General features: G+C 43.9%; 3 protein-coding genes and 1 long non-coding RNA gene across 8 annotated transcripts; 1 reads left to right on the top strand and 3 right to left on the bottom strand.

Annotated features, from left to right (window-relative positions):
* Positions 1-7,557: 7,557 nt before the first annotated feature.
* On the bottom strand, positions 7,558-10,326 carry LOC128839127 (40S ribosomal protein S23). The gene is made up of 4 exons (XM_054031831.1): positions 10,222-10,326; positions 9,585-9,744; positions 8,194-8,314; positions 7,558-7,754 (listed from the first exon to the last, which is right to left on the bottom strand). The coding sequence occupies exons 1-4, from the start codon at positions 10,223-10,225 to the stop codon at positions 7,608-7,610; spliced, it is 432 nt and encodes a 143-aa protein (XP_053887806.1). The 5' UTR covers positions 10,226-10,326; the 3' UTR covers positions 7,558-7,607.
* A 2,363-nt stretch (positions 10,327-12,689) lies between these two features.
* Positions 12,690-16,023, bottom strand: LOC128839266 (40S ribosomal protein S23). The gene is made up of 4 exons (XM_054032127.1): positions 15,931-16,023; positions 15,060-15,219; positions 13,204-13,324; positions 12,690-12,883 (listed from the first exon to the last, which is right to left on the bottom strand). The coding sequence occupies exons 1-4, from the start codon at positions 15,932-15,934 to the stop codon at positions 12,737-12,739; spliced, it is 432 nt and encodes a 143-aa protein (XP_053888102.1). The 5' UTR covers positions 15,935-16,023; the 3' UTR covers positions 12,690-12,736.
* A 39-nt stretch (positions 16,024-16,062) lies between these two features.
* Positions 16,063-53,235, top strand: LOC128839264 (V-type proton ATPase subunit S1-like protein). Of its 5 annotated transcripts, none has more exons than XM_054032125.1 (7): positions 16,063-16,180; positions 42,871-42,911; positions 43,799-43,860; positions 45,888-46,120; positions 49,330-49,380; positions 51,208-51,451; positions 52,801-53,235. In XM_054032125.1, exons 1-7 carry the CDS (start codon positions 16,158-16,160, stop codon positions 53,101-53,103), a joined length of 957 nt encoding a protein of 318 aa, XP_053888100.1. In that variant the 5' UTR covers positions 16,063-16,157; the 3' UTR covers positions 53,104-53,235. The 5 variants fall into 5 exon arrangements, with proteins under 5 accessions (XP_053888100.1, XP_053888099.1, XP_053888101.1 ...); XM_054032124.1 differs by having other exon boundaries at positions 16,063-16,183; XM_054032126.1 differs by lacking the exon at positions 16,063-16,180 and adding an exon at positions 27,659-27,696.
* Positions 21,893-25,951, bottom strand: LOC128839267 (uncharacterized). Its single transcript, XR_008445392.1, has 2 exons — positions 25,496-25,951; positions 21,893-22,578 (listed from the first exon to the last, which is right to left on the bottom strand). It is a non-coding gene; the product is annotated as an uncharacterized LOC128839267 (long non-coding RNA).
* Positions 53,236-66,543: the final 13,308 nt, after the last annotated feature.

Raw genomic sequence — 66,543 nt, 5'->3', positions numbered from 1 at the left:
GGCCACTTGAACGAGGGGCTCTGCATTTTAATTTAATTTTAAATGAAGCTTCTTAAACATGTTAAAAATCTTATTTACTTGACATACAACAATAGTTTAGTTATATATTATAGACTTATAGAAAGAGACCTTCTAAAAACTTTAATATGTATTACTGGCACGTGAAACCTTAAATTAGAGTGAATAAATGAAAACTCGGCACACTGCTTCTGAAAGGTTGCCGACCCCTGAGTTAGACCCTGAGCATGTGGGCAAGACTCACCAGCCAGACACCTGGGAAAGAATTGTCTGTATTAACTCACCATCCCTTCCATAAACTTATCAAGATGAGTCTTAGGTTTTTTTGACCCCACTACTCCCCTTGGAAGGCTGTTCCAGAACTTTACACCACTGATGGTTAGATACCTTTGTCTAATTTCAAGTCTAAACTTGTTGATGGCCATTTAATATCCATTTGTTCTTTTGTCAACATTGGCACTTAACGTAAATAACTGCTCTTCTTCCCTGGTGTTTATCCCTCTGATGTATTTAGAGAACAATCATAGCTCCCCTCAGCCTTTGTTGTGTTAAGCTAAACAAGCCAAGCCCTTTACTTCTCCTCTCATAAGAGAGGTTCCTCTGATCATCCTAGTAGCCCTTCTCTGCACCAGTTCCAGTTTGAATTCATTGTTCTTAAACAAAATTGCACATAGTATTCCAGATGAGGGCTCACAAGTGCCTTGTACAATGGTACTGACACTTCCCGTCTACTGGAACTACCTCACTTGATGCACCCTAGGATTGCAATAGCCTCTTGCACATCCACATCACATTGGTGGCTCGTCATCATCCTGTGATCAACCAATACACCCGGGCCTTTCCCCTCCTCTGGCATTTCCCATTGATAAGTCCCCAGCTTATAGCAAAGATTATTGTTATTAGTCCATAACTGCACTTTTGACTATTAAATTTCATCCCATTTCTATTACTCCAATTTTCAAGGTCATCCACATTTTCTTGTATGATATTCCAGTCCACCTCTGTATTTGTGTCATCCACAATTGTTATTAACACACACCCATTTTTTGTGACAAGGTCACTAATGAAAATGTTAAATAAGATTGGGCCCAAGACTGATCCTTGAGGAACTCCTCTAGTAACCTCCCTCCAGCCTGGCAGTTCACCTTTCAGTATGACCCATTGTAGTCTCCCCTTTAATCAGATCCTTACCCACCTTTTATTCTCATATTAATCGCCATCTTCTCCTGCTAACTTATAACTTCCCATGTGGAACTTAGTATCAAATGCTTTACTGAAATCCAGGTTGATTAGATCTACTGCATTTCCTTTGTCTAAAAAAAATCAAGTATCAGAGGGGTAGCCGTATTAGTCTGGATCTGTAAAAAGCAACAGAGAATCCTGTGGCCCCTTTAAGACTAACAGATGTATTGGAGCATAAGCATAATGCGTCTGATGAAATGAGTATTCACCCACGAAAGCTTATGCTCCAATACATCTGTTAGTCTTAAAGGTGCCACAGGACTCTGTTGCTTTTAAAAAAAATCAAGTTATCTTCTCAAAGAAAAAGATCGGGTTGGTCTGGCATAATCTACCTTTTGTAAAACCATGTTGTATTTTATCCCAATTACTGTTTACCTCTATGTCTTTAGTTATTCTCTTTCAAAATTTGTTCTAGGACCTTGCATACAATTGAGGTCAAGCTAAGGGGTCTATAGTTTCCCAGATTATTTCCCCCCCCTTTTTAAATAGAAGTACTATATTTGCAATTCTCCAGTTATATGGTATGCCCCTTGAGTTTATGGATTCATTAAAAATCCTTGCTAATGGATTGCAATATCATGTGCCAGTTCCCTTAATATTTTTGGATGGATAGTATCTCCCCTCTCTCCTTCTCTCCCCCCTCCCCGTTTTGGTCCCATTAAAGTGTTGATACCAGTCAGTTCTGTATTTTTGGGGAACCAGGGCGCAGTATCCAGCCTGTCTGACTCATGAAAGGACATCCTCCCCTCCACCCCCCAGCCTCTGCTGGAACCAAAACCAATCAGAAAAAAAGACTTGCAGAGAGCAGTGAAGGGCGGTGGGGGACACACCTAGACCCCTCATGACAAGGGTGACAAGATTAAGGCAACTCCCCTAGCCTCATCTGCATCAAAGATGGGACAGGGAGGCATCTCCATTAGCATACAGAATGGAAAACAGAGATTCCAAGGCAAGAACCGCACTGAACTCTGGGACCAGAAAAGCAGGAAAGCACTGCATCCTGGGGATCTCTACTCCAGATGTTAATGAACTACGTCTGCACACACCCAGCCCAGCAGTTATGACCAATTCTAGTAATGAATCCTTAGGGGAAGGGATAGCTCAATGGTTTGAGCATTGGCCTGCTAAACCCAGGGTTGTGAGCTCAATCCTTGAGGGGGCCACTTAGGGATCTGGGCCAAAATCAGTACTTGGTCCTGCTAGTGAAGGCAGGGGGCTGGACTCGATGACCTTTCAAGGTCCCTTCCAGTTCTAGGAGATAGGACATCTCCATTGATATCCAAAATATTGAAGCAGCTTAATTGCATTGTGAGCTCCTGAGAAGAAACATCACCCATAGCTAGGAGTGATCAGCTCCTATTGTCTAGCCTAAAGAAAACCCTTGAGTCATCAGTTTACCCATAAACAAATCTAGTGTTCTCCCTTGAACCATTGTATTTTCCCCTACAAAAACCCTTACTCATGCTCCAGTAAGTGTTCTGATGCATGGATCCAAACTCTGCATCAGTTCCACTGGGATTCCATCTTCTCCTGACTGATCATGCTGCCTGTCTCCAGCGCTCAGGCCCCTGAGCTACCACCATAACCTTGGAACCCTGACCAGTTCAAGCTTCATGGATTGGTGAGATTCTAGCTCTCTCTTTCTCTGTTATCTTTTCTACCCCAGGCAGGTATAGTTTTTTATATATATGACTTTTGTAACCTTTAATAATGTAAACATTATGTTGCTTTAGGCTCTCCTTAGTTACCAATAGTTACTATTATTCAATAAATAACTTTTATGGTTAAGCTGGTTGCTTCTCTCTCTCTGAACATTACTGTGACGGGTTGGATCACAGAAATGCCCCAGGGAGTTGCCACCTGATGTGCCAAGACTACCTCTGCTCCTGTTTTCCCTGCCAGCTCAGGACTCCAGCACCCTGTCTTGTTGAGCCAGACTCTCCCATCTGCTCCAACACGGACCCAGGGTCTGAATAACTTGCCCCAAAGCTGCAAGTTTACCTGAAAACAGCTCCCAGAAGTGTGCTTGTCTTTAGCACTCAGATGCCCAACTCCCAATGGGGTCTAAACCCAGATAAATCCATCTTACGCTGCATAAAGCTTATGCAGGGCAAACCCAGAAATTGTTCGCCCTCTATAACACTGAGAGAGATATGCACAGTTGTTTGCTCCCCCAGGTATTAATACATACTCTGAGTAAATTACTAAATAAAAAGTGATTTTATTAAATACAGAAAATAGGATTTAAGTGGTTCCAAGTAGCAACAGACAGAACAAAGTAAGTCACCAAGCAAAATAAAATAAAATGCGCAAATCTATGCCTAATCAAACTGAATACAGATAATCTCACCCTCAGAGATGCTTCAGTAAGTTTTTTCTCAGACTGGACACCTTCCAGGCCTGGGCACAATTCTTTCCCCTGGTACAGCTCTTGTTGCAGCTCAGGTGATAGCTAGGGGATTCTTCATGATGGCTCCTCTCCCCCTTGTGTTCTCTTCCACCCCTTTATATATCTTTTGCATAAGGCGGGAACCCTTTGTCCCTCTGGGTTTCCACCCCCCTCACTGGAAAAGCACCAGGTTAAAGATGGATTCCAGTTCAGGTGACATGATCACGTCACTGCAAGACTTCATTACTCACTTGCCAGCACACACACATACAGGAAGACTAACAGGTAAACACAACTATCTGCAGACAATGGTCCTGGTTAATGGGAGTCATCAAGATTCCAAACCATCATTAATGGCCCACACTTTACATAATGACAATAGGCCCTCAGAGTTATATTTCATATTTCTAGTTTTAGATACAAGAGTGGTACATTTATACAAATAGCATGATCACTCAGTAGATTATAAACTTTGTAATGATACCTTACAAGAGACCTTTTGCATGAAGCATATCCCAGTTACATTATATTCACGTATATTTTTATAAAACCATATAGACTGCACGTCACAATTACTCTTTTGTGTTTTTAGCTTCCCCATTTACTCTGCAGCAATGCTTCTTTTACCTAAGCTAAAGATCCCTGTAGCACCCAAAAATACTGTGGGGTTTGCTCATCAAGTGGGTTACTACCAGTACAATTGTAACATGCAAGCAGGGAGGAGGACATGCTGAACCTATGGCATATAAAGGTTGCAGCTTGAAAGTGCTGCTTGACCCAGCCCACTGAGTCCAGGGGCATAAAAAGGGTCAGCTTGAAAGTGCTGATTGACCCGGTTCGCTCAGACTTGGTGGGTGTCTGGTTCTGGAGGAACCCAGCCCAGGGGAACCTAGGTCCTGCAGGATAGCTCCATTGGGAAGGGACTTGCAGAGGGAGAAGTAGAGCTCCATATGAAAACACAAGTGACACAAATAGTACATTAATAGAATTACAGAACACAGCCTCCCCCCCCCCCCCCCCCAGAAGAGTAACCCTAATAAATTAGCATGCCCCAAAGTAAGGGCAAATCTGGTAAGTGTTTAAGTTTGGCTTCCATCTCACATCACAATTTTATTTCTATATCCTTGTTAGCCACCCTGCTGCTGCCCTAAAACTCATTACCTTTATTAAAAACTGAGGCAAAGTATTAATTTAGGTGTTGGGCCATGCCTAGATTATCTTTAATCTCCACCCCATCCTCAGGTTTAGTAGTCCCACTTTTCCTTGTTTTCTTTATTTATATGGCTCAATAACCTTTCAGTATTGGTTTTAATTTCCTTTGCAAGGTCCAGCTCTGGTTAGATTATGGCAGTTCTGACTTCTTCCCTACACTTGCTGACCTCCCAAGAGGTAGCTTGCCTTGCTGATCCATCCCTTGTAGGTTCTCTGCTTTCTTTTAATCAACTGTTTGAGATGCTTGTTCATTCAGTTTCACCTGCAACCTTTCCTTATGATTTTCTCCTCGCTTAGGATCCAGGCTCCAGCTATGTAGGAGCAATTGAGTGAAATCTGATGGCCTGTCTGATCTGTATAACACTAGATGATCCAATAGTCCCTCTGGCCTTAACATCTGAGTTATGCGCCTCAGTTTTTGCATATTTAGACACCTTGTATTTGGTTGTCGGGGCAAGGACCCACATTTTATTGTGTGGGAGATGGTTGTCCTCCACATCTGAAAATCAGACACAAAGTCTCAAGTTGGGCTCCTAAGAACGGAGGCTTACAGAATCAGTCATCACTTGAAAATTTGGTTGTAAACCTCTAGGAACTAGAATTCTTCCTACTAGCACCCCAAACCTTTGCATAAATGTAACAGTCCACCACTACATTCAATTCTTCCATTGAGCATTTTCCATTCCAAGGGTATTTTTTCACATAAGTAAAAAAAAAACCTCAACAGTATATTTCTCTTTCCTGCTAGAGAGGGGCAGCAAACAGTCATGTGCTGGTTCACAAAAGAACAAACCAGTTCCCGACAAACCTCAGAGTTTTTGGTCTGATACTGGGAGTAAGAGGAAACTTACTCAATGTTTCCACAGGAATAGTCTGGTTTGGGGAAACATGGCTGTAGAGATAAATTTCCAGCTTTTCTAGACATACAGCAGTAAAAGAAGCCTATTCACAAAGTACATTGAACAATCATTTACCAGTTCTGAAGCTGAAAGTATCAATCTAAAAATAAGCCAACAACTGTTCCACTATTTCTTTCAGATTTTGTAGTTAATAGAATTAACCCTTACTTTAAATACAGTACCTGCATTCAACCTTCCCACAAAAACAACACAATATCAGTATAGACTAAGCAGTGTCCTTTTATGACCAAGAGAGATACCCTTCTTTGTAAAATACTTGCCTGGGTGTAGCACGGATTTTTACTAGTGCTGAAGGGGGAAAATGCAGCCTTTCCTTTAAGGTGACTAGAAGGGTATCATTACCCCCATTTGTTAAAAGACAGGGAACCTGAGGCAGAGGTAGGTTAAGTCACTAGCTCAAGGTCACAGCAACTAGTGGTAGATCTGGGACTAAAACTCAACTGCCAGACTCATCTCCTATTAGTGGAACTTGCTTCCTCCCAGAGGAGCTACATTTTTACCCATCATGAGAGTCTCGACACTTCTTTATTTAAACATAGCAGAAACATTCTCACGGTACACTGGTGCATATCCGTCTGAACACTGTTTCTGCCAGACAATGACTCAACAAGTGACATGATTCCAGCCCAGGATTCTGAATGCAAGGACAAATACTACCCCCATGTCTGTGCAGGGTCTCCCAGTAGCAGAAACTGCTCAGTGGAGTAACAGGAGGGTTGGGAATCTGCAAGCGTTCATTGCATGACAGCATTTGGAGAGTAGGGCATCATAGATCAAGGAGATCCACTGACCCACCTCAACAGTGAGAGAACACATCTACTCCAGTCATTGGCATGGTATCCATAGAGGCTTACAAACTGGGATGATGCATGTGGGATTCTTCCCTACTACCTCTGCTTACATCTCCCCAGCACCAAGCCTGGCTAATAAGCCGGTTTTGCCAAGCACTCCCAAGTTTACCTCAGCAAGTGCTTAACTAAGCAGATTTACTAGTTAGAAGGAAAACTTCTATTTCAATAAACTATTCTTAGCTGTGCTTTAACTGGGTCTGTTTGAAATTTTTTCATCAAAACTGTTTAAATGGATGTTTTGTTTTTCCCTGACCAAAAAATGTCCTGGGAGTTGAAAGTTTTTGGGCTAATTTTCCACGGAAAGCAAAAACATTGATTCAGAAGTATTGCCATAGTGCCTCATGCTTCCTGTTCTATGGGACAGGCTCCCCATTGGACTTCACAATACACCTCCTCCCCACATCAAAAGGGGAAACTGATGCATCATGGGAGAAATAGTCCAGGGAGCCCATCATATAGAAGGGAATGGGAGCATGAAGCTCCCATATTACAGACTCCTTGAAGCATCATTTTAGAACTGAAAAAGTCTGGATTTAGTTTTGCCAAAACCTTGAAATTTTCCACAAGAAAAAACTAGTTTTCCAACCAGCTCCACTCTTAACTCAAACCCAAGCAGATCCAATACTATTTGTATGCTAAAAATCTGCTTTTAGAGTATCTTTACAAATATCTTGTAAGCCTCTAGCTAAGTAAAACAGATATAACAAATGCTAGAGTAGTGCACAGAAGTACTGATGGAATTAAGAAACTTGAGCACCTTTATCCTGGTCAATTGTAAGACATTTCTTATTACAAGAAAAAGAAGTTAGTGGCAAATAGGGCACTACAGATGTTGAAACACAGTTACACGCATGTCATTTACAAACAATTCATTTAGAAAATCAACACTATTCTCAAAAAGAAAAAGTATTAAAAAAAACACAGGTTTCTTTAGATGAACATTTTTATTGACATCCTTAACAGAGTAACAAAAGTTTATGATCTTGGTCTCTCCTTCTTGCCTTTGTACAAGGCTAAGAGGGAAACATTGGCTACTTTGACAACCTTGAAGCGAACTCCAGGAATATCACCAACAGCGTGACCTTTCCGACCAAAGCCAGCAACCAGAACTTCATCGTTTTCCTAGAATTAAAAACAGGAAACACTGCAGTTGCTCAGCAATCAACATCAGATTCATGCTATGTCTGAAACACAATGTATCTTTTGGCTACTGTGAGAAATCAGAGCATCCCAAATTTGACCCAATAGCTTTAAGCATATCACAACCCCTCCCAGGAAAGGCCAGACAAAACAAAAAGAACTGTGGTGGTCAGATATAAAGACTTGGAACTTTAGTCCCTTCAATGTTTTGGTAAGAACAAATATTAGCTAGGACACTCCTTTACTTTGTAACAGCACAGCTGAGGCATGATGTGGCAGATGGAAGGTGAAAGAGCACTTCTAATGTCGGTCTTCTGCCCATCATCTCATCAAAGTGCAGTGGGCATGGCCCCTGCTCGTGCCATCCCCCAGTTCAGCCAAATACACACTTGAGAGAAGTTTTTGCTGATAAATTATTCACCTCAATGAAATTCAAGCAACCATCATTAGGAACAAAGGCTGTTATTTTCTTGCCGTTCTTGATCAGCTGGACTCTGACACATTTCCTGATGGCTGAATTAGGCTGCTTAGCCTCTACACCACTGAAATGGAAACACATGAAAAGGCATCACTGACATTCTGCTTGACTATTTTAGCACATCTCTATTAGAACATCAAGAACCGCTACATTAAACACGCTGGATCACTTTGTACAACTCCATTCTACGGAGAATGTAAATAGTATCTGTTTTTCATGAAGTAGTATAAAACCCAACATTTAATGGACAATTACTGAAACACAGCTTGTCTAGTATCTTGGTCCAAGAAAGAATAATGCCCCAAATGGTCCCTTCGCTTCCTAAATATTTGAGCCAATACTAGGAGGGGTGGGGGAGTGGAGAGGGAAGCGTTCCATGGGGACAAATGCTAACTTAATGACACTGCAAATTAGAAACAGTACAATGGCACCCTGGAGGCTTGAGCAGCCACCAGGATAGTCTAGCCTCCTAAATAAGAGGCTCAAAAATGCCAACAGGAACCCAGGCGTGAGGTCTTTATGTTCTGATTTTTATTTGGGAAGAGAGAAGGGGACCTCAGAGACGGGTGGTAACTGCAGACAAAATACAGATTGAAACAAAAAATCAAGTCCAGGTATTAGTTGCTGTATAAAGTATGGTGATCATTTCAATTTAAACCAGAATTATAGACATCGAGTGGCATGATGGCAAACATTTTTCATTCCTGATAACAAACAAGAAATAGCTCTGGTGCTGTCAATTTAATGCATAATAGCCATCTGTCCAAAAAACACCACATAAATCAGTAGATTGACAGGCTTCATTCAGAAAATGCCCAGCACTAAGTTAGTAGAAACATCACACAGTGGATTTTTCCACAGGACCCAATTTTCAAAAATTCAGAATTTCTATTGTTCTAACAGTTTTCAATGGGATCTGAGAGGACTCAGCACTTTTGAAAATGAGGCCCACTCCTTTTTTCAGCAGTACACCTCCTTAACCTTCAAATTTAAGAAGCCTTCCACTCTGAAGATAAATAACGTTATTAAATGACTTCCAAAATAAAACATTATGTTGCAGAAATCAAGCACAAAGACCTCTGAATGCCAACAGAACCTAACTAAAAATGTATCTAACAATTGTACATAATGCAAAAGGCAATATAGTCCTCCAGATTCAAGCACTAATGCCTGTTATATATAAGGTGTGATAAATAACTCTCAGCATTGGGCAGTTACAATGAAGTTAAACAGCATTTACTTTAGCGCTCGGTGGAGTTGCCACAAGCAACTACTCACAGTAGCTGGAGTGTATTTCTCCAGCTAACCGCCACGAGCACCTCAGTTGTACTTACACTTTTTCCAGGACAATTCCCTTCGCATGGGAAGCTCCTCCAAAGGGGTTGGCTTTCAGGGCAGTACCCAAGTGAGCCTTCTTGTATTGCTTGTCGTGCCATTTTTGATCCCGACGGTGGCTGCGAAGCTTTCTAGCAGTACGAAGCCCACGGCACTTACCTAAGTAACAAAATTTTGCAGGATACAGGAAAATAATCAGCCCCACACATTACAAACACGAATCAACAGCGCCCCACTAAACCTGAGGCGGAATCTAAACGACTGGGTCAACCTGGGACCTAGAGGCAGATTGTTCAGATCTCAGGAACGCACGTAGCTGTTACCCCACGAACACCGCCGAGCGCCCCGATCCGCCCCCTCCCCGCAGCGCTACGATCCCGGGAGTGGGGGAGGCGGGCCGGGCCGGGCTCGGAACGCCGCGTGTTACGGGGAATTCGTTTCCTTTAGCGGTTCGGAAAACGGCGCCGCCGACCCCAGCCGGGGGCGGGACCCTCTGCCCCGGGCGAGCGCTGCTGATCCCGGCCAGGGGCGGGTGGGGGCTGCCTACGGGCCCCAGCCCCTGGGGACACGCTGTGCCTGGCCGGCCCCGTGCTCGGGGGACCCGACCTCACCCCGGCCCTGGCCCCGGCCGCTCACCCATCGCGCTGCTGCTGCTGGCCCGAGCCGCAAAGAGAGAGACCCAGCATGCACCGCGGCTCCTACACGTCGCAGCGAGGACCCCGCGCGAGGCGGCCTGGCCGCGCCTGATGAGAAACGCACCTCCGGCGCAGAGAAGAGGGAACGTAAACGGCACAGCCGGAAATGGGAGCCTTTATCAGGGAAAAAAGCAACAGAGGGTCCTGTGGCACCTTTGAGACTAACAGAAGTACTGGGAGCATAAGCTTTCGTGGGTAAGAACCTCACTTCTTCAGATGCAAGTGAGGTTCTTACCCACGAAAGCTTATGCTCCCAGTACTTCTGTTAGTCTCAAAGGTGCCACAGGACCCTCTGTTGCTTTTTACAGATTCAGACTAACACGGCTACTCCTCTGATACTTTATCAGGGAAACTACAACTCCCAGAATGCATCGCCCAGCCCCCTCGGGGCGCCAAGCCTGTCCAGCTCTTTCCTTCCCGGGTGACATGCGGTGGCCCTTGGCTGTGTGCCCTGCTCCCGGTGCCGCAGCCTCCCAACCCCCCAGGTGGCTGCCCCCATCTGGGCTGTGCGCCCTGGTGCTCCTGGGCAGGCGCAATATGGGCAAGGGGCCTGCTCCATTTCTGCAGGTAAATGTGTGTCCTTGCACCCTCCCTTCCCAGGCCTGGTGCCTGCCCCTGGCTCTGCACTCATTGGCATCAGCGGGAGGTGGCGTGCCTGGTTTGATCTCACATTGCAGCATTGCCAACCCCAAGCGTTCAGAAAGCACAAGCCAAGGGCCCCCAAAATCATGAGGTTGGATTATAAAGCACAAGGTCTCACCACATAACACCATTGATGTGTTTGTGCCTTTAGGGGTCATGTTTTCTCCACAATCACAAGGGAAAGAAAATTACTTTTTTTTAGGTGAAGCTGAGATTCTCATGAGTCCAGGAGATGACTATCAGAAAAATACCAATATTATGAAACCTACAATAACATCACAAGAGTTGGTGATACTGGGATAGCTCAGTGGTTTGAGCATTGGCCTGCTAAACCTAGGGTTGTGAGTTCAATCCTTGAGGGGGCCACTTGGGGATCTGGGGCAAAATCAGTACTTGGTCCTGCTAGTGAAGGCAGGGGGCTAGACTCAATGACCTTTCAAGGTCCCTTCCAGTTCTAGATGGGATATCTCCATTAATTAATTAAAAACAAAAAACAAAAAAACATGAAGGATGGTTAAAGAAAAACAGCCCAAGCCATCTATCTGTTATAGCTGAGGGAACTAATTTTGCCCTGCATATTTTATTCACTCAGCTTCTCCTCTTTGCTTCTTTAAACTAGTCAATGAGTTCATATTTGCTCTGCAACTATATATATATTCTAGGCCATGTTCAGAGTGAGGTGAGTTGCAGTGAGCCAGGCTCTTGTTGCCTGCAGCCGACACCTTCCTGTCACTGTAACGCAGCTGAAAGACCCCCATGAACCCCGTGCTTGGAGCAGACAGCAGGGCTGCAGCCACCCCCGATGGGCTCTTACAGTTGGAGACTGAGGCAGTCAGGATTGCAGCAACTACAAACCTTCCGCATCCTGCCTCAGGACCCCTCACTTTAGTCCTGTAGCTTCGCCTTGAAGGACAATGGGCATCCTCACCCCGCACATACAATGATCACAATGGTACAAAGCTCCACGCTGTTAGATAAGCTGGATGGAGGAAGGATGTTGGAGCAGCTGTTACACCCCAGATACCACCAAGGAAGCTAAAGCAAAAGGCATTAAATTATTTCATCTTAAACAAGCCAGCAACCCTGTAAAGATATCCTGACCCATTACTCATTTGCCATCTCTAGATTCTTCAGCTTCTTTTTTGTGAGAGTGTAAAGTTCATGGGGAAGGAAAGCAGGTGAATGTATTAATTTAACAAGATTTGTGGAAGTGTCTCAACTTAAATCTGGCCCCCATCGATGGAAGTGCCTCTCTACTCTGATTTAGTAACACCAAGCAGAGTAGTCATGGTTAATGTAATTGGATTGACAGTGTCAGTGGAGATATCACATTGCTTATATTGACTGTTACTAGCTTTCAAGAGCTGTCCCACAATGCTCCAATACAATTGATGCAAGTGGTCCTGGTAATTGATGCGCACCACTAACACAAGGAACCACCTGTGCGCACACTAGCACTTTTATAACTGCAGGGGCTATACACACAGGTAAGTTAGGTCAACATAATTTTGTAGTGTAGACATGGCTTTAGAAAAGATACTAGATCTAATCGCACGTTAAATTGGGAACATCCACTTTTCTGCATTTATACAGGGGAATTTTTAATTTAGAGTAAATAAAGCCCATTTTTTTTTAAAAAACAGTAATGTTTTCAGGCACTAGCACAATATTTTAAGTGTTTCAAAAAGCAACAGTACACTCAAAAAATGTTTATCAGAACATGTGCCCCAATATTTCATTGCATGGAGGACTTGAAAAACCACACCATTTATCAAACTGAAGTTTATTAGTAGCCTAGATGGCATGACAGGAATTTATGATCGTGGTCTCTCTTTCTTGCCTTTGTACAAGGCTAAGAGAGAAACATTGGCTACTTTGACAACCTTGAAGCGGACACCAGGAATGTCACCAACAGCGTGACCTTTCCGACCAAAGCCAGCAACTAGAACTTCATCATTTTCCTACAATGGAAGAAAGGAAGATTGTTACTAAGTTCAATTAAACAATTTTCAGTCAAATGAGAACCCAAATAAATAAAAAAGTTTAAGAATATTTAGAAAAACAAATTGCATTGGTTGAACAAACCCTTTACATGTAAATGTACTGTAAATGCTCATGTTTTGATTAAGATACTTGACATTTAAAAATATTACTAAGCATAAAGTAATAATTTCCTTCAGATGACCACAGGCCCCTGCACAGATAGGGCTGATAATGTAACTTTGAGCTGTATTACATGGAGCCAATTTACAACCAAAAGTTTTAGGGATTCATTGTTCACCTCAATGAAGTTCAAGCAACCGTCATTAGGAACAAAGGCTGTTATTTTCTTGCCGTTCTTGATCAGCTGAACTCTGACACATTTCCTGATGGCAGAATTGGGCTGTTTAGCCTCTACACCACTGAAATAATAATAAAAAAAAAGTAATTGCTGTAACTGAAAGTAGCCATCTGCTGGCATCAACTGTATAATGTACATAGTAAACACTAAATTAAAAAACAAATTTCTAAACTTCCTTAGAGCATTTGAAATTGGAGTAGAGGGGACAAAAGAAGCAGTTTCTTTAATAAATGCAACAGAGATGTAACAAAGAATTGGCTCTTCAAATTGATACCCGCAGCTCTTTACAATGTACCAGCTCTTCTCCTCAGAAACAGCTGCAGAATCCTTCCACCTCTTTTCCCTCTGTGTCCATATTTTTATACACCCAACTCCAATTCAGCTTCCACATTCAGGAATAATCATAAAGGAAACTGCCACTTATAATTTTTAAAGTGTTTTGTTTGGTAAAATAAGTAAACATTTTTTTAACCAAAATTGTTAATTTCTGGTTTTATACATCTCATGAAACCAAACGTCCCTCTTCAAAGTAAAAAAACAAAACAAAACACTGCACCATTAACTGGCAGCATGGCCAAAGAGTCTAAAGAGCTGCATTAAGCCTCCCAATTCCTGGACAAATTGGACAGTCTAGAGGAGAGCAACAAAAATTATACAGATTTAGAAAACCTGACCTATGAGGAAAAGTGAAAAAAATGTGAATCTTTAATATTGAGAAAAGAGATGCAGGAGGAACTGGTAACAGTCTTCAAATATAAAGAGTGATCAATTGCTCTCTGTGTCCACTGAAGGTGGGACTAGAAATAGTGGGCTTAATCTACAACGAGAGATTTAGATTAGCTATTAGGATAAAAACTAACTATAAGGATAATTAAGCACAGGAATAGACTTCCAAGACAGGTTGTGGCATTTCTATCATTGGAAGTGTTAAGAACGGATTAGATAAACACCTGTCAGGGATGGTGTTGGTATATTTGGTCTTGCCTCAGCACAGAGGGCTGGACTAGATTATTGCTCCAGATCCCTTTCCAACCTTATATTTCTATGTTCCTATTAAAATGGCAGTCACAACCAAGATATACAACTTTTGAATGGACTCAAACTGATGTTATCTTTGAAATTCACTCATCACTAAACATTTCCTTTAATAGCATTTTTTTCCTACTACTAGTCTAAGAAGTTTATATTTTCTTTCTGGAGAGCAGATGCCCATGTTGGAGAAATGACACCCCCTTTTTGAAGGGTCACATACAAAGCATAGCTACTCCCCAGACCAAGAAGATATATTGATTCATATTCTTCGGGAGAAGTAGATTAGGAAAAAAAGGGAGCAACAACTGCAGGCATAGTTCATTTTTGTTAAGCATAAGGGAGAACTATGTTAAAACACAGGATTTACAAACAAACAATCTTCTAAATCCCAAATATAGCTGTCTAAGAACCACTGGTCTTTCAAGTGTTATGTACAATAATGTTGGGATGGTACTGTCTGTAAAGTAGATAGATATTTGATGACCCGGACCTAACTATTAAGTTCAACTACAAAAATGAAGAGAAAGCCTGAAACTCTGCCCTGAATGACTTCAAAAAAGGCAATGGATGGTGCAGAAATCAAGGTTACTTTTTTTTTTTTTTTTTTTAAATCTATAAGAGTTGCACCCAAATTAACAAAGTCTGTAAATATATTATGATCATAGGTTATTAGGTAGAGTAAAACAACCCTACCAGACACTAAGCACGATAAACAGTACAAGTTCACAGCTTGTCTTATCAGTATACACTTGAATTTCACATACACTTTTTCCAGGACAATTCCCTTCGCATGGGAAGCTCCTCCAAAGGGGTTGGCTTTCAGGGCAGTACCCAAGTGAGCCTTCTTGTATTGCTTGTCGTGCCATTTTTGATCCCGACGGTGGCTGCGAAGCTTTCTAGCAGTACGAAGCCCACGGCACTTACCTAAGTAACAGAATTTTGCAGGATACAGGGAAATAATCAGTGCCACACATTACAAACACGAGTTAACAGCGCCCAACTAAACCTGAGGTGGAATCTAAACGACTGGGTCAACCTGGGACCCAGAGGCAGATTGCTCAGATCTCAGGAACACACGTAGCTGTTACCCCACTAAAACAACAAGGAGTCTGCTGGCACCTTAAAGTCTAACAGATTTATTTGGGCATAAGCTTTCATGGGTAAAAACCTCACTTCTTCTCTATGCATCTGAAGAAGTGAGGTTTTTACCCACGAAAGCTTATGCCCAAATAAATCTGTTAGTCTTTAAGGTGCCACCAGACTCCTTGTTGTTTTTGTAGATACAGAGTAACACGGCTACCCCCTGATACTTATTACCCCACTAACACCCCCGAGCCCCGATGCCCCCCCCGCAGCGCTGCGATGGGCGGGGAGGACGGTCGGGCTCGGAACGCCGCGTGTTACGGGGGATTCGTTTCCTTTAGCGGTTCGGAAAACGGAGCCACCAACTGAGCGCGGCGGCGCCCCCGACCCCAGCCGGGGGCGGGACCCTCTGCCCCAGGCGGACGCTGCTGATCCCGGCCAGGGGCGGGTGGGGGCTGCCTACGGGCCCCAGCCCCTGGGGACACGCTGTGCCTGGCCGGCCCCGTGCTCGGGGGACCCGACCTCACCCCGGCCCTGGCCCCGGCCGCTCACCCATCGCGCTGCTGCTGCTGGCCCAAGCCGCAGAGAGAGAGACCCAGCATGCACCGCGGCTCCTACAGGTCGCAGCGAGGACCCCGCGCGAGGCGGCCTGGCCGCGCCTGATGAGAAACGCACCTCCGGCGCAGAGACTGTCGCAAAATCCATGACAGCGCCGTCCGCCCCGAGAAGGGGCACAGCCGGAAGTGGGAGCCGTTGTCAGGGAAACGACAACTCCCAGAATGCATGGCGCCGCACCCGCCAGGTGGTATGTTCGCCTGGCCCAGTTCTACCCTTCCCCTGCGGCATCCCCCAAGCGGCGGCCCTTGGCTGTGTGCCCTGCTGCTCCCAGTGCTAGGGCTGCCCCCGGCCTCTCTGCCCTTCCCCCTGGCGGAGCCGCAGTCTCCTCCACTAGGGTGACCAGATGTCCCCATTTTATAGCGACAGCCCCCATACTTGGGAGATTTTCTTCTATAGGCGCCTATTACTCCCACCCCCGTCCTGATTTTCCACACTTGCTGTCTGGTCACCCTATCCCCACCCCCCCGAGGTGGCTGCCCCAGCTGGGCTGGACGCCCTAGCACTAGAGTTGCTGATTTTGATTGGACCTATTCCTGGAGATTTCGTCACTTGACATAAACTTTAATTAAAGATGAATCTTTAATTCCTGGAGACTCCAGGACAATCCTGGAGGTTTGGCAACCCCACATGGTGCTGCTGGCAGGGCCAGCTCCAGGCACCAGCTTAACAAGCAGGTGCTTGGGGCTGCCAAGGGAGAGGGGCGGCACCTGCAGCAATTTGGGGGCGGCAGGTCCCTCGCTCCCTCTAGGAGTGAAGGACCTGCCGCTGCCGATTGCGGCTTTTTTTTTTCCCAATTGCCACTGCCGACTGCGATCGCGGCTTTTTTTTTTTTGCTTGGGGTGGCAGAAATGCTGGAGCCAGCCCTAGCTGCTGGGCAGGTGCGATACAGGCAAGGGACCTGCTCCATTTCTGCGGGTGAATGTGTGTCCTCACACCCTCCCTCCCAAGGCCTGGTGCCTGCCGTGGGCTCTGTTCTGTGCCCATTGGCGTCAGCGGGAGGCGGTGTGTGTGCAGGGTTTCATAGAATCATAGGACTGGAAGGGACCTTGAGAGGTCATCTAGTCCAGTCCCTTGCACTCATGGCAGGACTAAGTATTATCTAGACCAAGTGTTCTCAAACTTCATTGCACCAGGACTGTTTTCTCACAACAAAAATTACTACACGACCCCAGGAGGGGGACTGAAGCCTGGGCCCACTCCAGCCCCACCGCCCCGGGCAGGGGGGCTAAAGCCAAAGCTCAAGGGCTTCAGCCCTGGGCAGGGGGTCAGTAATCTGAGCCCCGCCGGCCATCCAGGGCTGAAGCCCTCAGGCTTTGGTTTTGGCCTCAAGCGGTGGGGTTCAGGCTTTGGCCCAAGGCCCCAGTAAGTCCAACACCAGCCCTGGTGACCCCATTAAAACGGGTTTGCAACCCACTTCGGGGTCCCGACCCACAGTTTGAGAACCGCTGTTCTAGACCATACCTGGCAGGTGTTTATTTGACTTGCTCTTAAAAATCTCCAATTATGGAGATTCCACAGCCTCCCTAGGCAATTTATTCCAGTGCTTAACCACCTTGACAGTTAGGAAGTTTTTCCTAACGTCCGGCCTAAACCTCCCTTACTGCAATTTAAGCCCATTGCTTCTTGTTCTGTCGTCAGAGGTTAAGAACAACATTTTTTCTCCTTCCTCCTTGTAACAAACTTTATGTACTTAAAAACTGTTATCATGTCTCCTGTCAGTCTTCTCTTTTCCATACTAAACAAACCCAATTTTTTCATTTTTGCCTCATAAGTCATGTTTTCTAGACCTTTAATCATTTGTGTTGCTCTTCTCTGGACTTTCTCCAATTTGTCCACATCTTTCCTGAAATGTGGCACCCAGAACTGGACACAGTACTCCAGTTGAGGCCTAATCAGCGTGGAGTAGAGCGAAAGAATTACTTCTTGTGTCTTGCTTACAACACGCCTGCTAATACATGCCAGAATGATGTTCGCTTTTTTTGCAACAGCATTATACTGTTGACTCATATTTAGCTTGTATCCACTGTGACCCCCAGGTCCCTTTCTGCAGTACTCCTTTCTAGGCAGTCATTTCCCATTTTGTATGTGTGCGACTGATTGTTCCTTCCTAAGTGGAGTACTTTGCATTTGTCCTTGAATCTCATCCTATTTACTTCAGACCGTTTCTCCAGTTTGTCCAGATCATTTTGAATTATAATCCTATCCTCCAAAGCACTTGCAACCCCTCCCAGCTTGGTATCATCCGCAAACTTTATAAGTGTACTCTCTATGCCATTATCTAAATCAGTGGTTCTCAAACTTTTGTACTGGTGACCACATTCACATAGCAAGCCTTTGAGTGCGACCCCCCCCTTATTAATTAAAAACACTTTTAAAATATATTTAACACTGTTATAAATGCTGGAGGCAAATTGGGGTTTGGGGTGGAGACTGACAGTTCGTGACCCGCATGTAATAACCTTGCGATCCCCAGTTTGAGAACCCCTGATCTAAATCATTGATGAAGATATTAAACGGAAACAGAACCAGACCCAGAACTGATCTCTGTGGGACCCCACTCGTTATGCCCTTCCAGCATGACTGTGAACCACTGATAACTACTCTCTGGAAACGGTTTTCCAACCGGTTATGCACCCACCTTATAGTAGCTCCATCTAGGTTGCATTTCGTTAGTTTGTTTATGAGAAGGTCATGTGAGACAGTATCAAAAGCTTTACTAAAGTCAAGATATACCACATCTACCTCTTCCCCCATCCACAGGGCTTGTTACCCTGTCAAAGACAGCTATCAGGTTGGTTTGACACGATTTGTTCTTGACAAATCCATGCTGACTTACTAATCACCTTATTATGGTCTCACATTGCAGCATTGCCAGCCCCAAGCATTCAGAAAGCACGAGCCCAGGGCCCCCAAAATCACGAGGTTAACTTACGAAGCACACAGTTTCACCAGATAACAGTGAGTTGTCTATTCACCTTCTCATGTTTGTGCCTGTAGGGGTCACATTTTCCAGGTTTTCTCCACAACCACAAGGGAAAGAATGTTACTTTTTTTAGGGTTAGCTGAGATTCTCACATACTCACGAATCCAGGAGCTGAGTCTACCAGAAAAACACTGATAAAGACTAACATTAACTATTGTAAGTAAAGACTTACAATAATCTCACAAAAGTTAGCGATACTGAGCCCATGAAGGATGGTTAAAGAAAAACAGCCCAAGCCATCTCCGTCTGTTATAGCTGAGGGAATTAATTTTGCCCTGCATATTTTATTGATTCAGCTTCTCCTCTCTTTGCTTCTTCAAACTGGTCAATGAGTTCTTATTTGCTCTGCAAGTAGACACATTCATCAAGTTAACGTCCCATGTTTGTCTATTCTCAATGGATGACGCTAATTAACATTGCTGGATTGTTTTCTTTTTAACTTCAGTCTGGGGATCAGTTTTTTTTAAAAGGAGGCCAAGAAACCTAACTAGCCACTTGTACATGCAGTCATTCCACTTAGAGCAATCTTTTTGTCAGCCTCCTCACCATGAGCTTCATAAGAAGAGAGGAGTTCTCGTTGGCTTGCCATCTCTGTGGATCCTTGTCTCCCACATTAGATCTTTGTTGGGTTGAGTTGTCATTGAAAGGATGGGTTTATATTTCATTTGCTTCTTTTTAGGGATTGGACTTGGGCTGCAGACAAGCCCATGGTTTCACACTTGGTAATAATGGGCCATTTCTCTTCTCTGATGGTAGCTTGTGCCCATGGCGCGGGATGCTTCTCCTTTTCAAAGTATTGGTGGATAGGAAATAGAACCACAGATCTGGATTACCTCCACTTTTGTTTGTTTGAAGGAGCAGTGGGGTGCAAATTTGGGTGCCTACCTTTGCAGTTGTGGTTCCAGTTTGAAACATAGATTGCCTTTGGTTTATTTCTGATTCAGAAATCAGCTCCTTCAATTTATGCAAGCCTGACAGTCCCCGTCCTGCGGAGGCCTGGTAGGAAGGAACAGGGGCCAGTCTGTGTGGAGAATACTAAGGGTGGGCAGTGGTTATTGTGGGTGTTAGGGTGCTGGCAGAGGGAGGTCCATGGGGGGGTGAGTCTCTCCAAACAGTTCAAATGGCCCTGCCCATGTTCCTCCCTCGGGCCCTTTCCTGATTCCTAATGGTACTCTTCCCCTGTGGCCAGGCTGGGGCTAGCGGTGACTGGCCTGTGGCCAGGGACTCTGGGTGGCTCCAGGGCTGGCAGTGCTGGGGGCTGCACTGCCTGCCCAGTGCTTGGGGCTGTACCACCTGCCTGCCGAGGTCTAAGTGTGTGGGAAACAGGCTGCTGAGGGAATGAAGCTGATTTGTGGAGCGATGAATTGACACAGAGTCCCAGTTTATGGTGAGAGTGAGAGTTAGGCAGCATGTGGATAGAATGGTTGGTCAAAATGAGCCTTTCCCTAGAATTTGTATTAATTTTTGCTACTGTATGTTGGGACCAGGTTCTTACATGCTCTTGTTGCCAGCACAGGTGTGCTCGAGGACAGCAACAGTGAGTTCGTTGCCTGGTGTGCTTCGCGCCAATAAACACACCAGGGGGAGAAGCAAACAAAGTTTATTTGGGATCCCAAAGCGGTGCAAGGAGACTGGCAAGTCTCAAATCAAGCACATTAACAGGAACAGTTTTTCTTCTTTTATACATTTTGCAGTTAAGCCTCACCCCCCTCCCCTTTCCCCTCTAGCCCTCCCTTTCTCCCCCCCCTCCTCCCTCTACCCCTCCCATCCCTGGTAATAGTTAAGTCATTCTTGGCAGCTATAAGCCTAGCTTGTTAGTAACTTCTTTAAACCGTTATCTTGTCCTTTTTCCCTTCAGCCAGAAACATGCAGGCCTCATTATTACTGCTTGAGCAGGGGGTTGCACACAGATAACTGGTTGCTTACATATTCCAATTGCACCTGGCTTTTGAGGTTGATTAGAGTTTAAACATGGAAGGATAGAGTTTGGTTCACTTAGGCCTAGTGCAGGAAGGCTTCATTGACACTTTGTGGCCTTCCACCCTCCCGAGTTACCTAGGGTGAGGCCTAGTGACGTCAACAACTCCCTCCTTTGAGAATACTCAACAAGCTTTTGGCTGAGTTTTCTCATATTCTGTGGACAAGATATGATTAAGTGCTATGAAGCTGGGGTTTTCAATGAGAGGGTATGCCGGGATTTTTGAGGAGCGGGGGGCACAAAGCTTACGGAGGAGCATTTTAAAACAAGCAATTAGGAGGAGGGTGACCAGGCACAATACCACACCAGTGAGGAGAAGACGCACAAGGCCACCCCCCAGTCCTCCTAGGTTGGGCAACCAACTTCAAAGGGAATCGAAAACTGTGGGTTTCCTTTCCTGGGCCTTCCACTGCTTGAAAGCCTGTTTGGCCGACAGGACGTGCTTGTTAATGTCCTGTGAGTTTTCCGGGACATAAGTACAACATTCATTCCCAATAAGGGCACACACCCCGCCCTGGGAGGCTAAAACATAATCTAAGGCCTGTCTGTTTTACAGGGACAGCAACCTGAGCTGGTATAGCTCTGAGTTAAGGCTTTTCTCTATGGCCAAGGTTTCATTGGTGATCTTGGTGAGAAACACAGAGAGCCTATGATAAAATTGGGTTAGCCGTTCCACCCCATAGGATGGGAGGAGGATCATACCCAACCTGTCTCCTTCCTTAATGGGCTCTGAGGTGGCATACAAAGATTTACGCTGCCTGGAGCGGCCAGGGGTTGTCCCTTAATGCATACTGGGATTCAATGGTACAGTTTTGTCACAAGGGGATACCCAAGGTATTTCTTCCCCTACTGAACCATCCCCAACAGATATCTGACCAATTTTGGGGGACCACCCTCCAGGGTAACCCTGCTGCGTGGTGCAGGATTTGGGAGCATACTCAGCAGTTAGAGAGGTTAAACTCTTGGGCAAAGCAAACCTTCAAGGACTCATATGTGTTTGTTTCCAAGTTAGTAGGGATCCCTTTCCATCCCACATGTGCCTGGGGGAAACGGGAGGTAACGAAAGGAGTGTCCCTATGGCAAAGAGTACCACTGTGGCAGACCCTGGACCTGAACTCATGCTGGGCAGGTGACCCTAGGGCCTAACAATTACAATTCCCCAAATACCCACAAAATATCAATTACCAATAGTAGGCAGATTAAAAACAAAAGGACCAGGCCACCAGGTTAGGCCGGCCCTGTGAGAGTAAACACAACCAACGCTTAGAGTTTTCACGGGGAGTGCGCTGCGACTGTCCAAAGAGACCACAGGGCATTTCCAGCAGGCCTTATTGTCTTTTGAATAACAGTTTAAGTCCCAGGTCATCGCTGGTAGTCCTTTTCCGTAGGCTGGACGGTCCACCGTTCAGGAGCGGGCACTGCCTTCAGACGGGAGTGATGAATCCAGTTCTTGTGTCCCTTGACCTTTGCTGCTGTGTGGGAGACCAGCAGGACGGTGTGGGGTCCCTTCCACTTCTCTTGGAGAGGCTTGTCCTTCCAGGTCCGAACGAGAACGGAATTGCCTGGCTGCAAGGAATGGACAGGGGCATCCAGCGGGAGAGGCTGCAAATCTCTGGTATACCTGTGGAGAGAACAGAGAACAGCAGACAGAGAGCACATGTACTGAGATAAAAAGCCACACCCCATTTCCCACTCCCCTGCCAGAACCGGTGTACCATTCATAGGCCATGCCCTTCCAAACATAATCTCGAAGGGACTGAGCCCTAACCTGCCCTTTGGGAGAGCGCGAATGTGGAGCAAAACAAGGGGTAAGGCATCAGGCCATCCGCTGAATCGATCCACCAAGACGAAAAGGTATTTGAATCTTTGGGTCCGGGGGAACTCAGTAAAGTCTATTTGCCAAACCAGCCCCGGGCCTGGGGTAGGTTCCAGAGTGGCTGATGGCACTGACACTCCAGCTCGAGGGTTGTTCTTTTGGCAGACTAGACATTCAGCCTGTACCTGGGAGGCCAGGGGTCTAAGAGCCTCCCTGCCAGCGTATAATTCTTTGTTTCTTCACCAGGGTCAGTTCTTAATGTCTTTTGTAGTCAGGAATTCCTGGACTTTGTGATTTCAGTGAAGCAAGTGTTCCTTCTTCTCTTTTCCTGAAACAGTGTGGTTCAGTATCATACAGGGGAGAGGTTACTAGCACATCACCCTGTCTTTAAATAGGCTTATCATCAGTCGGAGAGTCCTCCCGAGGTGGAGGGGTCTTTTTACAGTGAGAAGCCTGGGTCCAGGTTGGCAGTCCTTGGTACTTCACAGCGGTGTTGGTGGTGAACAGGACTTGGAAAGGGCCTTTCCAGTGTGGAGCCAAAGCAGTTTTTCGTTGATGGACTTTACGTAGACTCAGTCTCCTTGTTTCAATGAATGGCAGGGCTGCTAGGGTCTTTGGGTAGCACTTCTTTTATCTGTGAGAAAAGAAACCTAACACATTTCATTAATGCCTGACAGTGTTTTGCAGATTTTATAGTTGCTTGGGCCCATTCAGGCCCCCCCCCCCTTTTTTCTTGGCTGCCGGCCAAGTCTTAGGTCTGGGCAGTGTCCTTGGATGGTGCCAGCATCTTATCTTTGGACTGAGCTTGCTAGCTATATTTTTTCCCTCAGTTAACTCGTTCTGTTCTTTTTCCTTCTCTCCTTCTTGGCTTCTTTTAACTTACAAAGGAAACTTCCACTCTTCACTCATACACCTTTTCCCAACAATGAACACATACACATTGCCATTATGCACCCTTCCAGTAAAATAACTTCTATACAGAGCTTTGGAGCAACAAACCAGGACGAGCACACCCACTTTTGAGGAGTCCAACAAAGTTCAGGAGGCTCACAGTGGCTTTAAGGCAAGGGGTGAGACCCACAGCAGCAATTAACAAGTCATCCACATATTGCAGGAGGAGGACCCTGTCCTCATTGTCCCACTCCTCCAAGTCTCTGGCCAGGGCCTGGCCAAAAAGGGTGGGGGAATTTTTAAATCCCTGGGCCAACACTGTCCAGCAAAGCTGCTTTTTAACCCTCCTTTTGTCTTCCCACTGGCTCCACTCTGGGGCTTGCATGGCTGAGGGCTCAGTTGCAAGAGTCATTATCCAGGCATTCTCTGGGGGTAAGGTGAGGGTTATTTCATCTTGGGTGAAATGCAGGGTGGCTCCTAAGCAACAAAGCAGGTCCCATCCTAGTAGAAGTGTTGGACAATCGGGGAGGTAAACCAGTCTGTGAGATAGAGTTCTGTTTCCCAAAGCACATTCCGCTGGGGCATATACTGGGCACTTGGTTCCTTTCCCTGTGGCACCCACCACAGTGAGGGACTCTGACACAGGCAGCTGCAGGGGTTGGTTTACGGCGGTTCGTGCAGCTCCAGAGTCTATTAAAAAGTTGATGTCCAAGTCTCCCACCCTCATGTTTACTCGGGATTCCAGGGGCAGGATAGTCCGTCTCCCCTGACACTCCTATTCTTGATCCTTCGCTGCCATCATAGGGGTACCTTCCCTTTCGGGGCACTCGTTTTTCCAATGTCCCTCCTTCCGGCATCTGGCACACTGGTTGCGACCCAGACGCCTTTCCTGTGAGCCAGGGCACCCACGCCCATGTCCTCTCATTCCCCGGCCCCTTCCACCTTCCTGGAATTTTCCCCTGCCACCGGCCTGTACTGCTGCGACCATCATTTTCGCTTGCCTCTTTTCCTTTTCTTTAGACACAACCTGATTACGCTCCACCTCAGACAGCAGGGTCCGCATAAGGACATTACAATCATCCCAGTCAGGCTTACAGCTAGCCAGGCACCCTTCAAAGGCCGAGATAAACTTGCTTGGGTTCGTAGAGAATTCCCCTGCCTGTGCCTTAAAGGCTGCTAGGTCCACCGGGTTAAAAGGCACATGGGTGTAAACCTGCATAGTAGTGGCCTGATTCTTATCTGAGCCATGTCTGGACACCACGGTCTCAGTGATCAACGGATAAAATTATACCAAGGGGGCAATCTCTGGGACCTGAGACACCTTGTCTTTATATGGTGGGGTGTGATAGCCGAAGGGGACACCGGACCTGCCATTACAGCTGTGGGGGGGTTCTGGGGACTAACAATAGTTACTACCGAACCTGTCGGAATCAAATTACACTTTTGCAAAATATCTAACCTATCTCTTAACAACATAAACAACTGTACATACATATGTTCATTCCATTTACCCGTTTGCTGACAAAACAGAAGTAATTGAAGGATCGTATTATAATTAAGTGATCCTTCCGGTGGCCACCTTTCCTGGTCCTCTAGCTGATATTGAGGCCAGTCTACTGTACAGAATCTTTTCAGTTTACTTTTAACCAACGGATCTGATCCAAACACTTTCCAGTTCACCAGAATGCATTCCAAGGGTGTACACCTTACCCTGCCTGCCATACTCTGTCCCTGCCCCATAGGGAGACACTAGGCGTCCCCAGGTCATAACAGGTAGACACTGGGCGTCCCCAGGTCAAGACAGATAAAGTCCCCACTGGACTGTTCCTACCTTATCCAAGGGTCCGGTTCTGCACCGTCGCCCTTTCCATGGGACCGGTTCCCCACCGTCGCCCGCAGCTGCTTCTCCACTACTCGAGCGCATTGCACCGTTGTGCCCTCCGGGGTCGACCAAACCACATCTTCGCCGAGGCCCCTGGTAAAGTCACCAGTGCGCGCTGGGCATCGGTCGTCGCCGCAATCTGTCGACCTCCGAGAGGGGTCCGGGCAAGGCTAAATTTCAGCCTCGAGCCCCACGTTGGGCGCCAAAACTGTTGCCAGCACAGGTGTGCTCGAGGAAAGCAACAGTGAGTTCGTTGCCCGGTGTGCTTCGCGCCAATAAACACACCAGGGGGAGAAGCAAACAAAGTTTATTTGGGATCCCAAAGCGGTGCAAGGAGACTGGCAAGTCTCAAATCAAGCACATTAACAGGAACAGTTTTTCTTCTTTTATACATTTTGCAGTTAAGCCTCACCCCCCTCCCCTTTCCCCTCTAGCCCTCCCTTTCCCCCCCCCCTTCCTCCCTCTACCCCTCCCATCCCTGGTAATAGTTAAGTCATTCTTGGCAGCTATAAGCCTAGCTTGTTAGTAACTTCTTTAAACCGTTATCTTGTCCTTTTTCCCTTCAGCCAGAAACATGCAGGCCTCATTATTACTGCTTGAGCAGGGGGTTGCACACAGATAACTGGTTGCTTACATATTCCAATTGCACCTGGCTTTTGAGGTTGATTAGAGTTTAAACATGGAAGGATAGAGTTTGGTTCACTTAGGCCTAGTGCAGGAAGGCTTCATTGACACTTTGTGGCCTTCCACCCTCCCGAGTTACCTAGGGTGAGGCCTAGTGACGTCAACACTCTTATGTAGCATTTCTGGAGCCGGTTCATTATGTGTGGCAAAACCAGACTTCCTTGGCCCAAAACTTATTAATGGAATATAAATAAATTAAGAGCATGCACCTTTTACAGTAGTCTGTCATCAACTTTGGTTGTAGCATCCTGTTTTATAAACTGTTCAGCTTCCAGTGACCTAGTCTCTGGTGTGCCATCTGAGCTGTGTGTCAGGTGATTAATCACTGCTAAAGTCTGCAGCCTCTACAGAGGCTAGACATTTGACGGTAATAGACTGATATGAATAGGGAGAATATGTTAAAGGCTGTTCTAATGAGGAAGGTGATCAATAGTTCTCCGTGTCTACTGAAGGCAGGACAAGAAATAATGGGCTTAAATCTGCAGTAAAGGAGATTTCGGTTAGATATTAGGAAAATTTTTCTAACTATAAGGGTAGTTAAGCTCTGGAATACGCTACTCAAGGGGGTAGTGGAATCCCCATCATGAAGGCTTTTAAGAATGGGCTGGACAAACACCTGTCAGGGATGGTTTGTTTCCAGTGGAGTTCATCCCTCTCTGGTATTGTTCATTCAGTCCTTCCGGAAATTACTTATTACTGAAGCTCATAAAAATACTTCTGAGAGCATTTTTTTTCTTTGTGTGGATTGTGCAATTTGCATTGAATGCCAGATATTATCGAAAAATTTCCCAGAGGAGGAGGGAATGTCCAATATTTGTTCTAGAAGGTATTAATCATGACCCATACTTCAGATTAGTACAGCACAGTATTAAAGGTATGTATCATCATACGTCTTAAGTGTATAGCCAGTGTAAAAGTCAGTACTGTATACTTTTCAGGAACAAAGTTAAGTTTATAATAAGCGAGGTGGAATTGCCTTTCTTCTTGCTTGTGGTTATGCAAAGGCATTTTTATCAAGCAAATGAATACGTAGCCCTCTCTTTACAATCACATACACCCTTGTAACACGGGGTTCATCATATGCTAAGGCGGCCATTTTCTGTGGGAGTCTGGCTAAAATGTTGGCAGCATATGACTCAGGAAATATAAGGACTAGAAATGTAATTTTTGGGAAAAAAAATCTTTTGGAAACTAAATGGGCTAGAAGAGAAGTTACTGGTTCAGAGTGAGTACTGACTTAGCCCTGGCTTACCTACTGTTGTGTAGGAATCATTCTTCCACCAAATCCTTCTCCAAAGTCTTGTCTTTATACAAAAGAACAAACTGCTGTAATAGGATGCCCATCTAGTGATTTCTATCATACTGGTTTTCAGTTTAGCATTTTTCTTTCACAGCTCCCTCTCCCAAGCCATATATTGAAGAGCAGTTAGAAAATAGCAGCCCATGTGTGAAATCTCCTCTGAAAGGTACAAGTGTGAAAGTGTCTTATTTTTTGCTTGAAATAGTTTTGTAAAGAAGGCAGGAGGTAGAATTTCATTTCATAGATTCATAGATTCATAGATTCATAGATTATAGGACTGGACGGGACCTCGAGAGGTCATTGAGTCCAGTCCCCTGCCCGCATGGCAGGACCAAATACTGTCTAGACCATCCCTGAAAGACATTTATCTAACCTACTCTTAAATATCTCCAGAGACGGAGATTCCACAACCTCCCTAGGCAATTTGTTCCAGTGTTTAACCACCCTGACAGTTAGGAACTTTTTCCTAATGTCCAACCTAGACCTCCCTTGCTGCAGTTTAAACCCATTGTTTCTGGTTCTATCCTTAGAGGCTAAGGTGAACAAGTTCTCTCCCTCCTCCTTATGACACCCTTTTAGATACCTGAAAACTGCTATCATGTCCCCTCTCAGTCTTCTCTTTTCCAAACTAAACAAACCCAGTTCTTTCAGCCTTCCTTCATAGGTCATGTTCTCAAGACCTTTAATCATTCTTGTTGCTCTTCTTTGGACCCTTTCCAATTTCTCCACATCTTTTTTAAAATGCGGCGCCCAGAACTGGACACAATACTCCAGCTGAGGCCTAACCAGAGCAGAGTAGAGCGGAAGAATGACTTCTTGTGTCTTGCTCACAACACACCTGTTAATACATCCCAGAATCATGTTTGCTTTTTTTGCAACAGCATCACACTGTTGACTCATATTTAGCTTGTGGTCCACTATAATCCCTAGATCCCTTTCTGCCGTACTCCTTCCTAGACAGTCTTTTCCCATTCTGTATGTGTGAAATTGATTTTTCCTTCCTAAGTGGAGCACTTTGCATTTGTCTTTGTTAAACTTCATCCTGTTTAACTCAGACCATTTCTCCAATTTGTCCAGATAATTTTGAATTATGACCCTGTCCTCCAAAGTAGTTGCAATCCCTCCCAGTTTGGTATCATCCACAAACTTAATAAGCGTACTTTCTATGCCAATATCTAAGTCGTTGATGAAGATATTGAACAGAGCCGGTCCCAAAACAGACCCCTGCGGAACCCCACTCATTACGCCTTTCCAGCAGGATTGGGAACCATTAATAACAACTCTCTGAGTACGGTTATCCAGCCAGTTATGCACCCACCTTATAGTAGCCCCATCTAATTTGTATTTGCCTAGTTTATCGATAAGAATATCATGCGAGACCGTATCAAATGCCTTACTAAAGTCTAGGTATACCACATCCACCGCTTCACCCTTATCCACAAGGCTTTTTTTTTTAAATTAATGGAGATATCCCATCTCCTAGAACTGGAAGGGACCTTGAAAGGTCATCAAGTCCAGCCCCCTGCCTTTTACTAGCAGGACCAAGTACTGATTTTGCCCCAGATCCCCAAGTGGCCCCCTCAAGGATTGAACTCACAACCCTGGGTTTAGCAGGCCAATGCTCAAACCACTGAGCTATCCCTCCCCCCAACCACTGAGCTATCCCTCCCCCCAGGGATAGGGATTATGGGTCCTGGAAAGTCTGACGGGTCTGTAACTTTAACTGCTGTTCTTATTCATTTTTTAATACATATGTGGTCCCTCCTTGTTCCCTCGGTACAAGGGCCCTGCATTTCTTTGCTGCAGTGTTTCTTTTATATTTGGGGGGCCACAAAATCTGTGTGCTTCAAAGAAAACATATTGTTTTCAGCCGGGCCTTGCATAACAATTTATATCTGCTCTTCCTTCTTTTTTTTTTCCGTGCTGGGATTCTCACATAAGAAATATCCAGGGTTCCCCTAATTGGTAGTAACAGTATTGAACACAAGCTGGTGAGAGATTTTAAGATTAGTGTATACCCTTTGTATCACTCTAGGAAAAATTAATTAAAGACGGTAAATCCTTGAGCTTAATGGTTGCAGATGCTAAAGCCCCAGGCATAATCTTATATCTAGAATGCACCAGACTGGAGCCTTTAATCAGTCAAGTAGGGCTTACTTCTGTGATCACATCAGCAGGTATCTGATATTAGCTGCCAAGTAATATGGGATACTATATATATTCAGCAGATTGGGGCCTCATCTGAGGTGGCTTGTGATTGGCCCCCAGTGTGAGTGTGTAAGTGGGGAGGGCAACAAAGTCTCTATCTTTTACTCTGTGCCCACGGATGGATTGCAGTTTCTGTCTGGAACATGACAGATAGAGGAAGGGGGAACCTAACCTCCTCCCAGTGGCATCAGCTCCCTAAGTAGGAGAAGAGAGAGGAATGGGGGAGTGAGCAAGGGGGAGCCTGGACTTCCGTCAGTCATCAGCAACAGCGGTAGCCTCTTTGGGATGAAAAGGGAGAAACTCTGAGGAGGGAAAGGAGAAGCCCCGTGAGGAGAAGAGAGTGGAGGCACTTTGCTGAGAGGGATTGGGTGGAGAAGTCAACTCAAAGGGGGAAAAGAAGGCAAAGATTTCTGGGGGAAAGGAGAGAGTGTCCCAAGGAGGTGGGATGGGGAGAGAAGGACAGAGAAAGGTGGGGGCTTCAAGGTCGGAGATGAAGAAATGGGGAGTGGAGAGAGAATATTGAATAGAGAGGAGAGCAGAAAAGAAGGGGAGTAAGGAGGAAGAAACAACATTAAATGAGAAAGAGCAACAGGTGTGGAGAATAAGAACTGGAAAAAATATGAAAGTGATAAGGAATTAGGATCAGCCTTATGATTTGAGAGCTGCTAGACAAGAGTGGGACTCATAAATTCCTGGATAAAGAAGTTGAGAGAGGGACTATTGAGTTGCCTCTCTGTTTGGTACTGCAACTGTAAAGGGAGACAGGGTCATCCCATGCTTTACAGAAGTTGCATAGGATGCAGAGTGTGTAAAAGAGTGGCTTGCTAATTGACCACTTGCTTTGCTTGCCCCAGATCATCCCACACATCATTCCAAAAGATGGCAAGGTTTGAATCCCTGTGGATAAGGCCACAGGTCCTGCTATCAACCCTGGCAAATCCCCAAGGATCCAAAGGGACCCAGGCATCTCAAGTTGGCAATCGCCAAAATGAGGCACCTAAAAATCAATTGACACCTGAAAATTTTAAAGTTAATTATGATGATGAAACCTAGTAATATAGAAAGTAAAGCACCCACAAATTGATGCCATTTCCCCCCCCAAAAGAGGTCTTTATCCTCTCTGTATCTCACTTTCCACATCTGTAAATTTGAGATATTTAACTGCTTCTCAGGGGTGTTATGAGGCTTAATTAATTAAAATGTGACCTTCTCAGCTGAGTATGATTACAGAAGGTAAAGTCACATTATTATTTGAAATCACAGTTTTCACTTTTCAAGGGAGAGGTCAACTACAACAATGAGTAACCTGTGGCGGGCTCCATTGAGTTTTGAGAGTTTTTCTTTTTTTAATAAAAAGAAGAACAGGAGTACTTGTGGCACCTTAGAGACTAACAAATTTATTAGAGCATAAGCTTTCGTGGACTACAGCCCACTTCTTCGGATGCATATAGAATGGAACATGTGTATATATATCTCCTCAATATATGTTCCATTCTATATGCATCCGAAGAAGTGGGCTGTAGTCCACGAAAGCTTATGCTCTAATAAATTTGTTAGTCTCTAAGGTGCCACAAGTACTCCTGTTCTTCTTTTTGCGGATACAGACTAACACGGCTGTTACTCTGAAACCTATCTTTTTTTAATACTATTTATTTTCTTAAAAGACAGCTCACTTCCTAACTTACTAGGACCCAAGAACTCAGTTCTTTTCTAATCATTCATTAACATGAATAATAGAGTATGTCAGCGAGAGTGGCTTAGAAAAGGCTTTTTATGTTTACATAGTACATGCCAACTGATGCAGTAGCAAATGTTGCTTCCTATTGGCTGGAGGTGCTATCCATCACATGATCTGTGAGAATACAAGCTCTGATCTCTTTGCAAAAACAGATGTGCTGGGTCAGGAGAGGCAGATTCCTTTCTCAATGGAAAAAAACATTGCTTTTAGCTTTTTACTCCTCTTTTTATGTGTAGGATTTTCAGTCTCTGTGGATCAAATGTTTGTAAGAATGGATGGAAGGTCAGTAATTTGATACATTTCAACCAACTACTTTGGTGAAGCTGAATGCATGTTTTAAATGTTGTAGTTTTGTAATTTTACTTTGTGTCTTATTCAAATAGATTTGATCAAAGTTCAGCATGGTAGCAGAGGATTAGAATATTTTTAGTTTTAAAACATCTAGGACTCATGCAGAAATGAACCTTTTCAACTCTAAGATATGAAATATTACTGTACCTCTTTCAAATTATTTTATACATAAGCCTACAATGGTCTAAAAAGGCATATGCCCTAGTGATCTCTTTCTCATACTTGATTACATTGTAATGCTTTTCTCACTTTTTCATTCCCGACCAGTTGTTAAAACAGAACTATAAATAAAATAGCAGCAGAGGTGCCATGAAACAAAGGTGCTAAAATATTCCATTTCTGTAACGTGAATATTATTGAAATCTAGGTTCAGCATTGCAAGAAATATTAAACTGACAAAATTGTTCCCAATCCTAAGTATTTTTATTTGCCATTGTCTTTGAGTGCATTCTATTTTTTATATAGTATAAATGGAGGGCACAGAAAATGACAAGAAAGAGAGTGCTTTCTAAAGCCAAGCATTATAAAAGTGAAAATAGCCAAATTTAATTATTTGCATCATGTCTCACAGTCACTAATAACATGCAGATCAAATATGCAGATGATCACAGCTGGCAATAAAGTCTGAATATTTTGGGCAACAGGGACATGTGGTGATTTGCTTAAGCTTGTATTAAGAGATCTGTGAGTCAGTTATAAATACTACAATATGTTTTCAGTGAAATAGTTTATTTTCTGTTCTCATCTGGCAATTTCCAAATCAGTTAGTGCCTCCTAGCAGTTTCACTTTTCTTTGATCAGTAAGATGTTCTAACAGAATGGAACTAATTGAGTTTTCACACACACTTTATAAGAAAGATTAATGCATTAAGGCCCGATCCTGTTCCCACTGAAGTTAATGTAAGTTTTGTCTTTGACTGAAGCAGAATCATACCCTTCATGTGTTAAGTCACCAAGAGTAATACAGGACTCAGTTTCTTTTTTTAAAAAACAAAGCTCTACAGTTTTGTTACTTCTTAGGTTCTGGTCTTAGAGACCTTATTCAGGCATAATCCATTAAAGTCAGTGGGAGTTTTGCCTAAGTTGGAACGGCAGAATCAAGTCCTTTAATTGTGAAATTTCAATTAAAATATAAAATTATTTAAATGTGGGTCTCTGAAAGGTATGTTTCCTCCTGTGAAATTACTATAAAAATAATACAGTATAATTTGAAAGGCATGATTGCTTCCCTCTGTAAAGCTAACTATCTTTGTAGGGATTTGTTAATGATAAGAAATAAAAAAAAACCTCTAATAAAATATTTTTCATTGGAGGATTCCATTAAAGAAACCTACATTTTGGGCCTGATTCTGATCTCACTTACACCGATTTCACACCAGTGTAAGTGAATTAACTTTAGTCAAGTTACTTGTGGTTGGTGTAACTAAGGCCTGGTCCACACTAACCTCCCCACTTCGAACTAAGGTACGCAAATTCAGCTACGTTAATAACGTAGCTGAATTCGATGTACGTTAGTTCGAACTTACCGCGGGTCCAGACGCGGCAGGCAGGCTCCCCCGTCGATGCCGCGTACTGCTCTCGCCGAGCTGGAGTACCGCGTCGACGGCGAGCACTTCCGGGATCGATCCCAGAAGATCGATTGCTTACCTCCGGGTCCGGCGGTAAGTGTAGACCTACCCTAAGGTACATCTACATAGCAAAAAAAGGTGTGATTGTAGCGTGAGTAGGCCAAGGACCCTTGGTACATACTTGGGTTGAAGTCCATCTTCACTACTATTTTTACCCATTCTAGCTGGATTAAAGCTGGGAAAGGTATGTCTACTACTCTACAATCACATCTTCTGGTGTACTTGTACCCTAAGATTAGAATCAGGTACGTAGCTATATGGTCCACTAGCAAACTGTTTTTTTCTTTTATGCATTATGTTTGATTTACCTGTGGCTCAAATGTTATTTTCTAGTAAAATATTGTGTAAATAATTGAAACTAGTGCACTAGGTGAGCAATGGTCGGACAGTTTGAAGTTGGATAACGTTAGTGGGCTGCACTGCTTTTTGATATGTTTTTAAGGAGTAATGAAGATATTACAGGAGTCTATTTTATTTTGAACATTGTGTTATCCGATATAATCTGCACTTCAAAGTGATAGTATTCAGTAATAATACTATAGATTGTATTTTGTGTTATTAATGTAGTTCCCTTTGACTGCCTTATCTACTGAAATGAAAACTATACCTGGCAAACTCTTCCTCACTTGATCATTCCTAACTCCCCCTGCAATCAATAAGCTTGCGTGTGTGAATAAGGGCCACTCACAAAGGTCTTCAGGAGTAGGCCCTATACTTTTACATGAGCTTTTTCAGATGGAAAAAAGACTTCATTACCTTATAGGCTGATAATGTCATCTGATAAGTAGGAATTTGCACTTCTTTATACATATAATCTTATTTAGTTGGGTTTTACATAGTGATTAGTCATTCCAGTGCTTTGTATTAGGGCTAAGCCAATTTCAGTTAGGCTCCTGACAAACTTAGAATGGTAATTTCAGCATGCAATACAGACACAGACATATACCATGGACATGGAGCAGTTATTTTCAGATTTGCAATTCTAAAGAAAGGCCAATGCGTTTAACACATTATACTGAAGTTGAAGTTTTTAGTTTAAAATAGGTGGAAAAGTGACCATAAATTCAGGAGTTATTTCATTATATTTTTAAAAATTGCTCCAAATGTGTTGCAGGTCTAGTCACTCTTTGTTGAGTGTGTTATAGTTTAATTTCTAGCTCATGTGATCCTTTTAGCTAATAGTAGAGGTCTAGCAGTAATAGTCTCAGCTAGTTTCTCTCGTCATATTCACATTTACAATGTTATTACTCAGAATGTTGTTATGCACAAGTCTATGGTGAGCCCTGAGAATGATTAAAGGCATTTTCATTTGTGTTTTCACACCGTCTTCCCATGATATTTCTGACCTACAGTTTTGCCAGCAAGTTTAAAAGGCAGCAGAAGAGCCATGAAATGTGCTCCAAATGGTCCATCATGGCCAAAATCCTCCACACATTGAGATCTACCCCTCAGTATTATGAGGATAGCCTTGCTCCAGCAGATCTCCTTCGAGTTCCCCAACTTGTCCTCTGAATTTGAATGCTGCCGATCTGATGGTGGTAGGGTTTTGGAGAGCCACACGTTCCCCGCTCAGAGACAGCATTCAGACAGTGCCCATCCCAAGCTGTGAGCGCCTTTACAAAATATTCATTTACAATAACCAGTAGAATTGCTTATATCCCTTTACATTTACAGTCAGAGGAAATCCTATCAAACTTAATCCTGCCATAAACCAATCAACAACCCCTCCCAACCTGATTCCTCCCTGCTCCCTCCTCAGATGTCTATAAAAAAAGATGAGCTTTGGAAGGTTAACAAACTGGGCTCTCGGAGACCACCGGGAAGCCCTGCCAGCAGTTCCCTTTCTTTTACATTGAGGTGGCTCCAACTCTGCTTCCTCCATTGATCAGAAGCACAGTAGTGTAGCATGAGGAGAGATCTGAGGTAACTCAAGCCCAAACTATTCAGGACTTAGCAGGGCAAAAACAGCACTTTGAACTCTACCTAGAAGTCACAGGCAGCCGGTGCAGTTCACAAGCGCAGATACATTTTCTCAATGTGAAACTGTGCCGAATAATCTTTTAAAACTAGTTTCTGCTTCTGAATGATCTCTCCAGCCTATGAATGTCAGCCTTGTCCAGATTGAGTCTCACACCAGCTAGCTTGCATCCAAGTCTCAATCTGCTGCAGACACTGGGTTGTTCTGTTCTAGTCGATGTGATATAAGGGAGATACCCAGCTGGGTATCATCAATGTATTGAAAACACTGTAGACCAGGGGTCTCAAACTCAAATGACCATGAGGGCCACATGAGGACTAGTGCATTGGCCTGAGGGCCGCATCACTGACACCCCCCTGGCCGGGCCCCTGCCCCCCCCACTCCATCCCTTCCATGAGGCCCCGCCCCTGCTCCGTCTCTTCTCCACCTCCTCCTCCAAGCGGTTTTAATAAAATATATACGCTCATTAAAGCCCCCCCCACTGCACTGGGCTGCACCACCACTCCACCCCTGCTCTGCCTCTTCCAGGGGTGTCAGGTTTGTAGAAATTTTGGTGGTGCCCAGAACCTGCCCCCCCCAAACTCCGCCCCCACCTGCCTAAGGTTCTGGGAGGGAGTTTGGATGGGGGAGGGGGTCTGGAGTGCAGACTCTGGGAGGGAGTTTGGGTGCTGGGTGCAGGCTCCAGGCTGGGGTATGGGGTGGGGTGCAGGATGAGTGGAGGGGTGCAGGCTCTGGGTTGGAGTTTGGGTGCTGGGTGCAGGCTCTGGGCTGGGGCAGGGGGTGGGGGTGCAGGCTCTGGGATGGAGTTTGGGGATAGGAGGGGGTGCAGGGGTGAGGGCTGGGGATGAGGGATTTGGGGCATTGGAGAGGCTCAGAACTAGGGCAGGGGAAGGGCAGTGCCCTGGCCTTAGTGGAGAGGGGCACTAGAACCCTGCGGCAGCAGGTGATGCCGGAAGCCGGCAGGGCGGAGCGGAGTCAGCATGAGCTGCAGGCTCCGGGTGGTGAGGGGGCAGCAAGTGAGGCCAGGGGACACTCGGGGGAGGTGTGTGGGGGCGGCAGGTGGGGCCGGGGGAGAGACTCGGCCCCAAACATTGGGGAGCAGTGCCCGGGGAGCTTAGCTGCCACATGGGGGGCGGGGGGTGAGGGGAGTTTGGCAGCAACAGGAAGTAACTGGGGGGGGGGGGGCGCAGGGAGCTTAGTGGGCTGCAGGGAAGAGCTTGCGGGCCGTGTATTTGAGATCCCTGCTGTAGACCATGTCTATTTACTAATTCTCCCAGAAGCCTCATCACGTACACTGAGCAAGAGGACAGACAGAGCAGAATCCTGTGGTGTCCTGTACGAGAGAGTCCGTGGGGTGGAGGAATAATTGCCCATAATTACCTTCTGTATAAAAAGTGGCGATGCCACTTCCAAGTGGTTCCACACCCTCCTGGCAGGGCCCTCACACATGCCAACGACACCTCATGATCAACTGCATTAAAGGCAGCTGACAGATCTAATAAAATCAGCATAAACATGTGCTGGGAGGAGATCATCAACCAATGTCATCAATGCACTTTCTGTCCCATACACAGGCCTAAAACCAGACTGACCAGGGTCAAAGGAAACTGAAGACTGCAGGTATTGCCATAGCTTCTTAACTACTATCTTCTCAAGTATGTTTCTCAGAAAAAGAGAGAAATTTACATAGCATTTTCCCGCATGTAAGCAGTAATGAGCAGCAATAGATAATGAAGAAATCTCAGACTCCTAGTTGCTATGGTGACTGGCACTCTATAAATGCCTAAGATGCACATACCTTAATACATACCAAAGGTCACTTCACTGACATGCCTGTCACGTTGCCACTTACCTCCCAAATGGAAATGGTCATGTGGTTGATGGTATTTGTCATAGTATGGTATTCAGCAGTGTCTCACATCACTCTCTCCAATGAATTCCTCACTGGGGTATGACTGTTTCATTGGCTGTGCACATTCATCTATTTTTGAGTGTCTTTCTGCTGAGAGAAGAATCTTGACATGTCTGCATGAGCAGCTTTGGTACATTTTCGCATGAGACATATGGGTGTTAAATTGTACTTGTCACAAGCTTCCAACATGAAATCATGGGCTTTGAGGAGTTCAATTTCAGACTGTTCTGCTAGGGACATAACATATGCATGGCTCCACATGTGAGTATGCCCCTTATCCTGCCTGTTTTCTGACATGGGGTTGGTGTTGAATATTGTTAGTCTTCCTCAGAGATGTATTCATTTTTTACTTGACACAGTCTTCATTTTAGCCCCATTTGGGATGGGAGACTTCTGGGGGAGTGGAGGGGCAGATGATATTTTACTAGTCCATTAAAAAAATGCTCCCACTATATGAGGGAATGAATTGAATTTTGCAACCTTGCATTAAAGTGTTTAGTCTGAGTAGAAACTGGGCCTAGAACTTTTAATTTTATGTTCAGTAAAATAACTATATGTTAAGTCATTTGCCTTTAAGTTTTTGGCATGCCTATTTTTGGGCTTTCTCCTCTCCCCTCATTTTTATATACATTACTATGAAAAATGTCAATAATCCTTGCATTGCTGTTGCTTGCTACAAGATACAATGTTCTTCTATGTTAAAATGCTAGAAAAGAAAAATATGTCAAATCCTTAAGTCCATGTTCTGACTCCTTTATTGACTTGAGTGGGAGTTTTACCTTAGTAACCACTGACTAAAAAGAGAGGAAACAATCCGGGATTTGGCCCACCCCAGTCTTTTCTCATGACAAACCAACAATGTGTGAGATTTAGGGCTATTTTCTTTCATCAAGCCGAACTTTTAGAAAAGTTGGAGCCTGATATGTTAGACTGATAAATGCAGTAGGGCCAGACCATCACCAGCCTGTGTGTAGGCCAATGTAAGAAATTTCCCCTATCCTTATGTAGCTCTGCAAGAGTCTCCCACAATAGCAGTCTCTGGACTCTGGAGAGTACAGCAAAACGCTTGCTCCTGATCCTCTGTGTGGACCAAGATGCCAAAAGAGGGGGAAGAGTGAGGTCATGCACGGTGCCCAGTACTTTCAAGGGATCTAACCAACCTTTGGTTAATTATAGGACAAGAATAATTTCACCACCTACTGAAATACGCTCACCTCTGGTGTGAAACATGGACATTGTTTAATAGTGCTCAACAACATTAACCTAGAGTGTAGAATAGCAAGTGAAGAATAGAGAGCACAATTTGGGCCATTCTTGAAAGTGTGCAACCCTACTGAAGTCAGTGGGATTGGACACGTGTGACTAAGAGCAGAATTTGGCTCATTGTATCTAATTAAAACTACACTTCTACCTCGATATAGCGCTGTCCTCGGGAACCAAAAAATCTTACCGCCTTATAGGTGAAACTGCATTCTATTGAACTTGCTTTGATCCACCGGTGTGTGCAGTCCCACCCCCTGGGAGCACTGCTTTACCGCGTTATATCTGAATTCGTGTTATATTGGGTCGCATTATATTGAGGTAGCGGTGTATCTAGGGTGAATTTTAAGTAGGAGCATGGTACTAATCTATGTTGAGCTGGGTTGGAATGTAGAACCTTTTAAGGTTCTCCCAGCCCTAATTAGAGTCTGTCTTGGAGCAGCAGAAGCTTAACTGGCTTTTCTACTTGGTTTATTACAGTTTCTGAGAAGAATGGCTGCTGTTTTGTTGCTGCCTCCTGTTGCAGCAGAGCATAGTCTGCACAGTGATTGGAGCAAAGCTGTTCACCAGTCCTTGTAGTTAGGGACAAAGCTGGAATACAGAATCCACTCTGTGACGGGTTGGATCACAGAAACCCCCCTGGGAGCTGCCACCCGATGTGCAAAGACTACCCCTGCTTCTGTTTTCCCTGCCAGCTCAGGACTCCAGCACCCTGTCTTGCTGAGCCAGACACTCCCGTCTGGCTCCAGACACAGACCCAGGGTCTGAATCACTTGTCCCAAAGCTGCAAGTTTACCTGAAAACAGCTCGCAGTAGCGTGCTTGTCTTTAGCACTCAGATGCCCAACTCCCAATGGGGTCTAAACCCAGATAAATCCGTTTTACCCTGCATAAAGCTTATGCAGGGCAAACTCATAAATTGTTTGCCCTCTATAACACTGATAGAGAGATATGCACAGTTGTTTGCTCCCCCAGGTATTAATACATACTCTGAGTGAATTACTAAATAGAAAGCGATTTTATTAAATACAGACAGTAGGATTTAAGTGGTTCAAAGTAGTAACAGACAGAACAAAGTAAGTCACCAAGCAAAATAAAATAAAATGCGCAAATCTATGCCTAATCAAACTAAATACAGATAATCTCACCCTCAGAGATGTTTCAGTAAGTTTTTCTTAGACTGGACACCTTCCAGGCCTGGGCACAATTCTTTCCCCTGGTACAGCTCTTGTTGCAGCTCAGATGGTAGCTAGGGGATTCTTCATGATGGCTTCTCTCTCTCTGTTCTCTTCCCCCCTTTATATATCTTTTGCATAAGGCGGGAACTCTTTGTCTCTCTGGGTTTCCACCCCCCCCTCACTGGAAAAGCACCAGGTTAAAGATGGATTCCAGTTCAGGTGACATGCTCACATGTCACTGCAAGACTTCATTACTCACTTGCCAGCACACACATATACAGGAAGACTCACAGGTAAATACAGCCATCTGCAGACAATGGGAGTCATCAAGATTCCAAACCATCATTAATGGTCCACACTTTACACAATTACAATAGGCCCTCAGAGTTACATTTTATATTTCTAGTTTTAGATAGAAGAGTGGTACATTCATACAAATCAGATGATCATACTCAGTAGCTTATAAGCTTTGTAATGATACCTTACAAGAGACCTTTTGCATGAAGCATATCCCAGTTACGTTACATTCACTTATTACCGTATTTTCTCTAAAACTATCTCAGTTACATTATATTGACTTATTATCAAGTTTTTATAAAACCATATAGACTGCACAACGTCACACACTCTAGTTTGTTTAATTTTGCTTTCTGGGTTTGAGGATTTTGGAAATGAACACAATGGTTTTATTCCGTGTTGCACAGAATATGCCTGAAAATACACACACTCATTGGGGAGGAACAGGTATAAAGACAAAGCCTTCTTAACAAACATGAAGGATGAAAAATCCTGGCTCCACTGAGGTGCATAGTTAGGCACCCTAGAAGTTTTACCATCGGAAATGTAGCTGAATTCTCTGATCTGCCTGAGCTGGGCTTGGCACAAGAGCAGGAGGGCAGGTGCTGCAAAGGTGGCTTTAAGACACTTTTATGTTCCTCCAGACCTGGAGGTGGCCCTCAGCATAAGTTAGAATATATTGTTTTAGTTCAGGCCTTGCTGCCATTTGCTCCAAGTGATTGTTCTGGCAGCCAGGGAACGCCAGGGCATAGGGATACCCTAGACATGCCTCCTTTTCCTTGGAAAACCCCTGCTCTGGGTGGGGATAAGGGGTGACCTACAGTTGCTATGCCCAGGGAATCCCCCCTTGTACAGGAGGAATCCTCAAAGGCTGGATCCACCAGCTGGCCAGCCATTGTGCAGCTAAGACACTGACCTACCATGCTTATTTTAATACCATTCAAGTAACTAGCCTGTAGAAATGTCTTATTCGTAACTTGCTTGCACGGTGGATTTAAATCTAATAAACATGAGGGGAAAAAAACAACCCATGGATGCATGCTCTCAGATGAAGTGGCTAAGGGGCAACTCTTTTGCTCTGCCCCTCCCCTGTCACATGTGGGTGAACTGAGGTGGTTTCACATCACAGGAAACCAGGAGGACAGGCTGTGGAGAGCCGGTGCGAGGGGATCATCACCCCCTGCATGCAGTGGGCCTCAGGCGAAATGGGCACATAGCCAGTGGATCAGCATCTAAGCAGATCGACCAATCAATCCACCACAGGGAGGCACAATTCCTGAGGAGTTCCACAGTCAACTTGTGGAACTCCTTACCTGAGGAGGTTGTGAAGGCTAGGACTATAACAGCGTTTAAAAGAGAACTGGATAAATTCATGGTGGTTAAGTCCATTAATGGCTATTAACGAGGATGGGTAAGGAATGGTGTCAGAGGATGGAGATGGATGGCAGGAGAGAGATCACTTGATCATTGCCTGTTAGGTCCACTCCTGCTGGGGCACCTAGCATTGGCCACTGTCAGTAGACAGGATACTGGGCTAGATGGACCTTTGGTCTGACCCGGTACGGCCGTTCTTATGAGGAGGCTACCAGAGCACTGAGAGTGTAGGAGTGTTTACACTTGTGTCCACGGGATTGGGAGGGATGATTCCACTCCATACACTATGAAGCAAACCTGCACAAAGCCTGTTTTCTTGGGCTTTGGCCATTGTAAAAGATTTGATCCTACTGGCCAAATCATCAGCTGGTATAAATTGACACAGATCCACTGACCACAATAAAGCTGCATCAGTTGAAACCCACTCAGTCAGGAGCGGCACCAGGGTTTTTGGCGCCCTAGGCGGGGGTCCTTCCGTGCTCCCGGTCGTCGTCGACAATTCTGCGGCATGGGGTCCTTCCGCGCTCCTGGTCTTCGGGGCACTTCAGCGGCGGGTCCTGGAGTGAGTGAAGGACCCGCCGCAGAATTGCTGCCGAAAACCGGGAGTGCGGAAGGACCCCCCCGCCACTGAATTGCCACCCCCCCAAATCCTGCTGCCCTAGGCGACCACCTAGGTCGCCTAAATGGAAGCGCCAGCCCTGCACTCAGTATCTGGGCCTAAATGTTGTAAGAGGCTAATCACAGGTTGTAAATTTCAGGACACTGACAATAGTTTTAGGCAGGCATTCACTCAATGTTTTCTTGAGCTTTTCTTAACAAGCACCTTGCCTATTGACTTCAGTGGGAATTGAGGATGTTTGGCACCTTGAATGATTGTTCCTTTGAACAGCCGTATATCTAGGGGATTATGTCTGCTCTTTCCTGAAGTAGAAAAAGTATTTTAGGGTTTGTATATTTTCCTAAATGTACTGATGCCGATCTTTACCTGCAGCTGAGAAGTGCACAGCGCTGGCTTTGTTCCCCCTTGCTCTTGGGCTGGCTGTGAACTGGTCAGCCCCCCACTGTAATTTGGAGGAATCTGAAGATTGGTCTAAATTAAAATAGCTGACAGTATCCCCTATGTGCTGATACAGAAAGCTAGGGTCATTGGGGAGGATGGGGGGACCTTTCCCTTGGCCACAGCTTCTGTTCTGTCAGTAGGGTTGGGATGGCTATTAGGAGCTTGCTCTACATCAAAAGAGCCTCCGATACTGGGATGACTGTCATTCCTGGGTACACTGGCTTTTGGCTGTTTTGCATGTGAATGCACAACTGTTGAATGAAACATTACAAAGTGGAACTCTCCTCAGCAAGCTTGGTTTAAATGTTAAATACACAATTGTACAATAAAGATTTTTCTCTGTCTCCTCTGTTTCAGTTCACATGCATTTTCATACCAAGAGCTGCCCCAAAGAAATGGTAAGGCTTTTAAATTAATCTGAATGCACTGATATTGTCTCGGTGAGCCGCAAAGTATGCCCTTGAATCCCACACACAATTTCCATTGAAGTCATTGAGAACTCTGCCAAGGAATGAGAGTATTATACACCCTCCATAGTGCAATCCTCCTTAAATATTCCAAATTAAACAATTAACCCTGTTAAAATAAAAACTGTATGGATTTCCCCAGAGCAATGGGTGTAAACTTGATAAAAACAAAATTAAATAAAATATTACATTTTTGGCACCAATTGAAAACATACAGGGCCAAATATTCAAAGGATGCTGCAATGGGAGTGTACACACAGACTAACATCATTGTGTTTTCCCCACAAAACCTTGCATTTGTGCAAATATATCAAGTAATTGCTTTCTCGCCTACAGTTCATGTGTACCTTTATACAACACTGGCATGAAAACCCCCATTTGGGCATGCAGGCTTGGACAGGCTCTTTCTGTGCACCCTCCTTTGAAAATGTGGTCCAAAGCATGAAGAAACAAGGAGCCCCTTTTAAATGGATGGAAGGTGGATGAATTTACAGCACCACAGGTTAAACCCTGAAGTTCTTTTCCACTGGCGTTTTACCTGAATAAGGGCTGCAGGATTTGTCTCTAAAAGGAAGAGAAAAAAAAAAAAAGATGTACAACAATGGTAAAATTTGCTAGAAAATTGCTTTGTGATGGGCAAAGATGAGCTCAGTGTGTGAGTGTTTTCTGCACCAAACTGAAATATATTCATAAATCAATAGAGCCCTCATAAAGGTGCATTGGCTGTAGGTCCATCTTTGCAAGAGAACATGCAGCATCATGCATCTTAAAGTATCAGTTGTTTTCCATTTATACTCATAAATCTCTTTCTTCTGTAGACCGACGTTATGAGGGTGGTGTGAAGCCAAAACGTAACTTAAAACAAGTAGCAATTACACAGGTATGGAGGTATCAGAAAACTGATTGTAAGTTCTTTCATGGCATAATTAATTGTATTTTAATTATTATTTTCATGAGATAACAATCAACCTTGTCTAATTATTGTGGTACAATACTGATTTCCCACACTCAAGTCAGATATTCCTCGTAATTACTTGATCCTGCTAGTTGCTCATTAGTTCCTGGCAGGTTCTGAGTCGACATCCATTGGAAGTTAATGAGAGTTCAGAGTATTGACACCTATCTAGAGGCACTGAGCAGGGGATGAAGGAATTTGCTTGTATGACTTGGTGCTGAATATCAAACTGAGGGGACAACTGTTGGTTTATAAAATTCAATGGGCCTTTTGCCTAAGGACCATAGGACTTGTCCCAAAGATACACGCCTATGAAAATAAGGTTTACATGTCAGGAATCCTACAAATGTTGCAATTTAACCTAAGAGAGCTAATGGGTAACTGTTCTGCATTATAACAGGGAAGATGGACAGGTTTATCTTTTCCTCAAGATAATGTCATAATACTATAGTAATCAATTATATTTGTTGGTGATTGTTTTGTAAGTTTTCTCCTGGTCTTCTGCAAACATCTACTTGTTTTAAATCACAACACTCAAGCGGTCTTGTTGTGCCATGTGTCAGACCAAGTAGCATGGGAGTCCTTTAGGAGCTGCTAGGAGAGTTGGTATGCTAAACTTACTAGTCAAGACAAGACTTTGTTGCTTAACAGTAGCTATCCAGTCTGATAAAATGGTATGTGTGATTGGGACACACCAGGGCCAGCTCCAGCATTTCTGCCGCCCCAAGCAAAAAAAAAAAAGTCGCGATTGGCGGCGGCAATTAGGGGGGAGGGAAAAAAAAAAAAGCCGTGATTGGCGGTGGCAGTTCAGCGGCAGGTCCTTTGCTCCTAGAGGGTGTGAGGGACCTGCCGCCCCCGCATTGCCGCAGGTGCCGTCCCTCTCCCTTGGCCGCCCCAAAGAACCTGCTTGTTAAGCTGGTGCCTGGAGCCGGCCCTGGGACACACAATACTTGTCTCATATGAACAAGACCTAGTGGATAAAGTCCATTCTCAGTTACACAGATGCAGCTCCATGGAAATTACAGCTATGTTATCAGATATAGCAGGTCTGCACACTGGAAAAAATTCTCATTGACTGAAATGTTGAACAAAAACTAAGAGTTAGAGCTAAATACTGAACTCTTTACTCACTGACATTTTTATTTGTTTATAGGCATTTCCATGGGAGCTTTGCTTGACTGTGAAAGTTGACCATGAGGGTTCAGTATCTTTCTAGTACCTGTAGTCAATGTCCCGACTTCGAGACAAAATGCAACACTCCCTATTCTAAACATATAGACTAATAATTTTACAAAGGAGCCTTAACTCTGACCGTGGTCCTATGTAGAAGTTATCTAAAAATTTGCATTTGTTTAAAAACAATATTGGGCCAAATTCTGCTCCCAGTTACACACATGGGGCCTCATTTGCTTCCCTTGTTAAACTGGCTAATATTTGTACAGTACTTTCAGCATGTAGAGCCTGATCCTTGGCCCAAGCTAAATCCCTTTTGCAATGCTCCAGCAGAACAAAGGGGGCTTAAAACTGCTCTAAAGGTGCAGCTGGGAAGTCTCCTGTTGTAGGGGAATCCCCTTTCGGTGTACAACTGGCTATGCAAGCTTTGCTACATGCCTTCCTGTAGGGGGTGTTCTGTGCTGGGTTGGAGATGGATAGGAGGGGCAGGGGTGGGATTGTACTGTGCGTCTGTGCTCCTGGTCCAGTCCCTAGGAGGCTATTACAGTCAATGTAAGTTACATCAGCTCTCTGGCTATGCTTGTGTGTGCGTGGATCTCTGCCATCCCCAGGATTGGAGGAGATGGAAATGGTGGGTAGAACCATCTTTGTCTCCCCAGCTGAGTAGCACTGAGCATGAGCTCATTGCAGCTGAGGACTGGACCCATTGGGTTCATTCTGTTCGTTACGTGATGTGGAAAATAGTTCCTGCAATAACAATCTTTTATGTGGTTTATTAGGTGGTCAGTTACAACTTGAGTAGAAAAGGACAATCAGAAAGAGACTCTTGGAGGACATTGCCACACAGCCCTGTGAATGTCACCATTAATGGAAGTCCCTGCATTCTTTTCTGGGCAAGGAGGATAATGATTAAATTTAAAAACCATACACAGCTGGACTTGACAGAGAAGACATTTGGTGTACGTGCAACCGTGGATGTTGGAGATTCCAACTGCAGTGAAGACAGTGCAATGTAAGACTACATCCTACTCCATGGTGGCGTCAGGCACTGGCGGGGATGCTAATTAATCCTTGGGGCAAAGCCTATTGTAATGTGGGATGGAGCTACAATGCTCCAGTGGCACAATGCCTCCTAAGAATTCCCCCTGTTACACTGGGGGAAAGACTCATATTCTTTAACCCTTTAAAGGGGTGGATGGCATCCTCTTTCTTGTGTGGCCATCCAGCTCTGCTTGTGGGGGTTGAGTCCTCACCCCATATACTCTGCCCTCTCCCTATGCCCTTTTTGGAAAGTGGCTGGCCAGGGTGGGGAGCTGCCTTGAGTGCAAGGACTGTGATTCTCAGCAGCCTTTATACTGGCTGTGCAAGGGTAGTAGAGGGTGATTATGTAAGGCCTGGCCATAATTCAACCCTTAATCTGTGACATTTACTCACCTGAAGTAGTCCCTTAGTCCACACATAGTCCTATTGAAGTCTATTGGATTGCACCATTGTGTAAAATGCTATTCAGCATAAGGGTGGAAGAATCACACCTTTAATAAGCAAAGGCAAGTAAAGCTGTATGTGGCTATATGATGCCACACAGCAGTAATATTACTACTTAGCTGCTATATAGCACTTTACAGCGGTAGAGCACAAAGCACTTTACAAAGAGTAATTGTCCCCATTTTACAAATGGGAACCAGAGGCACAGAGAGGTGACTTGCGGTCATCCAGCAGGCCAATGGCAGAACAAGGAATTGAATCCACATTTCCTGAGTGCCCTCACCACTGGGCCACGGTAGCTGAAATAATTCAGTTTTCAACAAGTGCCAAATTAATACAGCAAAATCCACGTATGCTATTGAGTAGAGGATGCATAACTGTGCTGAAAGCCAGTTGCTGTTCTAAATAATCAGAATCTGACTCCTGAATGAGCTGTATTGTGGAGGGGAAAGGGAAATGAGGAAGAAATAATGTTAGTTTTCATAATAAAAGAAGTGATACATTTCAAAACAATAAGCCTGTCTGCTAGTGCAGAGCTAGAAACCTCCTAATGTATGTGGAACATTTCAGTAAAGACCGTATCCTACTAGAAAACTGCACAAATGTGAAACGGTTTGAAAGGCAATGCAGTTTTACAGTTGTACATAGTACTTAAAAAAAAAATCAGTGATTTAAAATAATTCACGTGTTAAACATTTTCAAATGGAATCAAAATAGCTGGTCTCACTTTACAGTGACTAAGGAGATAAATACAAAACAAAATCCTGAAACTTTCTATCAATCGTAGGTACTTATACTGCTCCTCTTGCCTTAGTGCCTGGGTGCTGCACAGTTGTTAGTGTATTTATTCTCACAACAAACCTGGATTGTAAGGCCAGTTTAAAGTCATTTGTTGTTATAAAATAAAAATATTTGGGACAATTTACTGGTCAACAAATAAAATAACAATAGGCTACTAGAATAGAGAGCCTTCTGCCTCAGATCTCATGGAAAAACCTGCTGGAAAGGGCCAGGAGATAAACTTTACAAGATTGTATCCTGTTAGCGTTGGCTATTGTCTAAATCAAGAAAAAAAATCACTTTATTCTAGCCAGCATTAGGAGATGTATGTCAAAGTGTTATGTAACCTTTCTGACCAAATCCTTGGAATCTCTGCTGGAGTCCTGCTATATACTAACAGAAAGCCTTTTTGGTCCATGTGATTCTGTCAGTCTTTAAGTATTAACCCAATTCACTGCATGTGGAAATCCATGCTGTGCAGAGAGGAAAATAGATAATCAGACTCCTGAATCAGTATTAGCCTCACAGGAATTGCCAAATAGAAACCTCAGGCCAGATCCTGAGATGCATTGTTTCCACTTGGTGCTGCTGAGGAGAGCAGGGGAAAGGGTGGAAGCTCCCTTTCTGTTCCTCTGATTTTGGGCCTAAGGGCTGCTCTAAATTCTGCAGGCTGCAGATAAGGCAGAGTTCTTTGTACTCCACCTCATCCCCTCCCATTCTAGCCAGGCTCTTATATACCTACTTTGTTAAGAGAATCTTCTGATCTGCCTTTAGATCAGCACAAAGCAGCTGGACCTATAACCAAGGATTTGGCTTCTTATATGTCTGGACTTACTATATGTGTAACACAAACACAGAGGTAGATTATTGTATGCACAGAGTCCTGTCCCAGGCACTGAATTTAATGTGAGGTTCAGCAGTGATCAGATCAGATACGGTACAATTTATGTCTGATTTTTGGCCTAATTTAAGCAAGTGAGGATCTGAAATCCTCCTCCTTGCTCACTGGACCCAATTTCGGGATAGTGAGTTAAGTGAGTTTTGAAGAAATTAGTTCTGCACTTGAAACCCATCCAGTCTTGAGCCGGTATTAAATTGTCTGACTAATCATGCTTTTAATTTCCCTCCACCTTAAGTTCTAAAGTGATGTAAGTGTATGCATGATAATTCACTGTGTAACAATATCTAATCTTAGATATGAAAGTCAATTACACAGATGGTTTCTAAGATGCAAAATGGTATCATTAAATAAAAAATCTGTATGCCACAGAGTAATGAAATGATGGATCTGTTAGCTTGTGAGAAAGTAGAAAGATGGTACTTGGAGCAATATTTACATAATCATACTGATTTTAAGGCTCTATTTTAAAATTGACCTAACAATGCTTCTTACTGTGGTAAGCCACAGCTGTCCTCACTGACTGGACAATAAGCTGGATAGAGCTCTGCTACAATCAACATCTTTAAACTGATTCAGTGATGTTGTATAAATGCAATACTTTGAACTCAGCTATCATATGGATTTCTAATGCTCTAGCAGGGTCTATGAGACAAAGAATGGGTTATATTATTGTATTAATTAAATACCTTTATCTGAGATACCAAGGTGATAGATGCCTTATAAATATATATAGATTTGTGAAGGAACACATATATCTCATCTGACTATGCTTTAGGTACACTGATGTTGAAGTCAATGGGATTTAACTACACGCTTAAAGTTAAGTGCTTTCCTGGTGTGAAATCCAGACCCCTCTCAAGGCAACAGCAAAATCCTCATTGACTTCATTGGGACCAGGATTTCGTCCCTGAAATTTTTTCATTGACTGCAGTGGGATTTGAATAAAGCCTCAAAATACTGTCTGTTGTAATCATGTTTTGCTCTTTTGATGAATGTCAGGTTTTTTTTCCTCTAGATTTGCATTTCAACTTGACATTGTTTTCTTTTTGATCTAGGCTTTCACTTAAGTTTGGTGACATGGACAACCTCAAGGGGCTTGTTATTAGGTAGGTTTACAAGATAAGGATAAAGACACTTATTAGATTATCAAACGATAATATCTACTGAATGACTTGCAATGCAAGTTGTCTGGGAAATTAACTGTGAGAAGGATTATGTATCAGCAAGGGTTGTGAGTCAGATTTGTTAATTATATAGTGAAGTATAAAGCAGACAATTATATTTAATGGAGTTTGCCTATTTAAATACATTTTCTTTTTGTTTTATTTTTTCCCCCTATTTTTTTTTTTTTTAGATGAGTGGCCTCCCTGCTGCACCGCAGGCTCCCCTCATCTAGGTAGGCCTCCTGATGGTCCACTGCTTCTTGTGACTCAGCCCTCCAGCCAGGTCATCTACAGCCCCAACCCTTCCAGAGTATCAGTGTCCAGGGGTGAAAGTAACTTAAAGGACTTACCAGTACGCTGGAGTCCTGAGCAGGGGGCATGGCCTCAACCGGAAGAGGCATAGCTTCCGCCGGAAGAGGCATGGCCTTTAAATACCTGGGCCCTTTAAATCAAAATTTAAAGGCTCAGGGGTTCCGGCTGTGGCTGGGAGCCCTGGGGCCTTTAAATCACCCCCAGAGCTACCAGCTGCAGAGGTGGCTGGGAGCTCCGGGGTGATTTAAAGGGCCCGGGGCTCCAGCTGCCGCTACTGCAGTGGAGCTCCAGGCCCTTTAAATCACAGATGGAGCCCTGCTGCTGCTACCCCAGGGCTCCAGCAGCGGGGCTTGGGCAGCACTTTAAATGGCCCGGGGCTCCGGCTGCTGCGGGGAGCCCCGGGCCCTTTAAATCACTGCCCGAGCCCTGCCGCCGCTACCCTGGGGCTCTGGCAATGGGGCTTGGGTGGCGATTTAAAGGGCCCAGGGCTGAGAGGGCTCCAGCTGCTACAGGGAGCCCCAGGCTCTTTAAATCACCAGCCTGGGGAAGCTGGTCTGATCCAGCATGGCGTAGTGGCTCTTGCTGGTACGCCGTACTGGACCATATCAGCTTACTTTCACCTCAGTCAGTGTCCCCAAAATAGACAGTGTTCAGCAAATCCTACTCATCCATACAATGCCTCCAGCCCCTCCTGGGCTCCTCTTCAATCCTATTCTTCTTTCAGAGTAGCAGGTTTCTCCCCAGTTTACACAGCAGAACTCAAATACCCTCAAACAAAACCAAGCACATTAGCTTACTGGTGTCCACCCTGGGCTTGAGCTTTTCATCCAGCTGGCTTCTCCCCAGCTCCCTGTTCCTCTTCCAAACCACTAATCCATAGTGCTATCTCCCTGGAGCCTGGCCTCTATCTCAGAGCTCACCTACATGTGGTCTGGAAAACTACATTTACGTGGGAGCACAAGCTAGTGGCAATATGATGTTTTTTAATTTACCCATTGCTTGGCTGAGTTAAGTTTTTTAACCAGTGGAATTTCTTCCATCTATTTTTACTTTGTTTTCCTCTGCCAGTTTGCCTCTTATCAGTCATCTACCTGGGCAGCATGTGATCTGTAACAGCAGGGAGGGAAGCAGAATGGATGATATTCTTCGAGTGCTGTTCCATAATTAGGCAGTCAGAAGATGCTCAGGATTTTTGTGACTCCCTTGCTCAGCCTGGGACCAGTCCTGTGTGACCAATGATCTTCTTCAGCTGCAGCAAGAAGGAATCAAAAATTATTTTCCAGACTCAGGTCTCCCATATAGCAGCATAAAGAGCCAGATCCTTCTGTAGTGTAAATTGGCATAGATCTGTCGACTTCAATGAATCCTCTATGGCTGTTCTACATGCTGAATTCAACAGTATATGCCCTCACTTTTGCAACTTTACTAATTCTCTCTTTTTTTAAAAATTATTTTCAGATTTTTATTGACAAACAGTTATTACAAGCTGTCTGTTCAGAACTGGTTTAGTTTATACAGAATACAGCTGCTTTACAACCATTCTGTGCAAGCAACATTTAACACAACCAGAATATATGCTCCAGCAAGTTATTCCTATCACTGTGAACATGTGAGCAGCTTGCAGAGGTATGATGCACTCCTGATGCCCAGCTCCGCAAACGATGTGTCCAGGCTCTGGGAAGTCACGTTTATCGATTTCCAGGTAATAAGATGAAGTTAAGCCAAGAAAATGTCACAGGTGTGCTGACTGGCACCTCTAGGCCTTGGTGCCAAGAAAACAATGACATATTATAAGCAGTTTATAGGATCTCCAGAGATGGATCAAGGAGTAAAAATTGAACAGAAAAGAAGATTTAAAGTCTTGTACTTAACTTCATGTTAAGGGAGATGAAGGGCTGCACTGGTTTGGTATCTAATTTCTTCTTAGGGATATACGTCAGCACAACACATAGGAGTGTCACCTTCTGCTCTACATCTCTGTACCTTTGTTGACATTATTCTTTGTATATTTGGCAATTGGGCTCTTAAGACCAGCTTCAGTAGAGCCTTCATTGAGCACTGTCAGCAAGAGCCCAGTTTTCCTTGCATAGGGCCTGCAGCTCCAGCTGACCGTCAGTCAGCTGGGAAAGAAAGTTAAGTGTTCCATAGCCCAACATTCTGTGAATAGATCACACCTGGGTCCGTTTCTGAGGTCAGTCAAGGCGGATTTTTTACAACAGTCATTGACCTCATCTCCTTATCTTTAGGGGGGGTTAGAGGCCAAAATTAGGGGAGATAGAGGCCAAGGCTAACAGCTCACCCAGGAATGGACCCTTCAGCTAGGGAGGAGCAAAATAAATAAATAGAGGATGGGTAAGAGGAGGAAGATGAGGGTAGCTACAAAAGAGGGGAAAGTCTTTAAAACTCCAGAGCAATCTGAGACAGGCAGCCAATCCCATCCGTCTTCTCAATGCACGACTGCACAGCAGATTTACTTCATCCTAGAGTTAAAGTAACTCTCACTTGTTTGCAGCCATAGGTGAAATTTATAGTCTGTGGGCCAAATTCAGACCAGATGTGAATGCAAAACTGCTTATTTCAGTGGAGTTGCATCCACATACACAAGGACTGAATCTGGTCCCACAATCTAATTATTAGAGGTAGGCAACTGTCAGTGTTTTCTTGGTCATTTTTTGGATATCTGTGTCCATGTTTGTATAATCAGAAACAGGGAAACTATTGATTCCTTCAAAACAAAGTAAACCAGAGTGATCAAGCTTATAGTTAAATTTGACTTGGCTCTCAAAAGTGATCACCAAAGATTTTGTTTAAAATCAAACTGCAAATCCTTTGGGCCCCAAAGCCAAGGGGATTAGAATTACTGACTGTTTCTAAAACATTGACCTGAATAAACTGAGTGAATCAAATCCAGCCAGTGCTGCTAGATACATTTTTTTTATATGCAAACATTGGCTTAAAAATTCTTACTTAGCAGAAGGAGCAAAATCATGAACTGTCCCCTAACCGAGAAAGTGAGGATTTTTAATATAAATCCTTTTACTCTCTTAACAGATTCAAGGCTTTAACGTAGAAGGAGGACAGTTTGCTTATGCCAAAGATTGTGCATCCTTTTTTTCACCAGCAATTCTGATGGGCTTGATTATGTCACTGATTCTGCTTCTAGTCCTGGCCTATGCTCTCCATATGTTGATCCACCTGAAGTCTCTTGATAGGCATTATGAAAGCAAAGCCTCTCCTGCCTATTTTGCACAAATGAAAGACCGTGACATGGCAGATGAAAAAGAACCACTGAGAAGCAATGGAAATGAGTCCTATGAACTTAGAAGTCAACAGTTTTGTAAAGTCTATATTTAGAAGAGTGTGTCTCATTCAGGCTATTGGTATTTTCTTTCCGCTATTCTGTGCTGTTTAGTTGTACAGTAGCTAAAAGTGTTCAAATGATTTATTTGATCAAAGAATAAATAAATATATCAGACTGCTTGTTTAGCCATTCTCTGGCTTATTGCTTGAGACCCAGTTAAAAGATGTCTTGGAAATCAAAACAATAGAAAAATCTCCCATGGGAGTGAAGAAATGAATGTGGTGAGAGTCTGCTCTCATATTACCAAAGCAATTTGTTACAGCCACCTTACAAACACTGAACAGAGGAATTGGTAACAGAACCTTAGGGTTAAATAAAGATTAATAATATTAAAATTAATAGTATAATATATCTCCTAGCTCATCTCCTCAAAGGCTGAGACTTTTCCTTACACTGTATTTTTTATTGGTCTATTCAGTCTGTATTAAGTGTCCCTGGCAAAACAGCTTCCATCCTTTCCTTAGAAAGTATATGCAACAGTATAAATAGACTCCACCTATTAGAAGTCTTTGCAGATTCTCATCTTAAGTTTTCCTTGTCTTAATTTTATTCAGTTATTCCTAGTTTTATTCCCCTTGTGCCATCATAAAAATCGTTCTCCTCCTTGTTTATACTCCCCACTTACATAAAGACCATTTTAATATCATCTGCCACCCCAGTGAAATGGTGATGGATCTTTGGAACTGTGGCATCTCAAATGTTTTTCTATGTTTTGGCATGAGACTTAATTTGTTGAGGTGCTGGTGGAGCTGTAGACATCTGGCCATAGGCTTTCCCATAATTCACCTGCTGAGCTTTATGCCAAAAGAGAGAGAATGGGTTTTTACACACTTTAATTCTAGGCTAATTTCTTTACAACTAAATCCTGTCAGTCTCCCATACACGACATCGAAGTCACAGCTACATGGTGGTTCTACACCTGAAAATACATATAAAGTAGGTTGGCTGGAAGCCACCCAGCAGTGCAAAGGGTATTTAGAAAAACGACATAATTTTCACTTCTCCCTCCTGTGGGAGATTAAAGTTTCATCTTGTCAACAAGTCTATCAATTGACATTGCCAGGGTTAGAGGACCCAAAATTAGTCTTAATTTTGCTCTTGCTCTCAGCAAGAAGGAAGATGATAATGAGCTACCCATGTTGCTATTGGGCCAAAGCCAATCCTGAAAGAATATTTTGGCAAATCTTTTGCAAACCCAGATTTAGTAACCAACTCTCTTTTTAATTTTAGAGAAAACAAACTACCACCAGATAAAGCAGTTTCTTCTAACCACAAAACCAGACAATACCAGCCAGAGATGAAACCATACCCAGCCAATGCCCCTGGACTCACAAATGCCAATTCTTATGATGCCTCTCACTACAATAGGATTGGTAAATAGATGGGCCTCACAGCATGCTTTGGAGGTCAATAGATTAGGATTGTTTTGGAACTAAGGTGGGGAGGAAGTTCCAAAATTGAGGACTCCCCAAGGAAAATGCCCTAGCTAGCCATCTCCTTCACTCTTAAAACCACTGGGGCTCCAGCGAGACTCCATCAGCCACACCAGGGGAAAGGCAGTCCCTCAAGTGGACAAAACCCCTAAACGGTTTGGGGTTTATGTTTAATAATAGCGTTTTGTGGAGCTGTGTTCAAGTGCACATTACAGGGAAGGATCCATTTGGTCTCAGTGCCCTGTTCTGTATTAAAAGAGGGTCACTGGTAAAAAGTGTCCTTATGAGCCACTTTTCATTAACAAAATCAACCTTAGATCTTCTGTCTTGGGTTCCAGATGACTACCTTGCTTTGTTTAGATTCAACATCATATGCGGTGTAAGGAGAATAGACTTATTATGGAGAACTGGTCAGCCTTTAAGATGACTGCTCATATCCTCCACCCCAAGCCCTCAAAGGTTCTGGAACCTATGCTACTTGTTAAAAGAAATAATACAGAGGTCAACTTTCCTTCAAAAACCATTAGCACTCCTATTTGAGCAACAGTTACTGGAGGACTATAGAGCAGTTCTATGGACCACCATTAGGTGGGTCACAGTGTTCCTTCTTATATTTACCCTAAAAACTCCTTAGGTTCTGAACCCTAATGTCTGGGAAAGAAACATCTAAAAACACAGATTTCCAATTCCAAAACATGCTGGTGTATCCTGTGTGACAGCGTCAGTGGATGACATACAATTTGAAGAGACTGCCGGGTAGAACCCTGTATAGTAATTATCAAACCTTATCAGTTTAGAGTCCTCTTTTTCTTTTCTATTTAACAGAGATTAACCAAGGCATATAAAATCTGAGATAGTGGTTCAATGATTTCCCTACAGGCACAGGGTTCATTCTAGAAATTTGCCAACGGTGCTTGGGCTTAACTCACCCATTTGCTGGAAGGCAAAGATCAATTTCACAAAGTCTAAAATAAACTGTAGTAACTTTTGACCCTATAAACTAGAAAACAGGTCAGAAACTTAAGATCCAATGACCTTTGCCCCTGGTTAAAATGAATACTATGAACCATTGGTTATTTCTTTTTGAATGAGGAATACATTCAATTATAGTTGTAAGGTGATGCATTTAGGGATGACTAACAACAATTTTAGTTACAAGCTGGGGACGCATTGGTTAGAAGTAACGGAAGAGGAGAAGGACCTAGGGGTCCTTGTAGACCGCGGGATGACTGAGTCGACAATGTGACGTGGCGGTGAAAAAAGCCAATGCGGTCTTGGGATGCATTAGGCGAGGTATATCTAGTAGGGATATGGAGGTGCTGCTTCCGTTGTATAAGGCGCTGGTGAGACCTCATTTGGAGTACTGTGTGCAATTCTGGTCTCCCATGTTTAAAAAAGATGAACTCAAACTGGAACGGGTGCAGAGAAGGGCCACTAGGATGATCAGAGGAATGGAAAACCTGTCGTATGAAAGGAGACTAGAGGAGCTCGGGTTGTTTAGTCTGACAAAACGAAGGCTGAGGGGGGATATGATTGCTCTCTTTAAATATATCAGAGGGATAAATACAAGGGAGGGAGAGGAATTATTCCAGCTTAGTACTAATGTGGACATGAGAACGAATGGATATAAACTGGCCATGGGGAAGTTTAGGCTTGAAATTAGACGAAGGTTTCTGACCGTCAGAGGGGTGAAATATTGGAACGGCCTTCCGAGGGAAACGGTGGGGGCGAGGGACCTGTCTGGTTTTAAGATTAAGTTAGATAAGTTTATGGAGGGAATGGTTTAATGGAAAAACATATTAGCCAAGGAATACCGAGCAATGGCAGGTAAATAGTATAATGGCTAACAAGGGTCAGGCTGGAGACTCTTGCCTACATGCTCGGGGATTTACTGATCGCCATATTTGGGGTCGGGAAGGAATTTTCCTCCAGGGTAGATTGGCTGAGGCCCTGGAGGTTTTTCGCCTTCCTCCGCAGCATGGGGCAGGGATCGCTAGCAGGAGGGTTCTCTGCCAATTGAAGTCACTAAAACACAGGATTTGGGGACTTCAACAGCAGAGTCAAGGGAAGGGGTAGGGACGGTTTTGTGGCCTGCAGCATGCAGGGGGTCAGACCAGATGATCATAATGGTCCCTTCTGACCTTAAAGTCTATGAGTCTATGAGGTTTTATCACATGACATGATCTTTAATTAAAGATAAATCTTTAATTCCTGGAGATACCAGGACAATCTAGGAGAGTTGGCAACCCCAATTTCAACAGTATTAGTGCGGGTTTGGCATACTCTGCTCAAAGCTCTGTCTAATCTCACAAAGCTGTCCTTTTGTCAGAAACAAGAGGCCACATCTTCAGGAGATGTAAAATGGCAAAGCTCCCAACTACCTTTAAAGTGACTCTTCTCACTTTGCAAAGGTGCAGATAGCTCCTTAAAAACACGTCACTCTGAATTGCACAGAGCCACTCATCACTTTTTCTGGGTCTTGTGCTTCACTGACTGGGTGTTATCTTGGAGTATCCTACAGGAGAATGGGGTGTGTGGAGTTCTTGTGAAGCACTGATGGAAACTCCATCTTGATTTGGTAATTTGAATTCATCTCTCTTAATTAACACGGTGGTTATTTTACTAGTTTACCTGAAGACTGATTTTTTTTTTTCCATACACAACAGGGAGTGATTCCGATCTCTCTGTCTGTCCATCTTTGTCAAGATTTTGTACAGCACCCATTGTTGTAATAACTAAGGATAGAGAAGGGGTCACTTCATCCACCAGTAAAATGTAGCCACCTCTGCCTTGCAATGTAGCAGCTGTTCAACACAAAGCAAAGCAATAATCAGTGATGACTATCATTGTCCTTTAGAACAGAAAGGGAATTTCCAGTAGCAGAATGTAATTTCCAAGTAGGAAATTGGCCATGATGCTCAGGTGAATCCCACTATTCATGTGAAAAGTACCATTGGATCCCAATATCTGCAACTGGTCAGGACTCTGGTTTTACATCATTTGTAAACCGACACCTCCAGCAGCACTAAACCCATGCTGAGACTTTGATTCAATAGTGACTGAGAGGGGGAAAAAGTTCACCTATCAGCATCATTCTGTGACATCTGAGGATGCCATGGAAGTCTCACTTCTCAATACTGACCCATCCCACAGGTCAATAACAGCTTAAACAGTTGAAGAGATATTACAGCAATTCATCATTTCCAGCAACCAGCTGGTATCAGCATTAGAGAAGTTACTGCCAGGAGAGAGTGCAGGGCAAAATAGAACCCATCCATTCACAATTACCTGGGATAGAATTTTAGGATGGAAATTCATGGCACAGTTGAGAATTAAGTGTAGAAACAGAACTTGTAGGGGCCTTGTATGCTATCGGCATCTAAACTAACATGACCTCCTCCCAAGTGGTCAGCATTCAAGATTCCCCAAAAGCCTGGCGCACTGGGAATTCAACCCTTCCAGTTGCTGTCGCCTGTGAAGCCCTGATTCCCCTCACACTGCCACTGACTTAGGGTTGCCACTTGGCTGTTTTTTGTTTAGCTTTGCTGGTTGCCGGTAAAAAGATTTACTGTGGCATTTTTTCTGCCACTTGGGATCAGTGTTCACTGTAAGCTGTGCACATATGTGGCTATGCAATGATCTTGTTACTACTGTACACATCACACGGATGAGAGCATGGCCAGCACCTGGGGCCTGCTCTGCAGGCCGGGCCCTCATCCTTCTGCAACCATGAGGCTTCTCTTGGTGCAGAAGACTGGGAAGTGGGACAGACTCCCATTGGCAGGGATAAGGAGCGGGGTGGGAGAGGCAGGGACTCCTGGGAGGGGACAATTGAGGGGGGTCCCCAAGGGAGGAGGCTCCTTGGAGGGTGCCTGGGTGTAGAGGCTCCTGGTGGAAAGTTAGCGATAGTTGCCACCAGGATCCTTTTTGTTGGGAGAGAGGGACCAGTTTGTGTGCATCTCAGAGGTGGCAACTCTAATGATGTCAATGGGAAATGAGGGAGACCAGCACCTTGCAGGAGGCATCCAGCCTCTACAATATTGGATACTAGTTTGCCTTCACTGCTTATCTCATGAAGCTCATTGCAATAGCAGTGTTACCAGCTCTTGGGATTTAACCCTGACACTCATGATATCAGGGTTTTTTCTTAGAGCCTCAACTGCTGAAATCAAGAAATTGCTTGAAAATCTCAGCCTTCATTAAAGGAAAAGGTAAGTTTCTAGCCTATGTGGTTGCAGAGGAAAGATTGAAAATGTGACCTGAGAGTACCTTAGAGACTCAGAAACTGGAAGGGAAATAAAGAGAACCCACATTTCATTAAAAAAAAAAAAAATCCTTAAGCCAATCTCATGGTTTTGGGGAATCTGACATGATTTTCCAATGCTGAGGGTTGGCAACACTGCGCAGGCCCTTCACAGGGTTTTGTGTTCCTCCTGTTGGATTGTTGCCCTATAAACACTTCCAACAGCCGCCTCATCTCCTTTATACGTTATTGTAAAATATGTAAAGAAAGATACAGACTCTGTGTTCCTATCCCCGCTACTCTCATCCTATGTCCATTTGTTGCACAGATTGAGAGGTGACTTGATCATAACATAAGTGCTTTCATAGGGAGAAAACACCAGCTACTAATGGGCTCTTCAGTCTAGTGAGAAAAGCATTGGCTGGAAGCTGAAACCAGACAAATTCCAATTAGAAATAAGGCACACACTTTTAGCAGTAACGGTGATTAACCACCAAAACAAACTACCACAGGAAGTGGTCTATGCTCCATCTCTTGAGGTCTTCACGTCAAGACTAGGTCTCTTTGTAGAAGATATGCTTTAGCCAAATACAACTTGTTGGGCTCAATATAGGGGTAACTGGGTGAAATTCTATGGCTTGTGCTACACAGGAGGTCAGGGTAGGTGGCCTTGTGGCCTTGAAAATCTCTGAATTATTTTTAGATTTGAAATGCTGAGCTCTTTGGAGCAAAGATCACCCTTTACTCTGTGTTTGTGCAGCGCCTAGTACAATGCAGACCAATTCTGACTGGGACATCGAGGTGCTACTATAATACAAATAATGAATAATAATTCATACACCCACCTCAAATTACTTGCAATAAATGATTACCTCCTGTCAGCAGTATTCTTTTATTACATTACGGTTAGTAATACAGTTGCTCCTAGAGGCCCCAACTTATATCGAGGCCTCTTTGTCCTAGGTACTGTATAAACAGAGTAGGAGACAGTCCCTGCCCCAAAGTGTTTACAATGTAAATAGATCAGATGGAAGGTGGGAGAGAAAATAGAAACAGATGTGAAGCCCAAGAGCCTATACTACATCTCCTGAATCTCAGTCTAATGCCCTATCCACTGATTGAACAGATGAAATATGTATATGTAATTACACAAAAATTAATGCTCTGCAAATGTCACTTAAGATCCAGATTGATAACTCTGGCCTCAGTATGATCTAGGCTTCCTTCTTAAGTTCTGCATAAGTTTTACAGTGACAATTAAATAGATACATATATCTGTAAGTATAATCTTGTCTAAATATTATAGAGATTAATGGGTCACCGTGCATGGGGAAGTCCTTGTGTAAAGCTCGTGGAAGGCAGATTTGTCCTGTCATAAAAGGGAATTCCTGTTCTGCTGGAAATTTGCGTAGTGAGTTATATAATATTCCTATAGGAATTTATGTGGAAATAATTGAAGAATCGTATTTGTTTATGTAGTGATTTCATGTTTGTTTGTTCACATGTTTGTCTCTCTCTTGTAAGCCACTAGAAAGATAAACACTGCTTAAAGGTTATGGGAACTGTATACAAAAAAACAACAAATACTGAGTTTGTAGGTATCTAACAGTGAAATTATGTCTGTACTGTAACAGTATTATTTTTGTTCATTCAGAACATGACAGCCTCCTGGTGGTCACCCTTGACAGTTGCACCTATAAATTAAAAAGCTTTTACATTCAATAATTGTATAGAATGCAGAACTAATTTTCAGCACATATAAAGACTGTCATATATTCCAAGCAACACTTATTATGCATTTTTACTCCTTAGATAATTAGGCCACATTATTCAGAAATCAAGTTATAATGTACTGTTTGTTTTACTTGTTTCTTTATTATCTAGCAAAACACTGACCTGAAGAAAAGCTCTGTTCGCTTGAAAGCTTGTCTCTTTCATCAACAGAACATGGTCCAGTAAAAGATATTGCCTCACCCGCTTGACTCTCTAATAGAGGAACCACTGTGAGATATGGCGTACATTTTAATTTTACAGTCCAATTGTGTTCATTCAAAATCTCGTGTACACAAACACGTGCCCATAATCCGCAGGTACAGTTAACATCTAAGTGTGCTAGGTAGAAAATGTACCACTTCAGGGGATCTTCTGCACAGTAATGAGCTGCTAACCCAGGTCCCAAGCTGCTCCATGCAGACAGACCCCAGCGCTGCTGCAGAGCCCCTCTGAAATCAGAAAGTGGCAGGGCCCTGATATTGAAAACACTTAATGCACTTGCTTAATTTCATGTAGGTGACTGTGGCAAGTATCACTGGCTTCAATGATGTCTGACTTCAGTGGGACTAGTCACGTGCATAAAATGTGTGCAGGATTGGGACTTGAGGGTGTGACTAGCCTAGATTTTCTTCCCTAAAATTTCTTTATAAACTAAATCTCTCGAAATGTGCACCTTGAGAAATAAGTTACTGATCACTCTGAATGCTGGACAGCCTGTTGTCAGTCCCACTCCTCCAGCCTATTGTTTGATTTGCTTTCAAATAGCAAAGCTTGCTGTGCAGGGAAGACATACTGCAGAGAGCGATTGGGAATTTGCAGATGAAACCCGGAGTATTCCTGGGTTTGGTCATGAGAGTGTGCAAACTATATAACAATACAGTCTTGTACATATCACAGCAACATTCACCTGAAATGTTCACAATGACTTACACAGCAAGTCTCACAATACCATGTGATAGTTATTATCACACCCATTTTATTGGCAGATTAAGTACAGAAGTTTGGTGACCTAGCCAATGTCACATGATTCAGTGGCAGAGAATGGAATCCAGTCTCCTTTTCTAACTGCTAGACGTACTACCTCTTAGGCAGTTCTCATGCTTCCTACTCTTGCCCCTTGGGAGACGAAAGTTTTCCTTTTCCTAACTGTATTCAATGAGTGAGAGATTTAGGGTTAATCTGTACAAAGTCTGATTAGTCCTATTTAACCTCCCTAAAATTCTTATGGTTCAACAGTACCCCATTGCTTAAGTTAAACAAAATGGATTTGAAATTCCTTTTTGGATAAAAAAATTTATTAGTCACCCTAAGCATCCAATAACTAAAATAAAAGCACAAGAGACATCATTGTGCATCTGCCTCTACACCCAGCAGAGGTTTTCTTCTATAATCAACAACAGAGCAATCTGAAATTCATTCTAGCAGGCTAATTTCAAATAAAGGAATGATTTTAATATCCATTCTACTCATCTAATAACTTGGAAAGGTGGCCTCCATTTGTTGAAGTAAAAGTCTGCAAATAAAACAAGTTTATTGATTCAAGTTAGCGCTATACCTACATACTGGCCAAACAGCTCCAGTAGTGTACAGGAAGGTGGAGGCATAGGCACTGACTCCATGTGTGCTCTGGGGCTGGAGCACCCACGGGGAAAAATTGGTGGGTGCTCTGCACCCACCGGCAGCCAAGCTACCCACCCTGCCCCAGCTCGCCTCCACCTCCTCCCCTGAGCGCGCTGCATCCCCGCTTCTCCTCCCAGTGCTTGCCGCCGCACAGCTGTTTGGTGGCGTAACAAATTGTGGGAGGGAGGAGGAGCGGGAACGCGGTGCGCTCAGGGGAGGAGGCGGGGAAGAGGCGGGGCTGGGGCGGGGATTTGGGGAAGGAGTCCAATAGGGTCAGGGAGGGGGGAGAGTTGGGGCAGGGACTTTGGGGAAGAGGTTGGAATGGGAGCGGGGCAGGGGCAGGAGGGGATGGGGGAGGGGTGGAGTCGGGGCAGGAGCGGGGGGGGATCGAGCACCCACCAGCGCCAGGAGAAGTTGGCGCCTATAGGTGGAGGGCAGAAATCAATCCCATGTTCAAAGCCATTAATATTTGGACTATTACTCCAACACCAATTAACCCACGTCTCCTTCCCAGATTGCATCTGTCATATGGCGTTTAATCTCTCACAACATACATCACCAGCACAATTTCTAATAAACCCCTAATAACTGAGACCAATATAGACTCTTAAGTAATTTCTCAAATCTTTATACACTCAGGGCAAAATCAACAAAGCTCCACTGAAGTCAACCCTTACCATATACATATACTTTCATAACCCTCTTGACCCATCCAGGACCATCTTTTTGCTTAGTGTCTTTTCACCGTGCCTATTACAACAGGGGTCCACCACAGGGGATCCTAGGAGCGATTGAAATAAAAATATAAATTCTAATTAATTTATGTATAATACCTGCCTGACTCAAGGCTCCCTTCAGCAAATTGAAGGACTCTCCCTTATGGCACCATTTTGGTATGGGTTCCATAACTGTCTAAAAAGCATACCTAAGTGCTCTTGGTTATCAGTCAGGAACCTACCTGCCTTTTTAGGAAGTGATCCTAATAAATCATCCAGATCCTCACTGTAACTGATAAGTGGGGAATAAAGAAGAAAAGTCTGATCCTTATGCCCAAGTGATTATAGGCAAACTCTTCAGCTCTTGTCTCAGTCATTCAGTTTTTCAGGAAAGATGAAATTATAACCGGAGGTGAAACAGACAGTAATACATAGCATCATAACTGAGCCTGAGCAATCAGACTCCCTTCCAATGGGAGGCGTTTGTGTGCTTGTATGCACCAAGTCTTCAGTGTTGCTTGGTTCCCCTTCATGGCCAGTCTCTGGCCCCCAGAACATCAATGTCCCCTTTAGATGTTGTTGGCAGCTCAGGCAGCAAGGCCCTGATGTTTTCAGACAGTTCTTGAACCCTTTGAGGATTTCTGTTCCTCCTCATGCCTCCATCTAAATAAACAGAGTTCAGTTTTGTATCACTTGACACAATTCAATCAGCCCTTCCCTAAAATTATGACCCCTCTGAGATTAGAAATGCAGATGAGGATTGCTAAATATTTTCCAAACCGTCAGCATTCCTAAATATTCTGGAACCAGATGATGCCTTAATCTTCCCAACCACGTATCCTGATTGTTTATAAATGGCCATTAACCAAATGAACCTTACATCTAACAAAACACTACTGTTGTCTGGGTCAGCATACATCCCCCTAAGCACCACACACAAATAAAGTATATTTAAAACAAGCAGACTCTTTAATGATTCACTTCCCTATTCTAATGCTAGATCACTTCTCTTCTAGTTTACACTGTCGCTGTCCCAAACTAAGTAAAAAAAATCATATATTCTATCTCTGTAATATAATGAAGGTCTCAAACTTTCACCAATAATAGGTGTTTATTTAACACCCTTTGGCTCTCACTAATGAGCACCAATGCAGATGCCTCCAGGGGAAGGCAGGCACCGTGTTCTGCTGACTCATCATGGCAGTTTCCCCTTACAACCAGTATCACCCTTGGCTGGGGTGAGTTCACTTTGAGAAGAGTGGTCCAGTGGTTTGGACATTAGCCTCGAGATTGGGCTACTTCTGGGTTCAAGTCCCCACTCCACTGCAGACTTCCTGTGTGACCTTGAGCAAGTCACTTGACCTCTCTGAGCTTTAGGTCCTCTATCTGTAAAATGAGGAAAATAGTACTGCCCTACCTCTGAACAGAGGTGTGTGAAGGTAAATACCCTGATGATTATGAGGTGCTCGGATACTACAGCACATGGAGCTGTATAAAAGAGCTAAGTTTGAGCCACTTCTTCACCCAGGAACTGGTCCCTTGTTCCCAGTGGAACAACCTTGTGATAGGGTTGACTACTGCGCCTGTGGAAAGTGAAATAGGATCCAACAAACTTTATTTAGCCAGAGCCCTCACAAAGCAGCACCTAACTTCTCTAGATCTGGTGACAGGCCACAATAAACACTTTTCTTTCAATCCTATTTCCCCAGACACTCTCTCAGATTCAACTGCAATCAAGTTAATGGAGGAGGGGTAGCTTGTTACAATATCTATTTGCATATAATCAATATTTGTACAGTGTGTTGAACATGTAAAGAACGTCACAAGTGCCAAGTAGTATTTATTAGTGTATTAGTAATGAGAGATGTACAGTTTGTGTCCATATGTTCAGAGGCTCATATTTGCTACAGAGGAGGAATGGAAGCTGGGGGGAGATGAGAGAGGGAGGAAGGCTACCGTACTTTTCCTTACCAAAATGACTTATAAAGAATAGGATCCCTTTTTAGATTGTGGCGGTTGTGTCTCCACCTTTTGTTCAGCTGTTCTCCTTCCATCCTAGCATAATAGAGCTCAAGTCTAAGACTATCTGGTCTTGCTCAAGTACACACAGGAGCTTGTTAGTAAGAAAAGGATCCCAAAGTTTGACTGTAGTAATAAGCCTTTAGTGGTCTCCTTAAGACCAGTCATTTCCCAGGAAAGTCCAGTTTTTTTCTTTCTGATAAGGAAATGGATAAATAAATGGTAAGCCATAGTTCTTTATTTTGGTTTATAAGAACACCAATCCAAAGCTGGGATTATTTCTATATTTTTTATTCCAGCCAGGCCATGACATGTTTTTCTACCTCATAACAATACATACAACAGTTACTTATTACCAGAAGTCACCAGTGGATCCTGAGCCCAGCTTTCCTGTTGCCCACAACGGACTGCTCTCAAAGGAAAGATATTAGTTGAAACCAGGATAGAGTCATTCATTCTGCAGGCATCTGAGCTGGTTCAGTCCTCAAGAAGCCAGTATTTTAACTGAATGTATGGGCTATGTATAAAAACAGAAGGGGCCTCCTGGAATTTGTGCCTATGTAATTCATTGTTTCTCTGACCCTCCTCAAGATCAGAGTTCTCATGTTCCAGTATAATGAGGTGTCCTGTAAAGAGGTTGACATCTTGTGAAAGCTTTTAGAAATATTCTGCAAAGAAACCAATCTGTGATTCTCTTCTTTTGTTCTTCATTACTGTGACACCCCATATTCACCACTTTCCTATACGGCTATGATATATTTTGTACAACGTATGCCTTGTGAGGTATCATTTGAAATCTCAATCTACGGAACCACTGTCCTGTTAAAATGTGTGTATCAACATTGTATATGGAACTAGGAGATCTTGTTATATGATTGTTACTGAAAATTTGCTGTAGTTCTGGGTAATGCCCTCAGGCCATTTTCTCAAAGACAAAAGCACACTCTATGAGAGGGTTATCCATATTAATCTGTATCCACAAAAACAATGAAGAGTCCAGTGGCACCTTAACGACTAACGATTTGTTTGGGCATAAGCTTTTGTGGGTAAAAAACCTACTTCTTCAGATACATGGAGTGAAAATTACAGATGCAGGCATAAATATGTATTGGCACATGAAGAGAAAGGAGTTACCTTACAAGTGGAGAACCAATGTAGAAGGCCAATTCAGTCACAGTGGATGTGGTCCACTTCCAATAATTGATGAGGAAGTGTCAATACCAAGAAAGGGAAAATTGCTTTTTGTAGTGAGCCAGCCACTATTCAAGTCCCTATTCAAGCCCAATTTGATGGTGTTAAGTTTGCAAATGAATTGTAGCTCTACAGTTTCTCTTTCAAGTCTGTTTTTGAAGTATTTTTGTTGAAGAATGGCTACTTTTAAATCGGTTTTGGTACCCAGGGAGATTGAAGTGTTCTCCTACTGGCTTTTGTATGTTACCATTCCTGATGTCTGAATTGTGTCCATTTTGGCCAATATACATGGCAGAGGGGCATTGCTGGCACATGATGGCATATATCACATTGGTAGATGTGCAGGTGAATGAGCCTCTGGGGATGGTGTGGCGGGTGTGGTTGGGTCCTATGATGGTGTCGCTAGAGTAGATATGGGGACAGAGAGGGAAACGGGGT

This window comes from Malaclemys terrapin, chromosome 6 (genome assembly GCF_027887155.1).
Source record: "Malaclemys terrapin pileata isolate rMalTer1 chromosome 6, rMalTer1.hap1, whole genome shotgun sequence".
NCBI lineage: Eukaryota > Metazoa > Chordata > Testudines > Emydidae > Malaclemys > Malaclemys terrapin.
Note: the sequence above shows the minus strand (reverse complement) of the source record. Positions and strands in the feature narration are given on the sequence as shown.

What these genes read in the sequence shown, in the direction of transcription:
- LOC128839127 (XM_054031831.1), bottom strand. An exon ending in GGAATTGTCCTGGAAAAAGT is followed by an intron (nt 8,315 to 9,584) that starts GTAAGTACAACT and finishes TTTCCATTTCAG; the next exon opens with TGGTGTAGAGGCTAAGCAGC. An exon ending in GTTGCTTGAATTTCATTGAG is followed by an intron (nt 7,755 to 8,193) that starts GTGAATAATTTA and finishes TTTTAATTCTAG; the next exon opens with GAAAACGATGAAGTTCTGGT.
- LOC128839264 (XM_054032122.1), top strand. Translation starts at nt 37,488, where the DNA reads ATGAGACATATGGGTGTTAAATTGTACTTGTCACAAGCTTCCAACATG. An exon ending in AGAGCTGCCCCAAAGAAATG is followed by an intron (nt 42,912 to 43,798) that starts GTAAGGCTTTTA and finishes TTTCTTCTGTAG; the next exon opens with ACCGACGTTATGAGGGTGGT. An exon ending in TGCAGTGAAGACAGTGCAAT is followed by an intron (nt 46,121 to 49,329) that starts GTAAGACTACAT and finishes TTTTTGATCTAG; the next exon opens with GCTTTCACTTAAGTTTGGTG.
- LOC128839266 (XM_054032127.1), bottom strand. An exon ending in GGAATTGTCCTGGAAAAAGT is followed by an intron (nt 13,325 to 15,059) that starts GTATGTGAAATT and finishes TTATTATTTCAG; the next exon opens with TGGTGTAGAGGCTAAACAGC. An exon ending in GTTGCTTGAACTTCATTGAG is followed by an intron (nt 12,884 to 13,203) that starts GTGAACAATGAA and finishes CTTCCATTGTAG; the next exon opens with GAAAATGATGAAGTTCTAGT.